At 33.4% G+C, this 72,089-nt stretch overlaps 3 protein-coding genes across 4 annotated transcripts; all 3 read left to right on the forward strand.

The window, feature by feature from the left end:
• The first annotated feature begins 1,282 nt into the window (after positions 1-1,282).
• Positions 1,283-21,931, forward strand: G9a (histone-lysine N-methyltransferase G9a). The gene is made up of 18 exons (XM_088260609.1): positions 1,283-1,482; positions 3,546-5,503; positions 5,998-6,315; positions 7,441-7,565; positions 8,018-8,205; positions 9,105-9,269; positions 9,984-10,141; positions 11,618-11,904; positions 12,603-12,928; positions 14,033-14,208; positions 15,132-15,290; positions 16,273-16,336; positions 16,408-16,550; positions 17,241-17,385; positions 17,981-18,145; positions 19,101-19,319; positions 20,417-20,595; positions 21,346-21,931. The coding sequence occupies exons 2-18, from the start codon at positions 3,594-3,596 to the stop codon at positions 21,533-21,535; spliced, it is 4,917 nt and encodes a 1,638-aa protein (XP_088116735.1). The 5' UTR covers positions 1,283-1,482; positions 3,546-3,593; the 3' UTR covers positions 21,536-21,931.
• Positions 21,932-26,244: 4,313 nt separating this feature from the next.
• hyx (cell division cycle 73 hyrax) lies at positions 26,245-36,968 on the forward strand. Of its 2 annotated transcripts, none has more exons than XM_088260596.1 (12): positions 26,245-26,410; positions 26,523-26,628; positions 26,883-27,002; positions 27,540-27,685; positions 28,124-28,349; positions 28,830-29,010; positions 29,613-29,735; positions 31,102-31,261; positions 32,164-32,284; positions 32,719-32,860; positions 33,956-34,097; positions 35,268-36,968. In XM_088260596.1, exons 1-12 carry the CDS (start codon positions 26,280-26,282, stop codon positions 35,302-35,304), a joined length of 1,635 nt encoding a protein of 544 aa, XP_088116722.1. In that variant the 5' UTR covers positions 26,245-26,279; the 3' UTR covers positions 35,305-36,968. The 2 variants fall into 2 exon arrangements, with proteins under 2 accessions (XP_088116722.1, XP_088116721.1); XM_088260595.1 differs by having other exon boundaries at positions 31,099-31,261; positions 35,268-36,103.
• Positions 36,969-39,889: 2,921 nt separating this feature from the next.
• On the forward strand, positions 39,890-51,019 carry LOC148309099 (rab-like protein 6). Its single transcript, XM_088260594.1, has 12 exons — positions 39,890-40,071; positions 41,777-41,897; positions 43,101-43,255; positions 44,261-44,448; positions 44,965-45,111; positions 46,008-46,182; positions 46,750-46,899; positions 47,616-47,782; positions 48,185-48,343; positions 49,043-49,512; positions 49,813-49,862; positions 50,339-51,019. Exons 2-12 carry the CDS (start codon positions 41,786-41,788, stop codon positions 50,528-50,530), a joined length of 1,965 nt encoding a protein of 654 aa, XP_088116720.1. The 5' UTR covers positions 39,890-40,071; positions 41,777-41,785; the 3' UTR covers positions 50,531-51,019.
• The last annotated feature ends 21,070 nt before the right edge of the window (positions 51,020-72,089 follow it).

Consider the following 72,089-nt stretch of genomic DNA (forward strand, 5'->3'; position numbering starts at 1 on the left):
ATAAATGTCGCGTTTTAGCCGTGACCTTTCTATTTTTGTTTACACTCAAATAAATAAATTTATTTAGTGAAATATCTTCTTTGTAATATTAATATTATAATTTTGAAAATATGTAATACAACAGATTTCAATATAAATACCATTTAACCTGAAAAATGAATGATAAATATTTCGGCGGGTGGATTTGACATTCAGCCGCGGCGAAGTCACGCCCAGCCGGGAGCTTAGTACTTCTAGCCGTTTACGTCACTTCCGGCCGCTGGCGAATATCACTTCCAGCCATAAAAAATCGAGGCAGTTGGCGGTCTTTATATAAATTAGTTAGTCTGTGGCAGGGGGGTCGACTCGCAAACGTCAGATTGTTCAAAAAACGACCAGAAAATGACGAGACACACTAATACACTAACAAAAACACCTAAACGGGAACGAAAAATACGAGATACTAACAAGTTGTTCAAATATTTCAAATAAATATAGACAGACTATGGTTATGGACAATTATCGATAGAAAAATAGAAATCCGTCTATGAAGAACTTCATAATATTGAGTATTATGCCAAAGTTAAAGTTAAATTTTGCGTATGAAAGTGTAGTTTTTCTTACTTAACACAACGCTCCCTTGAACTTCTGCAGCACCCCCCAAATGCAAAAAATTTAAAAACGCCTAGCCAGACTTCCAAAACGCCCACAAAGGGGCGCTGGCACCCCCGTTAAAGAACATAACTTCAGAAAGTGGTGGGCACTCCTTCCGCCCTTTTAAAATATTGTATTTTCTAGAATTTTAAATATAATATAGTAATTTGAAAATTCTATCGTTTTTGTTTTTGTTGAAAAGCCTTATATTTATACATAGTTTGGGATAATAATTTCAAAAAAGTTACCATTACCATTTACCATTGTAAGGTTGAGTTGAGTAACCATTATTAATCGCCTGAACTCTTTTTATAAATGTCGCGTTTTAGCCGTGACCTTTCTATTTTTGTTTACACTGAAATAAATAAACTTAGATAGTGAAATATCTTCTTTGTAATATTAATATTATAATTTTGAAAATATGTTATACAACAAATTTCAATATAAATACCATTTAACCTGAAAAATGAATGATAAATATTTCGGCGGGTGGATTTGACATTCAGCCGCGGCGAAGTCACGCCCAGCCGGGAGCTTAGTATTTCTAGCCGTTTACGTCACTTCCGGCCGCTGGCGAATATCACTTCTAGCCATAAAAAATCGAGGTAGTTGGCGGTCTTTATATAAAATAGTTAGTCTGTGGTCTGTGGTGTGTAATCATTCGGGATCGGTCGAAAACAAAGTGTTTTCTTATTTTTTTGTATGAGGAATATTATAATTTTTCTTTGTGTTTATATGAATTTTGAGTGTTTAGAGAAATGTATACAAGCCTATTAACAAAATACATTTTCCCTTTAAACTGACAACTCAATGTTTATTGAAATCTAGGTGTCAAGAATTACATACAATGTAAGAGTTTTACCGCTGCGCTTATTTAGAATGTATTATAAAATAATCTGAGAGCATCGTAGTCATAAACCGTTTACGTTTTAACTTTGACTTCATGATGAATTCTATATGTTATATTAGGAATATTTTCTTACTGATAAGGGTTTAAATGTTCTGTTATTACATATATAATACGTAAAAATCTCTCAACATTTTTGTCGGAATATATGGTTATCAATATTATGAATTACCCTTTAATGAGCGCGATTGGCACAATGCATCTAAACTATATGTTTTCATTATGTCTTGAAGTTCTAACCAGTGCTAATAGACATTCTTGATCCTTTGATAAACAAATACTTTTTTGATTTGGTATTCCTAAACTGCCTTGGTAAAACCAAAAACCGGTAAAAATGGTCATCTTAACGAATTATTTATATATTTTTTCATCATTCATAATTCCTTTACGTGATAGTATTACCCCTCACTTTACCTCATAGTCACATTACTCGAGTCTAGATTATGTTTTTCATACATGTCTAACATGCTCACATGTCTGTGAATGAATTATTTTTATTTTGATAATGTTTACACTGAATTTAATTTTTAAATTACTTATTAGTATGTAACAATGATTAAAGAAAACTCTTGTTTTTTACCACTTGAGTTTTATTATAGACTACATGTTTCAGAAGTTAAACTTCCATCATTCAGGTCTGTATAATAACTGTCAGTTATTATACAGACCTGAATGATGGAAGTTTAACTTCTGAAACATGTAGTCTATAATAAAACTCAAGTGGTAAAAAACAAGTGTTTTCTTTAATCATTGTAACATGTCTTACCACAAAGTTAATGCCGAAACAATAAATAAAATATTAGTATGTAATTCTAGATTAAAAAGACTTCATATCAAATTTGTAATGCCAAAATTAGAGTTTATAATGATTATTTTTTTCTTCTAACCCTTATCTGCACCTAATGGTGCATATTGACGCAGTGTTATCTTGATCATTACTTATAAGAAGGCAAGGTGATCACTCCTGCGCTTTAGAGACCAGTCTAGGATAATATTGAATAAATATTAGAGTGAAACAATCACTTATATTTATTTGACCCTCCCACTGGGAATCGAACCCGGGACCTCCAGCACGGTAGCTTAACACGCTGACCATTACACCACGGAGGCGGACTAATGAGTATTACCAAAACAACACAAATTTCTGTAAAATAAATCTAAATAATAATAATACATATTTTTGATTTGTAGTTATTTCATAGAAAACTATCATTTAATGTCTCCTATTGGATTTTATTTTGATGAACATTAATTAAAAAGCAATAATAAAGAGTGTATTTATTAGATATATTGCACCCACTGTGTCTCATTTGGTATCACACCCATTCAAAAGGTTAAAAGAATATTTTAATCGCCTACCATTAATAAAGTTTTTTTTTTATTTTGACATATTTATAAATTCAATATGGAAAATTGTTGCATGTTTGACAAGTATGAAATGGAAAATATTGAAATGTTGCCGTATTTAAAACCAATCGCCAGTTTGAAATAGGAACAATTTGAAAATTTTCTCTTTTAAACAAGGAATGTTCGAAAGTTCTCAAAATTTCGAACGTGATTTTTATTCTCAATGCTTCTAGGATTTTTTTATAGTTGATTCTTTACCGTAGTTGGCAACAGCTTGACGAATGGTTTGATATCAATTTGTCAATTATGAATTTTCATACTTGTTACTCTTTAATGCTGGCAATGGATTTGTTTAGTAATCATTTTTATTTTAAAATGTACCCAGTCTATGTTTTCTGTAAATTAATTACGTCCAAGAACAGAATCAATATTAACAATTTATGACTTTTGAGAAATGCATCTACCTCCAATACAAAAGAACTACTTTATGTATATTATTTTGAGAAATAAAAAGGCGTTGTTTTTTGATCCACTCACATCTTTTTTATTTAAAGTCTTTTTATTTCTCAAAATAATATATCAATATGATCCACAAAGTTAATGCATTCAATATTCAAAACATACTTTATGTATATCTATTTAATTTTTTTTTTTATAGGTATTTTATGTAGAAGATTACAAATTACAACACAAAACTTAATTCAAAATGTCAGCCAAGCTGCATGCTATCACTAAGGATCCACCTTCAGAAGATAACATCTTCTCTAAAGTGCTAAGCGGGATGAAATCTGTATTCAATAAACCACTAAAAAATAAAGCCAAAAAGTCTTCGCCGATTGAGAACCAAGATATCCCACAAAACAGCGACCATGTCACTATTGAATTAGACGATCCTAATGTATCGGTCCCCGCGACCTCCACTGATGAGCACGAGATCATTTTACAAGATGATAATATCACTATACCTGATTCGATTGAGAATGAAATCTCTCTCGGTATTTCAGAGTTTGTTAAACAAAGCCCCGAAGAAATGGAACAAGAGAATGAAGAACTCCCCGAATACATGATGTACACTGTTGACCCTGATATGCTAGACTCCAAGGTAGAAAGACCCTCTGCCACAGAAGATAACTGTCCAGAACTGGTCATCACTAAAGAAGAGAAGGAAACGGCAGAAGACGCCGTAGAACCTGTGTATGAAGTAAAAATTGAAAATTTAGACATTCCATTCGTCATTGACGATGCGGTCGCCATGGGGTTGGAAGACCCTCCAAGTTTATCGCCTGTAACCCCTGTTAAAGATGTCACGGCCGAACCGATAAAACATAAATCTAAACACACCCCGAAAAAGAAGTCACGGAAGAAAACTAAAACTAGAGACAGCGATGAAAGACACGAAAGCGAAACAAAAGATACCTCGGATACTAAAAATGACCTTTCAAAAAATGTCCCAGAGAAAGTTAGCTCCGTTTCGGATGATAACCAAATCAAACCTCGTATTGTGCTCACATTTAGATCGGAAAAAACTGGACTTCGCAGTACAAACATGAAAATTGTTTCAGATAACGAAAAGGCCAACGAGGACAGCGCGAGCTCGAGCCGCAGGTCGTTGAGAAACAAAATTGTCTTAGCGGGCACTTCAGATGTCTTTGTTGAAGAAAACAAACGAGAAACACGAAAAAAATCGAGCCCTCCTGAAAAAGACTCTGTTCTGCTCACTCCTCCCGATGATAAGTCAGTCAAAGGAGCCAGTAGTGAATCTGATGACAGTGCCAGGACCCCGCCGTCGTCACGTCGAAACAAACGTAATGTGAGCGCGGCGCCGTCTGACTCTAACTCGGAAGATTCTCCTCCCAAAGATAGGGACAGTAACATGATGAAACGTTCCACCCGCCACCGTTCAAAAGAGCATTCGGACAACGTACTGGCGAATGCCATAGCTCGCAAAGAAAAGTTTTACAATGAGGCATCGACTGCGGGGACGACTAGATTATCCCGTCGCATTAAACCGACTGCGAAAGTTTTAGCGAATAGAGAACTGCGAATCGGCTTTGAAACTCAAAATAACGCAAGACTCGCGCTAGTGTCCGAAGTGCAATCCCCGCCTGAAGAATATAAACTCACGAGATCCAGACTCAAAAGATCACCCGAAAAGAATAAGATCTCCATAATGTCCGCTCCGAAGATGTCTCCCAACAGGGTGAAGAAGAAGTCGTTCGAATTGGAAGAAAAGAAGCCTTCGGACGTTGAAAAACTTAGCGAGAAGCCGCAAAAGAGTTTGACTGTCGACGAAATAAACCGTTGTATCTTAGGAACCACCCAAGCGGAAATCCCCGTCAAATGCAAGACGTTTGCTCGAAAATCTGAATGCTTCGACCGAGACGATAAAGATGAGACACGTGTTCTCAATGAAGAAGAGAGAGAGAAGATGCGTTTACAAAAATTGAAGAAGAAACATTTGAAGAAACTCGGTCTCAAAGCTGTAACGGACGGTAAAGAAAAGAGAAGTGGTATGGCGGAAAGAGATGTAGTCACTGATGAATCTACAATGGACTCTACGAATACAGAAGCCATCATTGAGCATCTGAATACGAGAAATAAAACGTTTGATTTTGGGTGAGTAAATATTCAAAGCAGTGTTGAAAATTAATAATTTTTATAAATTTTTTACAATATAAAAGAATCTAATCATAATCAAGGCCAAGTATTCGTTAAATTGCAACTTTATTTTCTCTAAATCCAGGTAACATTTACGTAAATGATTTTTTTCTTAAAACATTGTTTTTTGTTGCATATTGAAATAATTATATGGTTTTAAAAAGAAAATAGTTATAAGTAAGGAATTGAAAAAATATATGTAAAAATATTTTTTCTGTACATATTTTAAAAACAAAAAAATACGCAATATAAATTCTTTAAAAAAATCGAGCGTAAGGACACTTTCAGCCCTGAGTGCAGTTCTGCGCAATCTGATTTGAACACTTGAGATCTGGCCTTAACAAAGAATTGACTATTTTTAATGTTTTTCATTGTGTGCAGGAAAAATTAGGACCAATTTTATAAATTATCTGAGGGAGGATTATTGTAAAGTGTTTTTTTTTTCCCCTTAGTTTGGTGTCCCTAGATGAAAGCACTCTAAAACTGGAGGAACACGATGACTCTGTCGCTGATGTTGAGATGAAAGAATGCAGCGATGAGGAGGAGTCAGTTCCATCCGAAGATGAAGTTATTCTGAAGAAACACAGAAAGAGGAAGGTTTCGGAATATTTGGAGGACTCTCTGCCCATTGTGCAACTGTCCAAAATGTCGGAAAAGAAGGATGATGTGTCTAATCCTCCGTCAGTTCGAATGACAAGGAACAGATTGAGAATGGAGAGTTCAGGTTATTTGGAGCAAAGTTCGAGCGCTGAATCAAGGAATGATACGGGGTTTGTTTCACTGTTAAATTTTAATAAAACATTAGCTCACATTCACGCCCGCTAACCGGCCCGCAGTGAATTGTTGTTGCTGTTGTTTTTTTTTCAACTAGTTTTATTTAATTTATAAAATTAAACAACTTTGTTTTAACCACTTTTTTATTATTAGTACACTTTAATCTACCGGTTTCAACAAGAACCTTGTTATCATCAGGGTTTATTAAATTGTAAAACATTAAAAACATTAAATATTATTTTATTTATTTACAACATTTTGAGTGTGCCCAAATACTTGTTCACAAATCTAGATTATTTCCAATTACAGGAGTTATTTTTTATATTATTTTTTGACATCTCATCAAATATGAAGAAGAATATGGAAGTCTGGGCATTTACGGGGCTGACGATCGTCATAGGCTGGTTTAGTAGAATTGGTGAATGTTACACGTGTGCAAAAAAAAAACCCATATCCGCACCCAATGGTGCATAGGGCACTGCGTCATATAAACGCAGTGTTATCTTGATCGTTCACACATGAAGGAAAGGTGATCAGCCTTCCGCTTCAGGTACCAGTCCAGGGTAATATTGAATAAATATTACAGTGAAAAAATCACTTCTATTTATTTTACCCCCCTTGGGAATCGAACCCGGGACCTCCAGAACGGTAGCCGAGCGTGCTGACCATTACACTACGGAGGCGGACAAATCGGCCTATGATGGTCGTCAGCCCCTTAAATGCCCAGACTTTCATATTCTTCTTCATCTTTGATGAGATGTCAAAAAATAATAGTTTTATTTACTTGCCTGCTTCATATTCTTATATTGAATATGTAAAAATACAAATAGACTATTCCCAAATAACTTAGAGATTGTAAGATGCCATGTTTCACAGCTCTGTATAAGACAATAAATATGATACAGGGATAGAAAAGGCGGCATTTGGTGTTCACCGAGTACAAATCCGATTTCCAGACTACACTCATACTTAGATTTAAGTTTAGTACTGATATTTCTTGGTGAGACTGCATTTTATATAATAAAATAAGTAAACAGTTTTTTCCACATTTATTTTATTTGACCAGACAGGTTTCGTCGTTACTGACATGATTACACCAATAATTTACTATCATATTTCAGGTCTACTTTCGCCGATGAGGGTGGCGATGAGACAGCCAATCAACCAGAAGGAAGCAACACCGGGCAGCAGTCTTGCCTGTGTAATCATACCTCCAATGTGTATCTAGATCCCAACTCCTTATCAGGTAACAATCTCTTAACACACTTAGGGCGCTTGTCCACTACCCGGAATTTTACCATCCGGCAGTCCGGTTTTGAAAAATGAAAGCAACTACGACAGTTTAGCGTGATCGAATTTACGCGCAATGTGTTCACACATCAAGAGCTCCGATCCAAAAAAAGATGGTCAAAAGCACATGCCCATCCAAGCCAATCATCGTTTTAAAGCGCTAACTGAGGTGCCGGACGGTAAAATTCCGTTTAATTCCGTGTAGCGGACAAACGCCCTTAGGACGGGAAAAGTATTTCTACCTGTTCAGTCGATTGATGCTTAAGAACAGGAAGGGTATTTTTACCTTCTGCGCTGGCCTCATTTCAAAGGCAGAATAGAAGAAATTATCTTAAGAAAGTAGGGTAGTATTTTACGAAAATAATGTACAAATTATCCAAATTATTATTATGTTATGTTTAACCACAGAGGTGGAGTACTGTCGCGCGGTGGACTGGATAGGCGGGCGAGCCCTGGGCTGCGTCAGGGAAGCCCCTGTGAATGCACCCCTGGCCAGGGCCAGTCTGCGGGCCCCCTACTTTCTGCCGTGCACCATGCACAGGAGACGCCTGGAACTGCACCACTGCTGCGCCAGTTGCGGGGCTTTCTGTACCCAGGTTTGTATTGGCTTATATCATGCGATGGACTGTATCGGTGAAGGGATGGGCTGCAGTAGGGATACACCCCTGGCTAGGTATTTTGAAAATAGAATATAAATAACAATAAACCCATAATTAACAATATGACAATGACTAAAGCCTCCCCCCTTTTGTGTATGTTCCCTCTGATAAGAAATAAAAATAAAAAATAAAAATTAAATTAATAAATAAAAATAAGAAACAGCTACTACCCCCTCTTCAACCTTCAACGTCCCAAGGACCCAACTCTAAAATTTAGAATTAGCTTCACATACGGTGTTTGAAAATGATGCGGAATGCATCGAAACACATGTCACAGTAGATTTTAAGAAATAGTGGTATTTACTAAGTAAAACATTAATTAAAAATGGATAGATTTTACCACAAAGTGACTGCTGAATCAATTAATGAAATTTTGAAAATTGTTAAATAATGTTTTAACCACTGGATACGCCTCTGGCGTCTTATTTTAGTCATGCATTATCGACCACATTTGTCATGTTGGCGTCCTTGACTATACACAACTTTGTTTATAAAATAAAAATTATTATTTTATTTATATTTTTACTAAACATACGTAATATTTACGCTTCCAAATGTCTCAACGATGGGAGGATACTTAAGAAATATCGATCAAAATGGCTGATATCTGCCAAAAATTATGGATTTTTTTATACTCTATCATTAATTGATATTTTGCAAGTTTATCCTGCGATTTAGTATTGAAATTTCAAAGTGTAAATTTTATATAAAGCAAAGTTGCCTATTGCCGAATCAAATAGTGGAAATTAAACCCGCGATCCTAGTTTCACAGTTGAGTGTCTACCTGTCAATTATGATGTCAACATGTGTATTAGTTTTACCGTTTGCTCTTACAGGGTATATTCTACCGGTGCAGTGAGGGCCACCTGTTCCACTGGGAATGCGGTCTACCCTTCACCTCCATCCTCATTCCACCGGCTCAGATGGACCAGCTAAACACATCTCCCGGCACTACGAATCAAACAGCACCGAGCACCGCAGAACCACCCAATCCTCAGAAGGTATAATTTTAAGTCCTCAGAATAATATCATTCATTCAATATATTCACATTAAATATACCGGGTATAGCTTCTTCTTCTTATTATTATTGTAGGCCTTGCAGCCTGTTTTTAAGAGCGATTAGCCTCCTGCAATGTCGATTCCCAGCTATCGACCCATCTCTTTGGTGGTCTGGCCGGGAGTCGTCTACCGTGGGGTTGGCCGTACAGTGCGATATGGGGGAGTCTGGATGGTTCCATTCTCCTTACATACCTATCCTTGCATACCATTGTCTCCTTCGTTGCCTTCCCCACCTAACGACATCTTCGATCTCGCATATTTCCCTGATCCTGGCATTTCTTATTCTATCTTGAAGACTCTTGCCTGATATGCTTCATGGAGTCTTCATTTTTGACTCTCTAAGCGCGTTTTTTTGTGCCAATGGTGTCCGCTCTACAAAGTTATCAATGCTTTTAATATACAATTTTTTTTATTATTAATACATACAGTGATGTATAATGTGATGTGAAACATACTATCAAACTGAGTTCAGTTTGATAATGTCTTGATAAGACGAAACGCGTCACATTATATATCAATGTGGCAACGATGTCCGCTCTACTTTCGATTCCATACGTCATGATGGGTCGGACACAAGCTTTGTAGATCTTGATTTTGCTGCCGATCTTCATCTCAGGGTTACCTGTATATATTTATATAATTTGTTTATTCCCAGGTTAGCCCTACTGACGTATACAGCAGTAACCCAGGGTGCCCACACTGCGGGTTAGTAAAGGAAACCATGGAACCGGTTAACACTGATTGCGACAGGGTCAAGGTGGAGTTCAGATGCTCAACGAATAACGCACTGCTGCCTAATCCAAGATCTGATAGGTGACTACTTTGTAACTATGTAATTTGTGATTAAATTTATAATAAATAATAATCATGATCACTAAAAATAATAAAAACCTTTTGATAACATGTATCACATACCAATACGGTAGATATCGGTAACATTTCTCCACATTTATTTATTTAAAGTATTTTTTAGAGGTGTCTCAACTTTATATGAAGCAGGTATCAATCTTTCTTTTTTTATGAAAGAAAATAGAAGTCTGAGCATCCAGGGCTACGAGCTGGCATTTGGCTGGCTCAATCGATCACTTTATACATTTGTGTAATGTTCACCATTCTGCTCATTATTGAACATCCATATTGCATTAATTCTTGAAACCTGTATACATGCAATGGTCTTAAATCCTTCCGCATACCGTTAAGGTCTTCGATGCACTTGTGAAGTATGGCTAATTTTTACGCCATTAGTTAAGGGATTTGTGAAGTATGTATTAGGCTTATTCTTTTTGAATATTTCAAAGGGTAAAAGCTTAATATTCGTGAAATAAGGGATATAAAAATGTGAAGTATTTATTATGCTTATTCTTTTTGAATATTTCAAAGGGTAAAAGCTTAATATTCGTGAAAGATTTATATGCTCCAATAATAAAAATGATCTTAATTTAACCCTTAGAGTGCGAACCATCGATAGATCGACTGTCTATTAATGCGTATAAAGTGCGGAGCGTCGGAATACCAACTATTGCGCAATTTGATTTAGGTATCGACCTGTACGGACGTGTCTTAGCGCGCGCATGTATAACGCTTTTAATAAGTTAATAACATTTATAAATAACCATTTAAAATTATTTTGCTGTGAATTTAACATTGATTATTGTATTTTTTTAAGAATTTTATTTTTATTTCTACCTACATAATGTCAAATTCGTCAAGTAGTGATGATGAAAAGCAATTGGCAATTTATGCAAAATATGTGAAAATAAGCTCAACACTATACGGCTGTCCAAACTTAAAACACAGTAAGGGACATTTTTTTTGTAGTAGGTTTTTTTTTGCATTTTTGGGCTAAGTAGAATCTATTATTTTGAGAAATAAAAATACTTAGTGTTTTGATCCACTCACATTTTTATTAACCAACTAGTTTCGGCAACAACCTGTTGCCCTCTTCAGGGTTTAATTTATAAATTAATTTAATTTATAATTGTAAATTAAACCCTGAAGAGGGCAACAGGTTGTTGCCGAAACTAGTTGGTTAATAAAAATGTGAGTGGATCAAAACACAAAGTATTTTCATTTCTCGAAATAATATATCAATATGATCCACAAAGTTAATGCTTTCAATATTCAAAACATAAGTAGAATCTATGTAGTCCAAAAATGCAAAAAAACGTACTAAAAAAAAATGTTCCTTACTGTGTTTTGAGTTTGGACAGCCGTATAAGGATTATGTAATCTTTGAGTAGGTTTGTTTGATGACCACTACCGTGTTACTTACACATTTTGTATCACCAGAGCCCTCGCTCGAATGTCCTTCCCTTCCAAGAAGGGGATGACGGCGTCGCGCTCCGACGAGCGGGCCCTGGCGCAGGTGATCAAGGAGCTAGACATGGAGCTGCCGATCGTGCCGGCCGACCTGCTGCCGCAGCTGGCCAGCGACGTGGCCACCCTGGACAAGGACAAGGATGTGGACTACGACGACCTGCTCATCAAGGAGCGCGAGGAGGCCAGGCTGGCCGTGGACCTGACCGCGGCCATCTGCACTCAGGAGAACTCTGTTCCCAAGATAGTGGCCGCATTGAGTGAGTGAATTTTTTTTTTTCAAATAATAATTGGCCGTTTTTCCTGCTGCCTGCCCTGATTTAAAACTCCACTGCACGTCACTCTCTTTGACTGAAAAGGTGTAATTAGTTGTGCCAAATTCGACATACCCTTAACAAGTGACATTTCTAGAGTTATAGAGAAAAGGCAAATTCCTTTTTCACAACATTCACTTGTGAGTCGGGACTTGTGCGCCAGTCAAAACGAAAAATGTTTCACTTAACTAATAAGATTCTGGAACGAATTATGCTCGTCATGAGAGGTTCCACTATATTTTTTTAAATTTATCTACAACATTTTGAGTGTGTCCAAATACTTGTTCACAAAATCTGGATTATCTCCAATTACAGGAGTTATTTTCATATTATTTTTTGACATCTCATCAAAGATGAAGAAGAAAATGGAAAAGTCTGGGCATTTAATAAAAATAAAAATAAATTTATCTCTCCCGTAGAATCAAGGTACTATATTTTCGTGGCAAGGTACTATGTGTCGGGTTGTGGTCCCGTGGTTAGTGTCGCGGACTCTTACGTCAGAGTTTATCGGATCGAACCACAATTAGATACCTATTTCTAATAATAAGCCTCTTAGGCTCACAAAATAGTATGAAATTGAAATATTTGTATAAATAAAACACAAATGTTTCTCTTAAAAAAAATTCTATTTTCTACTTTCATAGTCGGCGGAGCAGACCCTCGGAAGCCCGTTGCGGAGGCGGACGGCGGCAACTGCATCCACATGGCCGCGCGTGAGTTCAACCTGAGCGCGCTGCACATCTTCAAGTCCCTGGGCTGCCAGCTGGACGTGTTCGACGCCAAGCACCGCACGCCGCTCATGGTGGCCATCATCAGCTACGACAACAAGATGCGCATCTCCACCGGCAAGCGGGGATCCGAGGACGAGAGGGTCCGCACCAAAGCTGAGAGGATCAAGGAGACTTGCAGGGAACAGTTCTACGCGACCGTGCGCTACCTTGTCAAGGCCGGCAGCGATGTCACCCTGAAGGTAGCTCTTAAGATTCTAGAAGGACAAAACATTTAAAAAATATACATAAAAATATCCTTTAATAAGTAAAATTCAGCACTAAACTTTTTTTTTCTTCTATATATCGTCGTGTTGGTGAAACAAGGTTCTATGTGGATTCCTTATAGTTTTGAGATATGAGAGGTTTAAAATTTAGATAATGTTTTCTCTAATATTCTATATAAATACTTGTTTATTATTTTAATAATATGATTAAATCAAACCGGAAAGCAAATTTAATGCAACATTTTTTAGAAAAGTTGGAAAATTAAATAATTTTTAAGTAAAAAAAGTTCAGATAGAACCTTGTAACCTTGAGATTTTTAACCACCCTTTAACCACCCTCATTAATTCCTCTCCTTTCCTTCTCCTTCCTGCAAAATCTATTTTTTCATACCATACCCTTTTTTTAAATCTCTGAATGTTTTTTAATAGTTATTATAACATAAATGTGGAATTGTTTAATTGGCTTTATTTTTATTAATGTAACTGTTTTTGTTTATGTAATGTAATGTTTATTATTGTTAATGTAACTATTGTTTATTTATATACTTTTTTTCAAATGTAAAGCTGTATGTTCAATTCCCGAACAAATAAAATATATAAATAAAATAAAATGGTTAACATACTAAGTGCATGAAAAATTAAAAAGATTCTCATGATTATATGAACAAACATGTGTATTATCTGAAAAATCTGTTTAAATGTGATGCAAAAACCGAGTACAATATTAATAACCGTGAGGTCAAACTAAATAGACCAAAGGCAAAATAAAGGAATGGGTAAATGATCAAGAGTTAATATTATGAAAATTGTAAAATTGTTTTTATTTTTAATATTTTTCTTTCTTTTTAGTGTGTATGTTATGTTAAAATAGTTAAAGAAATAATAACAATAAACTGTATGTAAAAAGAATTCCACTGACAAGACACATAAGGTGGCTTGGTGGGTCTCTGCAAAAACAAAAACAGTTAATTATGTTTATGAATTTGGAAATTAATGTTTATATGTATTTATATATTACACAAATAAATTTTTTAAAACAAAAAACAAAATCTCGACCTGGATTGACAATATTTGTTTTAGGGTCCCGAGGGAGTGACGGCTCTGCACTTAGCAGCCAAGAACAGCAATGTGCCGGTGTGCTCCGTGTTGCTGGAGAGCTACACCAGCACCCCCAAGCTGCTCATCAATCAGAAGGATGACGGCGGCTGGACTCCGCTGGTTTGGGCGGCTGAGAACAACAATGTCATGGTTGTAAGGTAACTCGGATGACAATGTCAAAATCAACCTTCATTTAATCTCGCAAGTTCCCGATAGTTACCCAAGACAGTGTCGGCATAGATTGTTTCACATTCCTATATACAGAACCAACTTGTCAATAGTTATGCCTGTAGGAAGAGCTACCGCTATTTTGAACAATATCACACTGGATATTGATCTATTCCATTTGTCTGAAGGAGTATTCCCAAGCTTCTACATCTTTAGCAAGAGTCTACTTGCTTACTTTTTAATTTGTGTTTTTAATATATACGCCCTAAATGTTAGTTTGTAATGTAAACTTTAATTATTGAATAAATTGAATTGAATTGAATTGAATTGAGGTGTCTAGCTTTATTGGTAGCAGAAATTGAGTGGATTGTTCTACAAGTTGTTGTCCAACTCTCAACTTCTACAGCAGTAACGTATTAAGACCCAGCATTCGATAAATCGCGACTTTAATTTTTTTTAAACCCAGGTAACATTTGACGTAATTGATTTTTTCCTTAAAACACAGTTTTTGTATTATTATTTTTTTTACAACATTTTGAATGTGTCCAAATACTTGTTCACAAATCTGGATTATCACCAATTATAGGAGTCAATCATATTTTTTGACAAAATATAAAAAATAATTTTGTAAAAAAATTGTATAAAAAAAAAGTTTTTCTTCAAAATAAATATTTGAGAAAAGAAAAGAGTTATTGAAAGGTTAGGAGTTAAAAAAAATACGAACTATTTTACAATATGTATTCTAAAAAACATTAAAAAAATCGAATTATATTCTAAAAAAAATTGTGCGTGAAGTCACGTCTGGCTCTCAGCGCCGTCATACATTTACTGAATTCTATTATTGCGAATAAGGTCTTAATATCTCACCATCTTCCGAGTTAGAGTAACAAAAGTGTTGTTTTCTTTGTTGCAGATTTCTGCTAGAAAAGGGGGCTGACTCGATGATCCGTGATTCAGAGAATAATGTCGCCCTCCATTGGTCGACTGTGTCAGGATGCAGCCGGTCTCTGGAAGCATTACTCAACGCTGGCAGTTGTGTCAATGTAGCCAATATATACGGCGACACCCCTCTGTAAGTAGATAACAAATAAAAATATTCAATTATTACAAAATTATTTAGTTGCCATAACAATAAAATGTTTTTCTGTTTTTGTTTTAATGAATGAACTTATTTTCCTCTGAAAAATAACTATTATGTGTATGATGAAATATTCAGTCAATACTTCTCTTACTTCTTCTCCGTCTTACTCCTCATTACTGAGGGTTGTGATCCTTGTCGACTCTTCTCCAGTTATCCTTTGACTGCTTTGCATGTAGCGCTCCAACCACCGAGGTGCCTGCTGCTGTCTAACTTGATCAGTCCATCGTGTGGGAGATCTTCCTGTCCCTCTCTTCCCCTCCAGGCTACCAATCACAACCAGTTGTTTCAGACTATCCTTATTGCCACGCGCAACGTGTCCAAAGAAATGAAGAATCCGTAATGTACAGACACTAGTCAAAGTCAAGCCATCCAAGTGCAACTCCTGGCGAATGGACTTGTTAGTGCGTCTAGCTGTCCATGGGATTCGGAGCATGCCTCCAACACTGCATTTCAAATTCATAAATTTTTCTCCTTTCTGCCGCTTTTATGGTCCATGTTTCAGCAGTATAAAGAAAAATGGAGAGGACTAAACTCCCTGACAAGCTTTATCTTGGTACTGTTACTCACACCCCGGTCTTTCCAGATTTTGTCTAGCTCAGACATGGGACTTTTGGCAATGGCGATATGACGTCTGATCTCTCCTTTGCATGTTTCTTGAATGCTAATTTGAGATCCAAGGAACTGAAACTCAATTATTATGAAAGAACAACTGAAGCTTTCTAATACATACTTCACTATAGTGCGGCTAAGTACTTATCTGGGAAGTAATGCTGAAATGTGAATTCTATCATTTAAAGTAAAAAAATTAAGAAATATTATTTAATTAACTTGACATTGGTAAAAGCAATATATTTTATATGTAACGTCATTATATATTAAAAAAAAAGTAAAAATCATTTAATTTTATTTCCAGCCATGTTTGTGCTCGCCAGAACCATTACAACTGCTTGGTACTTCTATTAGCACGCGGGGCTAAGGTATGTATTTCACATTAAAAGTATGAATTTTGTGTTAACTTTGAGAGACGTAATTAATTTGTTTAATTCAGGTTGATATGAAGAACAATAATGGACACACAGCGCTGGACCTTATAGAAGATGAACAGAGCGCCTGCCACTCTATATTATCCGTGAATATGCACTTGGAACAAACTCTCAATACGTTTGGACGCTTTGAAAGTATAATTTCTAAGTAAGTACATTTTACTTGTAGTTTATTTGATTTTAGTACAGTCAATCGGGGTAACAAAATCAATGTGTTTAAATTTACAATATTTAAATACATTTTGATAAATGCTGTATCCTACTACCACATATAACGCATATGTTGAAAACAAAATAGAAATTTTTCAGCATAGAAAATAATAGTCAAATATCAGTCGAGATTACGTGTTTTATTAAATTGATTTAAAGTATAGATATTTTAAATATTTTTTCGTTACAAGCTACATACTAACATTTTTATATTTAAATATATAATAGGTTGTACAATCACATGTGTTTTTCAGAATTAGATAATTATATTTTGATTTTAATATTACATATTTGTACAAAATACCCGTAAATAATAATATCTTAAGAAATTGTTCACCACCATTTTCAATCCTCTGAGAAAATAATATAAACAAATTTGGCATAAAAAAGTGACAAACAATAAACATGTACCATAATACTATTTTGACAACATGCACTCGCTCCATTTATGATTTAATTTGAACTAAACTAAAATCATTCTAGCTGTCGAGCCATGTTTGCAGTAAAATTCATAGAAATATTTTCCCTATCTATGCATAGATACTTTTTAGGTAGGTACTGTACATAATAAGTTAACAACAGGAATAAGAAATATTTTAACAACTTTATTTATTTTCGTATTTTCTAGTGATATCTCCAATGGCAAGGAGCTGTTTGCTGTGCAATGTGTAAATGCAGTTGATGATGAAGACTTCTTTGGGGATTTCACCTACATAACAGAAAACTGCTTTACCACGGATATCAACATTGACAGAAAGATCACATCTATGGAAGTAAGTTCTTTTTTTAAATGCTAATTTTAAAGGGAGCGATTTTAGAATGCAACAAAATAAATATGCATAAATTACAATTAATTTATCAAACAAAATAGTTATCAATCTTAAATTTTATTCCCAAATATTAATAAAAAAATAAAAAATATATCTATTGCAATTTGATTTCCATTGGCGATTTAATTTATTTTTTGTTTATCTATGTAAAAGAAAATTATAACAGTATAAAAAAAATATATTCTTATTTTTATTCAATTAAGAATTTCATGTTACATTTTTAATTCATAGTTACATTTAAGGTAACGATAATTTTTACTGTCCACATTTTAATACGATTTAATTAATATAGATCAAATAGTTTATTTTATATGATCCTTTATGTCAGTTAATATTATTACTGTTGGTTTTTTTTGCTTTTATCTCTCTCCTCTTATATCCTTTATTTATTGTTATTATAATGTATATTGTTTGTTAGAGCTAAAATCACTTCTAAACAAGTAGAGGCTTAAAAAAAACTTCATGCTAATTTTGAAACACATATTTATTAAAATTTTGCTAGAAAAATATACTATTTTTAATCACTTTTTTCCTACAGGGCTGCACTTGCACTGGCAGATGCGGCCAATCAGATGCAGAGTGTGCCTGCTCCGGTATATCCATACAGTCCTGGTACGAACCTGGGGGAAAGCTTGTCCCACATTTTGACTATGACGACCCACCCATGATATTTGAATGCAATGATGTCTGCGCGTGTAACAAGGTAACATTAAAAAAAATATTTGTAGGTTTTCCAAAAATTATATTCATATTTGATACTTATTAATATGTAAAAAAAATCTCAAAATACTGTACAAAGTGACTTCTATTGAGTACTTTTTTTTTAGATTGGAGTTTCATTTATTATGTTTTTACCTTGGTTATTATAAACAACATTTATGGATCAATTAGTGGATTTTTTAAGAACATTTTTTATTTCTGTGTTGGGAACAGGAAGGATAAACTACAAAAAATTGTACTACAATTTTACAATTACTACCCACACTACAATTTCTACAATTGTAGTGTGGGCCAATCAGGTACTTCTCAGCATTTGCTCATTGCTGGGAGAAAACCACATAAAACTCTAACTTTAAAATAGGAGAAATTGTACTGTTGACTGTCATTAATAGGCCTTTTATTCTACTACAAGAGGGTTCTGAATTTTGTGTCCTAGCTTTTCTTTTGAGTACTATGTGAAGTAAAAATAACTAACTAACTAACTAACCATCACGCCGCTTCTCCGCAGGGGTAGGCAGAGAGAATAGAGCGCCACACCACTCTGTCCTTGCAAACATTCTTCGCCTCTTCCACGTTCATGCATTTCCTCATACATACCCGCCGATTGTTACGACTCCTAACCTGACCACTTTCAAGTATTTGGCATACCTGATCGTGCCATGTTTTTCTCGGTCTTCCTCGATGAAGTAAAAATAATTTTATATAACCGTCATTATATATGTAGTTGAATTCCAATAAATCCTAAATTGAACTGTCTATTTTCTCCAAGCATCATTCAATAATTTCGGGGTTCGCAGAACCATTTCATGGTTTTCAACTAAACTCTACTGAGGAATATATATCATGCCATACTATGAATGCCTGATCACTGCCATATGATTTCATGTTGTACATTTTATACTGCTTGGGTTAGCTCTAATGCATTGTTTTATCTCCAGAACCAGTGCCTGAACCGCTGCGTGAGCCGCGGCTCCCAGGCCGTGCTGCAAGTGTTCCGGTGTGCGGGCGGCGTGCGCGCCGGTTGGGGCGTGCGCGCCGCGCGGCCCGTGGAGCGCGGGCAGCTGGTGGCGTGCTACGTGGGCCGCCTGGGCACTGCCTCCCACCTCGCGGAACAGGGGGACTCATACCTCTTCCAGCTCAGGGACAACTCCCGAGAGGTGAGCGGTTATGCACCAGCCAGATGCAGTAACAGTTTGTTTAGAAACAGTGAGAATGTTGGCAATTAGGCAGCCAAGACTAGGAGCTAGACTCATACCTCTTCCAGTTCCTCTTCTCTAGGGATGAATCTTGAGAGGTGGGTATTTATGCACTAGCCTCTTCTTCAGGACAATCACTACTACTCCATGCAAACAATACTACATGTCACTACTATTACTTATAACTACATAAAATGTTGATCACGTGCGATTTTGGTCGACCCGAGAACCAACATGCATTAGGGATTGCAGAAAAAACGTTCACTAAGGGCCAAGGTCTGACATGCACTAGGGATGTTAGTTTTTTTTTTTTTTTTTGAATTACCTAACGTCCAAGTGACTCTGAAATCTAGCTACGGCTTATGCAACACCGTTTATCATGTCCCTACTCAGGCTTCAACTTTATAAGTTTCATAGCCTATGCCTACTTGTGAGTGGATTTACTCTTTATGTTTAAAGTTACTATAATTTCATGTAATTCAGTGAAAATTCTAGGCAAAAACACTCGTAGGGATGTTAGTTAAAGTATGTCGGGTTTATATAGGTTGAAAGGAGTGGGGGGGTGGGGTTAAATTAGATATTAATGACTCTTGCTTAATCAATGTTGAATCAAATAGTGGACTATATATCGCTCACTCCTTTCAAGAACGTCATAAATCAAAAATCGTGAATTTTGAGTTAAGCATGTTTTCGGAATGTCCAGAAAATGTACTATATCCCAGCAAAAGAGGCATATTTTTAACTTAATATTTACCCGCTACAGGGCAGAAAATGTTGTTTTTGCATTTTGAAGAAAAGGTATTGTTTAATTATTTTTTTAAATAAAATAAATATTTTTCAAATGGAGAAAAAACCTTCAGGATTTACCTTAAAAGATCTGTTGCACAGTAAAAAGTTCAATAAGTGGCTTGATTTTTATTTTTAATACATTGTGTTTTATTTTTAAACTTTAAAAACGTTCTCCTGAATAATCAAGTATTTTGATTTATGACGTTCTTGAAAGGAGTGAGCGATATGAGAAAAATTAATAATGTATCCTTAACTTGTATTTGTTCTAGGACGACAGCGAATCATATTGCATAGACGCCCAGCAGTATGGGAACGTGTCCCGCTTCATCAACCATAAATGTTCTCCCAACCTGGTTCCAGTGCGTGTCTTTACCGGACACCGTGATCTCCGCTTTCCTCACATAGCATTCTTCGCCTGCCGGGATATCAACAAAGGAGAGGAACTAGGGTAACAACACTCAACACTTTTACTGAAATTCGGAGATCCTGCTCTAACTGAAAGCTTACCTTATACCTTTAGGTTGTTTGAAAAAAATCATCAAAAGATATAAAGATGCCTTATCGAAGCCGCTTTATTTTTTTCTTATTTATTTTATCTCATGCTCTGTACTATACTCGAATTATAATCTAAATGTAACTAAGAAAGGTGTGTTGAGATGGTTTGGGCATGTGAATCGAATGAGTGAAGAAAGAATAGTAAAACAAATTTTTGAGAAAAATGTGGTTGTACAAAATGGAGGGAGAAAAAGACTAAAGAAAACTTGACGTGAACAAGTACTTGTATTTCAAATACTTGTAAGGAGTCAGAATAATCAGCGGGTATGCATGAAGAAGCGCATGAATATGAGAGGAGAAAAAGTATGTTAATAATTTCAAAAGCATTTATATGTTATCTTCTTCAAACCCTTATCGGCACCCGGTGGTGCATAGAGCACTGCATCATATAAACGCAGTGTTATCTTGATTGTTAACACATGAAGGAAGATAGGTGATCAGCTCTCCGAGTAGTATAAGAGTGAAGTTTATATGTTATACTGCTCATTATTTAAAAGCCCTCCGAGTAATATAAGAGTGAAGTTTATATGTTATACTGCACATCATTTAAAAGCTCTCTATTTATTAAAAGCACCCATTAAAGGTCAGTAAAATAATCAATTTATAAAACACATTTTTGAACATTGGTCTATTTTTTTTTCAGTTTTGACTATGGCGAGAAATTCTGGTCTGTCAAGCAGAAGAGCTTCAATTGTCAGTGCGGGTCTGCCGACTGCCGATACGCCGGAGAAAAGCTTGAGGAGATGGAGACGCTTGAGGATTCCATAGACCTCGAGCTACCAGAGGCTTCCGCAGTAGGAATCAAAATGGAGGAAGTAGATATTCAAGACTGAAAAAAATATTTATTTATTTATTCACTATATATCGTATACCAAAAATACTATTCAATGGATCTTGTGCTTGCCCACTTTGTGTAGTGGTAAGCAACATATAGCTACAGTGCGTGAGGTACCCAATGGGGTGTCCTTTTTTAAGGAGTAACCCGCAATACCTCCATCTTAGAGGCTTGTCTACTGGTAAAATAGAAAGGTTAGTAAAGGAAAATTTAAACAGTGTGTCGCAACACACACTAATTGAAAATAAATTAACCTTTCCAGGAGTACAATAATTGATGTCCGACTTTCTCTGGGAAGTAGGTTTTTCTCTCACATTAAATGTGTATTTTTTAATATAAAATCTTTATTTACAACATTTTGAGTGTGTCCAAATACTTGTTCACAAAATCTGGATTATCTCCAATTACAGGAGTTATTTTCATATTATGAAAATAACTCCTGTAATTGGAGATAATCCAGATTTTGTGAACAAGTATTTGGACACACTCAAAATGTTGTAAATAAATTATCTGGTCAAATTATAAGCTTAATAATAAAAATGAAAATGGTATTTTCTGGCGTTTCTCATGTGTGATTATAATCCAGGATTCGGATCTCACATACTAATTTAAGAGTTTCTGCTTAATAAAAAGCTTCTTTACATCTCACCAATAGATGTCTCTAGTGAAGTTCTAGTGATTCATGAACAAGGTTTCTAAATTGGTTCATATATATAGAACTTCCAAGAATTTGAGTGGTGTGGTTGTCCATAATGGGTAGAATTGGTGAATGTTACAAGTGTGTAAAGTGATCACTCAAACCAGCCTATGACGGTCGTAAGCCCCGTAAATGCCCAGACTTCCATATTCTTCTTCATCTTTGATGAGATATCAAAAAATAATATAAAATCTTTATATTATGAAGATAGAAATTATGTAAAATAATTTAAATAAAAAATAAAGCTCACCATCTCTAGGTTTTATTTTATGACAAAGTTAAATACAAATATCCACAGATTTTATTACTATACAAATTACATCATACCAGCTGACAGATAGACATCGACGTTCATTGACGTCGATACTTCTTTGAGGAAAATTTGCGCCGATGTTCATTTACGTCCATACTCCCGGAAAGGTTAATTATTCTCTAATTGAATCATTTAATGCAAAAATATAATCCACAAAATGGTTGATTTTCAGATTTCTATCTATCCCTTATCTGTCTATGAAATGATTTTGTGAATAGTTGCATTAAATGACTCAATAAATATAATTTTAAGCATATAGTGTAAAGCATTCTCCGAATCCCATGGACAGCTAAATGCACCAACGTGTCCATTCGTCAGGACTTACACTTGGATGGCTCAACTCTGGCCAGTGTCTGTACACGACGGATTCTTCAGTTCTTTGGACATGTGATTGGTTGCCTGGAGGGGAAGAGAGGGAGAGAAAGATCCCCCACACGATGGACCGATCAAGTTTCAGCAGCAGGCACGTCAGTGGTTGGAGCGCTACGTGCAGCGCAGTCAAGGGGTAACTGGAGAAGAGTCATTGCTTCGACAAGGGTCATTACCCTCAGTAATGAGGAGTAAGACGAAATAAGAATGAAAAGTATTGACTGAATATTTCATCATACACACTATACTTTTTTTTTTAAATGATGGAATATTATGTCTTACCCGGTTAACAGGTCAAGTTAAATATAAGATTATCATAAACCACCCTCACTTAGATCAGTGATTCCTAAATGTCTGGTCACCTTTGATACGCAATATGTTTTTATGTAACAAAATATCATTACATTTGTATCATTGATTAAACTTTATATGAACAGCAGACTCTATTTACCCGGATCATATCCATCACAAAACAGATTATCTAGGTTTTTAATTTTAAAAAAATGGTTATTACGTATTTTAGATTTGAGCTTGTTTTCCAGGCAGAATAATGTGAAATTATTTTGTTTTATAAAATTTATACTTGAATTTAACTAGAAAATCTCATTCTTACCCTTATCCGCAACCAATGGTGCATAGGGGACTGCATCATATTGACACAGTATTATTTTATTTATTTATACTTCATGTACAGAAAATAAATAAGTGCATTGGCGGGCTTATTAAAAAAATAATATCTTCCAACCAACCAACAATCATTTCTTACGTGAAGGCAAGGTGATCACTCCTGCGCTTCAGGGACCAGTCCAGGGTAATATTAGAGTGTAAATTCACTAATATTTATTTTCACCCCCCCCCTCTGGGAATCGAACCCGGGACCTCCAGCATGGTAGCTAAACATGCTAACCATTATACCACTGAGGCCAGTCTGACAATCACAAAATCTATTTTCCCGTAAATTTATTTTACCATCCATCTCAGGTAAATCGAGACTGCTGTATTCTCAAATATATGTATGTATGTCTATTTGTGTACTTTAAAAATGAAGGATGTAGTGTATAAATGTATGTTTTATGTGTATGTAATAGTTTTGTATTTTATTACATATTTATTTTACGAAATTGACAGGTAAATAATTAAGTGTAGTACTAATCGAACTGATTTTATATACCATATAAGTAATATGTATACTTTAGATCTTCATATGTATATTTTATAATTCATATAAGTCAATGTGATGTGAAAGTGGTACTTTATTTCAATCAATAAAAATATTAGTCTTTAGAATAAAATGACAGTGTTTTATTAAATCCTCAATTACCTAAAAAAAACATTACATTAAAAACATTTATTATTTTTTCATCAAAATTTTTCAAGAATCTAAGAAATGAAAAGATTGAAAAGTAATGAAAGTTAATCTGAAAATTAATTGAATTTAGTTTTTATTCATGATTTCATTTGCAGCAAAACATCAGCATGCAAACAATACTATATATACGTCACTACATAATTATAACTATACAAAATATTAATCACATGCGACCTGAGGACCAACTTGCACTAAGAATTACAGAACATCATGCACCAAAGGCCAAGGTCAAGTAAAAATGTCTAACCATAAATAAAATGCTCTACATATTAATCATATTAAATTAATTGGAAATCAAAATGAGTGCGCTATTTTCTAAAATAAATTATTGTTCGATTTTTAACCGCGCCAGCTTTAATTTGATGCACTTTTACTACTTGAACAAATATATTTTCAACAAAAGGTTTATTTATTCCCTTAGACTAGTTACTTAATACATGACTCATAACATGTTCCTCACGCAATTTACGATCAAAACAATGCTGCATTTATATGATGCAGGAAAAGATGGAATAAATGATTCATGTTTAGACTTATTTTTTAAATCATTTTGACCCTTTTCCACATCTAGTGGTACATAACGCGCTGCATCATCAGTACGATAATTCTATAAGCATTATTTTGGAGCATCCCTACGCTGCACCAGCTAGCCCTGGTATATATATAATATTTAATAAAAAGTGAAAAAATCACGAATTCTTATTTTGACATTTCTGGGAATTAAACCTGGGACTAATGCGATGTCCACTACACTATGTAGGCGGACTAAAATAAATCAATCGAAAATTCATGGTTTACAGTTAAAAAACGAAAGTGCATGATTTTAACTTCAGAGGGCCCACTCCTAAAGGAATATATAATACAGTTTTATTTTGAGATTATCGAAACTTTTTCAAACCCATAATGTTTCATTATGAAAAAGGTTGAAAGGCTGTTTAGTTGAAAGCAAAGCATAACCTCAACCAGATTCGAATTCTAAAATATTCTAATCTAATCTAATTCGATTATTTTGTTTTAGCTCCAAAGTCAGCATAAAACGGGAGGCTGGAAACAGAAAAAATCAAATCGATCGGTTTGAGCTAAACATTGGCATTGGTACAGGTTCCGGATTCCGTCGAATTTGTCCAAAAAAATCGCATATTCCAATAAAAAGTTCGCTTTGCGCCAGTTTTCGTCGCATATGATTGGCTAATCTTATTGAGTAACCCACACACGAGTATATAATTCGATCTCATCTGTCTAGGCGGAAAATACATTTTTTCCAAAGTATAAACCAATATAATTTTATATTTTGATAAATATATCATATCAGCAAAATCTTTGGTACTAAAAGAAATAATGTTTTTTTAGAAATACAAAATTTGTCACGGATTACTTAAACGTTATGTAGGATTGAAAAATATTTTTAAAGTATTACTTTGAAAATTTAATTTGATTATATATTCTTTTTGTAATTTTAATCTTTATAAATAAAATATTATTGAATAGAAAGTTTTTTAATACAAAATATCGTCGTCGTACCGGAGAAAGTGACAACTTCTTGGCAAGAAAATAAAGATCAATACAGTTAGTAAATTTTAACAAGTAAATATATTATACTCCCAAGTTAAAAATCCTTTGGGATTTTTTTCAGAGCAATATTAACCTAGTAAGATATCGAATAGTAAATGATCACGTTTTTGTAAAAAAAATGCACTTGTTCACATTCTCCTGTATGACTACGATATTGTTTTTTTCCCCACTCATTTGCACAAAGAAAAAAAACACGATTTTTGAATTTTAAACAATGCATGAGGATTACCTTTATATTTTAGTAAAAAAAAATAATCTTAAATTTAGTTCGCAGTTATTCAAGCACAACTCAATTGGTAGGTACTTTTAAAACATAATAATTTTATAACTCGTGAATGGAGCCCTTTATTATCTATGGCTTATAGTCTATGACATTTTGTCAACGCTGTTTTTGACCATTTTTTGGCATTCAATAAGTCGCCATGGCCGATCCGCTGAGTTTACTTCGACAATATAATGTTAATAAAAAGGAAATTATTGAAAGGGATAATCAAATAATATTCGGAGAGTTTTCCTGGCCCAAGAATGTCAAAACAAATTACCTCACGTGGGGGTGAGTGTCGATTAAAACGTTCTCAAAGTGAAATTTTCAAATGACATTTCTTGTTTTGGTTGTTAGATGATGTGTCCCTGGTCCTCATTTCAGTTTATTATTTGCGTTTCAGGTCGGGAAAAGATGGGAGTGTTAAGGAATATTACACGCTGGAGTGTTTGTTATTTATTCTTAAAAATATTGGCTTGACCCATCCCGTTTACGTCAAGCAAGCAGCTGTGAGTTGACTTTTTCTTAATTATTTTAATTTCGTTTCGCGTTATCAAAATAAATAAAGTAATAAAAATATTCGTAATATTAAATTCAGTGTTTAATTATCTATTTATGAAATCTCTGTATGCCAAAAATAGTTTTCTCAGTATTGTTTTTATGTAATAGTTTTCTACCAATATGTTTGTGTGAAATAATTGTATGGGAATATGTAATAATGCACAATTGTTGTGTTTATTATGTTTTGTTTGTAATTTTTTAGGCAGTTAACATCCCTCCCGTACGAAGACCTGACAGAAAAGAATTACTCGCTTATTTAAATGGAGAAACAGCAACTTGTTCTGCCATAGATAAGAGTGCTCCATTGGAAATACCAACCCAGGTACTTTTTTTCTAAATTGTACATCTAAAATACCGTAATACCTCTTAAGGGGGCCTCGGAACGGTCAGTAAAGATTGTTAATGTGTTTTTCTGATTGGCAATAGCAATGAAAGTGTGATTTGCAAATTGTTTTATTCATATTTTTGCCCCAGATGCTTGCAGGCATCTGCAGAAACAGTGCCTGTGCGTAAAAATGTATTTTTATTTAAATAATATTTAAATTTATACAATACATTTCGGACGGGTATTTTTTACGCCTGGGGGCCGCTGGCAACGGTATTTGATACGGAATTTGATAATTATGTACATATAATTAAGACCTTCACAAAAAGAATACATGAAGAATATATATGTATATAATATTCATATGAAAACATTGAAAAATTTCTTCTTTTCTGCCTTTGAAATGAGGCTTTTTCGTCCTTAAGCATTAATCGACCGAATGTGTAGAAATACCTTTCTCGTCCGAAATATGTTAATAATTGATAAACATGACAAAAATAAAATAGTTTGAAAATGATTGGTTTTTGTGTATAGGTAAAGCGCTCATTAGAACACGATGGGCCGGATATTCACCCGAAGAAGGCCCGCTTCGAGGAGCTCCACGTCCAGAAGGTCCGAGAGCAACTGGCCGCCCGCCTGGATGCTCCCAAGGAAGCCTCCGTAACTGTAGATAACATCAAGTAAGTAGAGGCACACTCAACCATGTATCTTAACACGTATAATAATGTAGCTAGCTAGAATAATAAAATGAAAACTATATGTTTTGAATATTGAAAGCATTAACTTTGTGGATCATATTGATATATTGTTTTGAGAAATAAAAAGACTTTGTTATTTGATCCACTTACATTTTTATTAATAACCAATTAGTTTCGGCAACAACCTGTTGCCCTCTTTAGGGTTTATAATAAATTAAACATTAATAATGTTTAGTCATAAATTAAACCCTGAAGAGGGCAACAGGTTGTTGCCGAAACTAGTTGGTTGTTAATAAAAATGTGAATGGATAAAAAAACAATTTTTTTTTTTTTTCTCAAAATAATATGAAAACCATATTTTCACCAACAGTGTGTTAAATATGTTTAAATAAATAAATGATTAAATTTGTCTGGTCTTAGATCGCTCTCGGAAGCCATGTCCGTGGAGAAGATTGCCGCCATCAAGGCTAAGCGTCTGGCCAAGAAGCGCACCACTATCAAGAGCAACGACTACTCCGACTCCCTGGGGGTGGTGGGCTCCGACCTCAGGGTCATCCTGGACTACGACGTCGACCAGACCAAGGACATCATCAGTCGGGAGAGGCAGTGGAGGACCAGGACCACCGTGCTGCAGAGCACCGGGAAGGTTTGACTTGTTCACATATTTTGATTAGTTTTGATGCTGTGGTCCATGTACTTGAAGTGCTAAATATTCTTTGTGCGGTGTGATGTATGAACACCTGGCTCTCTTAAGGTGGGGACTGACCGAAGCATTTTGTCATAACGTCGCTTGCGGCGAGCATCCAACTATGGATGGAGGTATTTTTCACAAATAATAAAAATCAATGAATCTAGACAATAATTTCGCTACGCGAAAGCTCGTCGCTGGCGGCGAGTGTCTCGAGCGGCAATCTTGTAGGAAGAGAAAGATTGCATGTGTACGCTGGTTTTTATTCACTCCTGCGCTCAGTATGCAGGGCTTACAACCTGGTAGGTTTACCAGTGCGGGCAACCTGGTGCGTTTGCTTGTTTGTTTAGGTACTCATGACTGAGTGACGAGTCACCCCACAGTATTAACAGTTGAATTATTAACGAGTTAAAAAAAATTAATTTATTTTTTTCTTAGATGTTTGCCAAGAATATCCTGGCGCTGCTGTCATCGATCCGCGCCCGGGAGGAGGGGCGTCCCCTGAGCGGGGCCCCTCCCCCTGTGCCCGTGCCCGTCGCCCCCGCCGCCCAGCGCACGCAGGGCCAGCCCGCCATGTACAACAGATACGATCAGGAGCGATTCATCAGGCAGAAGGAAGGTACGACTGGTCCTACCGCACTAACAGTTGTAATCAACCTTCCCCGTACTGATCATACAAAAATTACATGTGATCCAAAGCGGGATACCAAAAGAACAAAGTTCATATTTGTATGAAAATCGTAGTATGCAACTCGTAACTCACAGAGTCATAGATTCCACGTCTTCTCCAGCGCGCCGCCGAGCGCTGACTGACGGGGGTCATCTGATAAGCAAGAGACCAGAAACTCGATCAAACGAAAGCGGAGTTATCTAATTGTCTCGCTCTCTTCTTGTAGCACATTTATTAGAGTGGAAGAAATACAACTTTCTAGCAGACAAAAAATTAAGTAGGGAGAACTAGCGGTATCGACTGATTTTGCTTGTTATCAAAAACAATATTTTGAAACATTTAACGATTTGAAAATATAAAAATTAAAAAAAAGGAAAATTTTCTTCACTAATATTTTTGAGATTACAAAAAATATGGAGTTAGTAGCTCTTGTAATACCAAAGTTATGGAATTAAATTTAAAATTTGGGGGATTTCGGTCCCCCTGTTCGAACTGGCTGGTTAATACTTGAGTATTGAGTGCAAATGTGTTAATTTTGTGAATAATTTCAGAAACGGAGGGTTTCAAGATCGATACCATGGGCTCTTACCACGGCATGACACTGAAGAGCGTGACAGAGGGACCCAGCGCGGCGCCTCGGGGCCGACCCGGGCCTCCGGCCCCCACTCCGGCAGGTAATATTCACACACTTTGGACAGAAGGATATTTCTACCCGTTCGGTCAATTGATGCTTAAGGACGGGAAGGGTATTTTTACCTTCTGCGCCGGCCTCATTTTAAAGGCAGAAAAGAAGGAATTATCTTTTTATATGAATATTATATACCAATCTCTTTGTTAAGGTCTTAACTATATGTAAATAATTATCAAATCGCATCGCCAGTGGTCCACGAGTGTAAATTTTTTATTTTTTATCATAACCCTTATCCGCACCTAATGGTGCATAGGGCACTGCATCAAATTGACGCAGTGTTATCTTGATCATTACTTACATGAAGGCAAGGTGATCACTCTTGCGCTTCAGGAACCAGTCCAGGGTAATATTAAATAAATATTACAGTGTTAAATCACTAATATTTATTTTCACCCCCCCCTGGGAATCGAACCCGGGACCTCAAGCACGGTAGCTAAACACGCTGACCATTACACCACGGAGGCGTAAAAAATACCCATCCGAAATATGTTAATTGATTCAACGAACACTTAAAATAAAATGGTAAAATCTATCCATTTTTAATTAAAGTTTTACTTGGTAAATACCACTATTTGTTGAAATCTGTTGTGACACGTGTTTCAATCCATTCTGCATCATTTTCAAACACTATATGTCAAAATATGTCTAAATTGTGTCCTTGGGACGTTGAAGAGGTGCTAGGAGCTGTTTTTTTTTATCAGCGGGAACATAGACAATAGGGGGAGGCTTTAGTCATTGCCATATTGTTAATTATGGGCTTACAACCTATCATTAACGTTGTTTAAGCGATCACTTTAAATACTGTACATTCACCAGTCAACCCATAATTCACCATATTACTTACATTTTTAAAATTATGTATGTAATTTCAAGTAAATGTAAGCATATTATATTTTGAAAACTGCCATCCTTTGTTGAAAATCTAAGGTTCAGTAATTAGACCTGCTAATCCAGCAATTGTCCTAAAATGTTTTAATTTAATATTAACGAAATCTTGAATAAAATTAATACCGTGAAAGACATTGGTACCATAAATCAAGCTAGGACACAAAATGCCGAACCCTCTTCTAGTGCAACGGAAGGTCTGTTGACGACAGAGTTGAAATGCAGAGAAGTTCCTGATTGTCCCACACTAGATTATCCCTCCTGTTCCCAACACAGATTAAAATAAAACATCCTTTTTTTAGTTAGAGGAAACAAATATCTACTAATTGATCAATAAGCCTTGTACATAACCAGCAAGGTAAATAATAAATGCAGCTACCATATAAAAAAAATTGGTCCCTTCAATTTCGAAATAGTGTATCATGTATTTTACTGTATCGTGTTTGTGTATGTTGCTAAAGCAGGAAGCATGCCGCCGCCTCGAGAACTGATCCCCACGGCGCAGGCGCGCCTGCTGCCTCCGGGGGCCAAGCGCCCCTCCAAGACGCCCATCATCATCATCCCCGCCACCATCACATCTCTCATCACCATGTACAATGCCAAGGACGTGCTGCAAGATCACAAGTAAGTACCTTTGGGTGACAGCCTAGCCACGTCATTAGTTTTTTTTTTTGTTTTTAATTTATGGCTACGGATTATAATTTTCTTTGGTCATTGAGACCATCACAGGCCCTTTTTCTTTCACTGTCCTACTTATCCTTGTCTGTTACACAATGTATTTAATATATTACACTATTGTACATAATAATAATTACAAATGTTTAACATGTAGTTACAAACAGTTAAAATATTCTATGCAGCACAAGATAAATGATTAATGAACTGAATTTAACGTAACGAATTGTTGCTGGGCTGTTTTTTCATCAACCGATCCTATTATACTCAGGCAGTCTGTCCCCGACCCTCAGTATACAAATCACAAGTAACCGCAATTCCAATTATGATTTGTATGTTTTTTGGCGTCTCTCGCGCTCTACCAAAAGTTAGCAAATAGAACGCTTATAAGCGTCTCCCGCTCTCTACCAACAGTATATAAAAGACGCCTTTAAGCGTTTCCCACAAACAATGTATTAACTTACTTATTGAATTTTTTTTTAAATATATATTTTATCCACGCCGAAGAATGATTTGAACATAGATTCTGTATTCCATAACAGTAGATGCTTAATAATGAAAGATTCTACTTTCAACAACTTAAAAACTAACAGATCAACCATGATTGTTGATCGATATGGTCCACCCCTGACCTTTATCGGAGTGTATAAGTTTGTAAAAGTTTTTGTACTTTATTTTTCATTGTCCCTCTAGATTTGTATGGACTTCTTCCTAGTTTGTTCCTCATTGACTTAATGCTTATTGCAATATCTTCCTGGTAGAACATTTATCCGACCCCAAAACGCTCCTCTGCATGGCACATGACCTCATTGTTGTGCAAAATACTCCTTTATTTACTTTTCCACTTTCAGATATGTAACAGTCGAGGAAAAGAAGGCTCAGGGGACGATGAGAGAAAACGAAGTGCTGTTGCAGAGGCGCAAAGGAAACGTGGATAACGCGGCAGCGGCCAATGCTGCTGCTGCTATCACGGTACGTACCACATTAAGAGATCACTTTACACATGTACACTCGGGCATACTGTGTTATGAGTTTGATTAATATATCTGGAAGTTTAAAAAAATTGAGTAGTGTGGTTGTCAATCACGGGTAGAATTGGTGAATTTTACACATGTGTAACATGCGCAAGACGGTCGTAAGCCCTGTGAATGCCCAGACTTCCATATTCTTATAATTTATATTTGAAGCACTAACTTTACATTTTATAATTAAAATGTAACTTTGTTTTAAAATCACTATAATTATTAAATTAGTAATGAAAATGCAAAATTAAAAAAAAAGTTACATTTGATTATATATTCCATATTCTTCTCCATCTGTTTTTACTTGCTGGTTACTCACAATCAGTTAGTAAGTTTATTGCTGCTAAAGTGGGAGGTGACTCTATGATGTTGGTGTTTTGGCAGGTGCCGTACCGCGTGGTGGACAACCCGGCGCGATTGTCGCCCGCGGAGTGGGAGCGCGTGGTGGCTGTGTTCGTGGCGGGCCCGGCGTGGCAGTTCAAAGGCTGGCCGTGGGAGGGCAACCCTGTACACATCTTCGCCAACAGTGAGTCCACATATTTTATTTTAAGTGTGATCTTCATTTCTTTTAACTTGCTTGTAATGTATGAGGTTTATACATCATTCAAAAGGCTTAATTATTTGTTTGGTGTTAGGTTAGGGATTAATATTTACCAGATATACATCTGTATGTCTGGGAATTATGATCCCAGAAAAAACTGCATTAACAAAACTGCTAATGTTGTGACTTTACTCTCAGCTAACTAATGTTTTTAAAAGTCAATATTAAAATATGCATGGTCATGGTTTGTATAATTATGATTTACTAAGACACTGGTTTCCGACCTTTTATGGTCTAGTTGTCCCCTACCAAAATTTCTTATCTTCCTTAGTGGGGGGGAATGGCCAAAATTTCCCTTCATTACGTATTAGATTAACCCTCAGTAAACCGCAAACAAAAACTACTGATAACTACCGTTCTAGGTCCAGTGAACCCTTATCGCTCACTCCTTTCAAGAATGTCTTAAATCAAAAATCGTAAATTTTCAGTTGTGCATGTTTTCGGAATGCCCAGAAAATGTACTTTATCCCAGCAAAAGTGGCATATTTTTAACTTAATATTTACCCGCTACAGGGCAGAAAGTGTTGTTTTTGCATTTTGAAGAAAAGGTATTGTTTAATTATCTTTTACAAATACTAAATATTTTTCAAATGGAGAAAAAACCTTCAGGTTTTACCTAAAAAGATCTGTTGCACAGTAAAAAGTTCAGTAAGTGGCTAGATATTTATTTTTAATACATTGTATTATATTTTTAAACTTTAAAAACGTTCTCCTGAAAAATCAAGTTTTTTGATTTATTGATTTATGACGTTCTTGAAAGGAGTGAGCGTTATGTAAAGTATGCTACTCTCTTTGCTTGTCTCGTGTATGTTACATATTGCTATCTACAAACAATTTACACATTATATTAAGAGTTTCAATAAACCCAACATTATTAATTTGGAACGGGTCTTTTGGACATGCTTGGTAGACAGAGGGTTAAATAGGTTGTACTGTACTTTTTCCGTGTATCCAGTATAAATGATACAAGCGGTTCTTGTTTTTTTTTAATGAATATTGAAATGTGTATATTATTTTCAGTTTGTGCTTTTCATCTGAAGTTTGACGAGATGCGTCTGGATGCCAACGTAGCTCGTTGGGCCGTGAAGGTGCTGCAGCTCAGTCGGACCAAGCGACATCTGGACAGGGCCGTCCTCATGGAGTTCTGGGAGACTTTAGACAAGTAATCCTCACTAACAATATTTTGAGTGTGTTTAAAAAAAAAATACTGGGGGGTCATTATCGATATTATTGGCAACTCAACAGTGACAATGTTGAGATAGTGAATGTGAAGTCTGAGCAGTTAGTTGGTCCACTTTAGTTGGTTTAACTGAAAACTTGTTGCATTTTGCAACAATCATATCGACGTGCCCTACGTAAAGTGCTCTAACTACATTTTTGTCAATTTTGAGATATTTGGTGTATGTTATCAATTGACCGTTATCTACAAATATAAACAAACAAAAAATATATATAAAATAAATTACGCCTAGTTTCCATGCGTGTAAGACACTATCTACATCAAATTTTCGAAATGAACTGACCTCCTAAAACGCTGACTGCTTAATTTTGACAATGCATAAATGCTTAAAACGATTCAATACATTATTTTATCATGTTTTTGAATGTATAATACTAGTTTAAAATTTCAGATAAAACCGTTCATCAATAAATAAAAAAAAATAGTTGAAAAAATCCTGTAAAGTAACAGATTTGCAGATAGAGTACTTTACGTAGGGGCCGTCGATATCTTACTTATGATTTAACAACCATATTACTCAAATTTCAGCAGATAGATGGCAGTACTGCATGTATATTTCATTTGACAGAATCATTACACATACAAACCTTGATGCTGCCATCTATCTCTTAAAATTTATATGTAAGGTAATCAGAGCGAAGGTCCGCCTCCGTGATGTAATGGTTAGCGTGTTTAGCCACCGTGCTGGAGGTCCCGAGTTTGATTCTCAGGGGGGGGGGTGAAAATAAATATTAGTGATTTTTCACTCTAATATTTATTTGATATTACCCTGGACTGGTCCCTGAAGCGAAGGAGTGATCATCCTACCTTCATGTAAGTAACGATCAAGATAACACTGTGTCAATACGATGCAGTGCCCTATGCACCATTGGGTGCGGATAAGGGTTTAGAAGGAAAAAAAGTGGTTTATTGAGAACATATTTTTTTTTAAACATCGCATCTGTATTCGAAATTTAAATTATGATGGTGTTTTTGCAAATAAGCAATATTTAGAACCCATAATGAGTGCTTGATTTTACATTAATTTTCTGTACACCGAGTTCTATGATCCATACACCGTATCAATAAATAATTTTGTTGTGTTTATTTCAGATACATGGCGAAAAATAAACCGCATTTGAGATTCTAATTATCCTGAAGCTTTACCAAGAGGAGTACTCTATAGTCCCAGAGTTGTCAAGACTGTGAAATATACTGAAGAATTTATTATTACTAGGGTCGGTCGGGTTCAGAACCCACGCAGGCGGAATGTTGAGTGGAAATGATGATCTTCACTACGTTGTATAAAAAAAAACTTTAAATTAGGTAAAAATAAGTATTTGTCTATCGGCTGCTTGGAATTGTGCGAAAAATTAAACATGAGAAATTTATTTTTCATTTGAAATCAAACATCACTTTGGTTTAATTGCAATATTAAGAGTCTTCGAATGAAAATAAGATGTTTTTGATTTGATCAAAATTAGAAATTAAATTGTGTAGTGTGTAATTAAGAAATGAAAGGTCTTCTACTAAGCTGGAAATGTCTGATTCTCTCACGATAAACTTAAAAGTCATTTATTTAGAATATATCTGTTTCCAGCAAATTTGGTCTAAAAATGCCTTTCTTTATATGAATCGCACTGAAAATGTATCTGTTTTCGTTGGAAATGGTCTTAAAATGTCTCTAGTATGATTGGTATTGGTGGAAATAACCTTAAAATGTCTCCAGTATGGTTGGAAATGGTCTTAAAATGTCTCTAATTTGGTTGGAAATGGTCTTAAAATGTCTCTAGTGTGATTGGATTTGGACTTAAAATGTGTTTAAGTCGGGTGTATGAAAACTAATTTTAATAATTGATTACAAAATACATGGATATTTTATTCACTCGATGGAAAGGTTCAAATTGTGGAAAAAGAAACATATTTTTAATTTTCTTAATGTTAACAAATTAAAAGATTTTATAAAAAAAATTAAATAATTTGGGTAGATAATGGAGTCTACATTTTTTAACATAATGTAGATAGAATAAAATTTTATGCTTGTGAAGCATGTGTAATGGTTTCATATAAATACAAAGTTACCGTCGATTTTAAAGTGTATAGGAATAATTGTCTGCCTTAATTCAAAACCTGGTAAAAGGTAATTTTTTAAGAAAATTCTTTTCTCAATTTCTAACCGATGTTTCGACTTTAAATGTGCCAAAATTAAGTTGATTTTTTTGTTCTTATTTCCTAAATTAATACAGCATATACTAAATTAACACAGCATTGCTAGGTTTTCAAAATTAACTTATGTACTGCAGTTTTGTATTTGTACAAATCTTATCTTACTAAGCAATAATATTGTTTTCTCTTGAAAAATTGTTACGAGTTATTGTGTAAAGTTGTTACATTCTTTAGGTTTTGAAATTTGGCAGTCGTAATCAGTCATTGAGTTAAATCCTTAATTATTTTAATTCCTTAAATATTTTTTTTCCTTATCTAAACGGAATAATGCATAAAAAGAACATTGTATTTGTTCAATGTAACATAATTTCATAACGACAATGGTCAATCTTTTTGCTTTTACATGTTTCTTGTTGTTGATGCTGAAACCTTACCAAAACCCCCATTAAATTTGAATCAGCAAAAATCTTTTAATTTATTATTTCAAATGTAAATATATTTTATGGTGTTGATGTCAATTTCTTCAAAGAGGGAATAATAATTTCTCTTTTTTTAAATATGCGCCACATTATTATAAAATTATTCAAACTAAAACTTGTGTACATAATACATACTATTATATTATAATTACATTTTACGCAGCAAAGATATTTGTATTATGATTTTAAACACTATTAAATTTTTTTTTTAAAGAAATGATGACAAAAATTTTAAAATTTTCAGATATCTTAACTACAGCTCAATTTTGATTTTCCAATATGCTTGATAAAACTTTAAATATGGCAATCACATTCGGTAGTTTGACGCCTGTGCAGAATTAGATCTTTTGTAGTGGATTGTATTAGTAAAAGTGTGTCGGGTGTGGTCCCGTGGTTAGTGTCGCGGACTCTTAAGTCAGAGTTTCTCGGTTTGAACCCACTCTACTACAATTCGATACCTATTTCTAATAATGAGCCGCTAAGGCTCACAGAAATAGTATGAAATGGAAATATTTGTGTAAATAATAAAAACATAAATATTTCTCTTTTTTTTAAATAAATAAAAAATAAAAATGTCATGCGTGTTTATTATCCGTTTCAACACATCACACCTATTACACTTCAGTTGTAACTTGCAACTGAATTTTTTGGAGAAGAGAGATCAGAGAGAAATTATTAAACGGTATTTTGATAGCTGAAAATATTTCCAATAGCTTCACAAAGCAGGAACTACTTTTTTTATGACCTAAGGTTGTTCTGCTACAGTCAATGTCTCATCATAGAAAGAGGGAAGGAATAAAAATATATATCTTACTTATTAGCTTTTCTACCTGTCTTTTGGGGCTTTTTATGCTCTGCAAAAGTCTTCTAGAATGCCTACAAGGGGGCGTTATCGCCCTCTTTGAGAAATACTGTGCTACAGTAATATGTAGTACTAAATGTGTATTGGGTTAATTATAATTTTTCTGATGCTAGTATTTCCTGTAAGTTTTACATTATAATTAATTATTGAAATATTAAGTTAGTGCTGGCTACATACACAAAACAGACTTATTTTAATTTATACAAAGAAAATGGTTTAAGGAATGAAAAAAATTAGTTGATGTACTTGTTCCTCTCTTTAGTCACAAAGATTTCTAAAATAATTTTTTTCTTTAATCATTGTAACATGTCTTACCACAAAGTTAATGCCGAAACAATAAATAAAAGATTTCTAAACGTGATATCTGTCTTTTTTATGATTTTTGTTTATTTTCTGTGCTTCTTTTTAATTGTTGCATTTGATTATTTCACCAGAATGCACTAGTATTTCATTTTGTTTTTTAAAATTTGATTTAAGTATTTTAGTTTGCAAGAGTTGTACAGTATTTGTTAATAAATAATAAAATATGAAACAGAGTTTTTTTTGTAATTTCATCCCCTTAAAATATTCCTAATACTGCTGATCTTCAATGAAGATTCGGTGAATTTTGTATATTCTAAAGCTGAGATAAAATACGGAAGATGGTAAATATTGCATATTAAACTACATACCGTAGAACGGGGCTACTTGAACTTTGATGTGGTACTTGAGCACAGTACAATTTTATTTATTTATTTGGTCTACAATAATGAATGCATCGACATGATTCATTGTTTCCCTGACAGGTGACACTTTTTGTCACGATACATTCATTATTGTAGACCAAATACACATTTAATTTTTTTTTTGTACTCGGCTCAAGTAACACATCAAAGTTCAAGTAGCCCCGTTCTAAGGTATATGAAATAAAACTAGAACTTTGTTCTTAACCACTTTTATTTTTCGTTTTCATATTTAGATATTTACATTTAGTACATGTCCATCCCCGAAGATGACAAGGTTATTGTCGAAACCGGTTGAAGAAAAGTACCAAAAATAAAAGTGGTTAAAAACAAAATCCGAATTTTATTTTATAAAATGTGCCACAAAGTATCTGCAAAAAATCCATATTCAACATGTTGACTGCCAACTACGACATAACTCGTAGATTGCGTTCTTTGCTAGGATGCTGACTACGAGTTATCTTGTAATGTGTTTACTTGCCATATATCATGCAGCTACGATAAAACTCCTAGTATATCAGTGCTAATATGGATAGATGGCTTCTGGGAAGAGAACAAAAATCAATGCTAGCTTACATGAACAGAAAATAAAATTATGTACTCTAATTAGAGTTTTTAATAATATAATATAATTAAATGAAATTGGCTTTTTAGACTGGAATTCTGAAACTTGCCGTGGCAGTCAACGTGTTAACCCTTCATTGCCGCCATAGATGGTCTGCATACATGGTCTGCCGAGTGCCGCCGCTATGGCGCCAAGAAAATAAAATCATAATACTCAATATTTTTAATACATTGGCTTTTTACTTTTCAATATAATTAAACCACAATCACTAGTATGTAAATCAAATAGTAATGTCTCGAAATTTGATTGGGTTGGCGGTATGTACATATCAAAAACATTCGACATCAAAAGGTAAAGGAAGGCAAGTAAACTTTTAATAAAAACAATTCATAATGATAAATAAACATTTGGTTCTAAATAACTAATCCCTTTTTCCATTTACTAAAATAAAAACTATACTTCTTGCTTTATAATTTTCTTTTTTATTTTCTCTGTAATGTCGCATTTGTAAACCATGATCACTTTTTCTTAGATAAAAATTAAGAAAAAAATGATTAAAACAAATTACATTTCTATTGCATTGTCAGTGTTTTGTAAAAAGAAAAGGGTAAATGGAATTTTCCTACGCATATAAATGTATAACAATATGTTTTCGCTGATACATGTACATAATTATTTTCCGGATAAATACATTGTAAAGATGCTTCGATGCTTTCGATTTTTTTTTTTACTAGGAACAAAAATTGTTTTGAAAAAATGCTTGAAAATTTTTATAAATAGGTGAGTACCTATCTTTGATCCATAGGTAAGTACCCGAAATACATGATATAATATTTTGTACAAAAATAGCTCTTATGTAGCCCGTTATAGAGAATATATTTTTAAAAAATATTAACAGATTATCTTACTCTTCTAGTTTCATGTAAACACCTTTGACATTTGATGATTTGACGTTCGTTGTTTTGACAGTCGCTAAGTTGTATATTGTGTACATTTATTTTAGAAAATGGTGTTTAAAAACTGCTGATCCGAATATATCGGACAGCTTTTTTTGACATATTAAATTCTATTGCACTTACATGTCAATTACTATACAATTTATATAAATACTAAGCATATTAAGGTATGGTACCGTTACAATATTATAACCAAAACATTTTTTGCATGCAGATTATCTTATCTTTAATCAATAAAATCTCTTAGGTGCATATCTGTTTACAATAAATTAGTTGAAACCTTCCAGATACACTGTAAAATAATGTACATATTTTCACGCAGTTCTATTGAATGATTTAAGAAATATATATTTCCAATAGCATATGTTTACCTCATTCTGTTCTTATATGCATCCAATCGCGTACAGATAACTGAAATTATTTGATGTAGTGCTATATTGCTAGTAAATTTCACGAAGGCAACTTGAACAGTCTTAACCTGTCCGGGAGTATGGCCGTACATGTACGGCCATACCAAACTTTCCTCAAAGGAGTTTGGACGTACATGTACGGCCGATACAAAATATGATTTATGACACGATTTATATCAAAACATGTTAAAAACATGATTTATCGATATTTTGATAATTTTGATATAAATCATGTTTACTGGTGTAAATATCTTTGTTTATTCAAGAAAACATGTTGCTTATAGCATCGACTATAATATAAAAATTTAAAAGTAAAAAAAAAAAACAAAAACAAATTCACTCCTCAGATACAGTTTTGTCCGGAGAAACTCACACCCAGACAGGTTAAACTTCAGGTTCCAGACCAACACCAATCTAAACCATTGTAGAAATACAGTATTTTGCACATATTGGAAATTAAACTCAAGATCTTATGTAAGGTAGTATAACTTGCTAACCGCTGCACTGTGGATTACACTTAAGAAAAATTAAATGATGTTTTAACTGTTGGAATGTGGCTTAGTGCGATCACCCTGTAAGCATTACTTACATAAATTGCTACATAACGCTATTGCACTGCAATTTTCATTGAGTATTTGTCAGTTGGTGGGAGAGCATGTGTTCACGGCATATTGCGGTTGGAACGCGTCTTGATAACTGTTCATTCATTCAAACCCTTATCCGAACCCCAATGGTGCATAGGGCACTGCATCATATAAACGCAGTGTTATATTGATCATCAACACATGCAGCCCATAATTCTGAAGGGACATAATCTTGTATCTTTATATTTTTTGTTGTTGTAAATGTGAAGTTTTTGTAAGAAGTATAAATATCATTCTTTACTCATATAAATGCATAAAGAATCATTAAAATTGGTTGATATTTGTCCAAGTTTACACATTTATGTCGAATACCATTATTTTTATGCATGATAAATGTGCAAATAGTGAAATAAGGAAGGAATGCAAAGCTGAGATAAGCATTATCAATAAAATTAAGAAAGGTGTGTTGAGATGGTTTGGACATGTAGAACGAATGAGTGAGGAAAGAACGGTAAAACAAATTTATGAGGCGAATGTAAGTGGAAAAAAGAGCGGAGGAAGACCGAGAAAAACATGGCACGATCAGGTATGCCAAATACTTGAAAGTGGTCAGGTTAGGAGTCGTAACAATCGGCTGGTATGTATGAGGAGATGCATGAACGTGGAAGAGGCGAAGAATGTTTGCAAAGATAGAGTGGTGTGGTGTTCTATTCTCTCTGCCTACCCCTGCGGTGAAGCGGCGTGATGGTTAGTTAGTTAGTTGGTTAGTTACCATTATTTTTATTATTTTAAAACACGAAATATCTGTAGCAATTTATATACATACTTTCTAAATAAGTATGGCGTTAAAAAAGATTAACAATTAAAGACAATTTTAGGTTGCAAAGATGTTTTCCGTATTAAATCGTTTGACCAAATCTGGAGATGGAAAGAAATCTACACCTGCTCCGATGTCTTCCTCATTACAGAAGAAATTTTCCCGGGGTGTCAATTATAATAGTGAGTAGCATTTTTATTTATTTATATAGCTCGTTTAAATGGCAGGGTTTAAGTGTGGTAAAACAGCTGAAATAAATATACACATATATTTTTAATACAAAGTGCATGTTTGAACAAGCAGTTAAACGGAGGGAAAAAGTATATTAAAAATTCTAACAGTATTTTGAGTGTCCAAATTTCTTTTCACATATTCTGAGTTTGTCTCTTCTCGGGAGTTATTTATACTGGTTATCATAATAAAGAAAAAGAAGAATATGGAAGTCTGGGTATTTACAGGGCGTACAACCTACACAGGTTGGTTTAAGTGATCACTTTATATATGTAACACTCTGCTAATTTAAAAATTCTTTAACTTAACCTCAGATGGTGGCGAGAAGTAGCATGTGAAAGAATGCATCAATTGAAGCATAATTTTACTTCCAAAATTTGCGTCCTAAATAAAAAAATAAAACATGCACACTTGCATTTTAAAATCATTCATTAAAAAAATTCACTGATTTTTATTTGTTTTGTGAAAAAATAACAAATGATTTTTTTCAGTTTAGATTCGAAATTACAATTAAATTTTTCTCAATCTCTAAGAGTTATTTTTTTTTAAATTATTTTTTGGCATCTCAACATAGATGAAGTCTGGGCATTTACAGGGCTTACGCCGTCTTGGGCTTGGTTAAGTGATCACTTTACACACGTACACTCGGGCATACTGTGTTTTGAGTTTGATCAATATATCTGGAAGATTGAAAAAATTGAGTAGTGTGGTTGTCGATCATGGGTAGAACGGTGAATGTTTCACACGCATAAATAGATCACTTAAACCAGCGTTAATGATTTTCAAGATCATTTATGGGTCAAAAAACGCGCTTAGAGTGTCAGAAATGAAGACTCTAGGAAGCATATCAGGAATAAAAAATGCCAGGATCAGGGAAATATGCGAGATCGAAGATGTCGTTAGGTGGGGAAGGCAACGAAGGAGACAATGGTATGGAACCATCCAGACTCCCCCCCCCCCACATCGCACTGTACGGCCAACCCCATGGTAGACGACTCTCGGGCAGACCACCAAAGAGATGAGTCGATAGCTGGGAATCGACATCGCAGGAGGCTAATCCCTCTTGAAAACAGGCCACAAGGCCTACAACACGATGAAGAAGATCATTTATGGGTCACATATTTATTTCCTAACAATATATTGTAATATTGCAGTGAAAATATTAATAAAGGGTGACCGAAATGTTGGAAAAACTTGTTTACTGCAGCGCCTTCAGGGGGGGCCCTTTGTAGAAGAGTATCGTCCTACGGAACAAATACAAGCCGCACCCATCAACTGGACTTACAAAGAAACCGACCACATTGTAAAGGTATGTACTATGACTTGCTACGTCTAAGATCAGTTGAACTTATGAAGTACCTACCCCTTTTAAAAAAAAGTTGTTCATAATTAAAATGTAAATTTGTTTTAAAATCACTGTAAATATTTTATTATAATTTAATTATAATGTCTACCGGTTTCGAAGCTAACCGCTTCTTTATCAAGGCTGATTAATACTAAAAAATAATTTATAATTAAATTATAATAAAATATTTATAGTGATTTTAAAACAATTTACATTTTAATTATAAAATGGAAAATCACAAACTTAGTGCTTTAAATATAAATTATAAAAGTTAATTACTTTATAAAAACATTATAAATTGTCGATTCCAGATATGTATCTAGATATCTTTATTATTATTTCGCATTACTGTAAAACCTCGATATAAGGCACTTCTATTTAACAAATTTTGGATATAACTGACAAAAAATACAGTCAACAAATATTATACAGTTTTTCCTTATTTTCGAGAGTTAATAATATTAAAAAAAAACAGCAAAAGTGCAAAAAAAACTGGATTCCTTTTTCAAAGCAGGATTACTGATAGTAAGCGACATCATTTCACGACGAGTGTCCGAAGACAATAAATAGAATTTTGTTTGTGTTTTGTATTGTTTATTCATATACAAAAACAGTGTTCATATATATATATATATATATATATATATATATATATATATATATATATATATATATATATATATATATATATATATATATATATATATATTTTTTTTTAAACTATGATTTATTTCAAACCTGTTTTTATAAAAATGACTTTTGACTTTAACGGACATCCCCTCCCCCCAATTATTCCATTCTGTCGAAATTTTACTATACCGAAGAAACCTCTATGGATTCTTCAACATTTTAAAAAGTCTTGATATTTTTCAAATTAATAGGCACAACTTCTTTGCTACCACTGTTAGCAGACTTAAAACTATGCTAAACTTATAATTTTTAAAGTAAATTTGATTGTGTATGTTTTAGGTTGAAGTGTGGGAGGTTGTGGATAAGGCGCAAGCCAAAAAGAAGGGCAATGCAGGTTTAAAACTTGAAAATGCCGCCCCCGGCGCTGCTGCAGAGATAATGGAAACACCGCAACTGGATGCCACATTCCTGGATGTTTACAAGAATTCCAATGGGGTCATTCTCATGCTGGACATCACCAAACCATGGTAATCTATAAATTTCTAAGAAGAAAATCATGAACGGGAAAATGTATGACTATATGTAAGTATGTGAAGGAAGCGAGGAGTGTATGTCAGGACAGAAGAGTGTGGCGTTCTATCTTTTCTGCCACCCCTGCGGGAAAACGGCTGATGGTAGTCGTAGTAGTAGAAAATCATTACTCTGAATATTTTTTTTATTAAAAAAAAGATAAATATTTATGTTTTTATTATTTACAAAAATCTTCAATTTCACTTATTTATTTATCACAAATCTTCAATTTACTTCAATTTCATTCTATTTCCATAAGCCTAGGTGTCTCATTATTAGAAATAGGTATCAAATTGTGGTAAAGTGAGTTCGAACCAAGAAACTGTGACTCAAGAGTCCGCAACACTAACCACAGGACCACAATTCGACACATTGGAACAAATATAAGTGATTCTTCACTCAGTTTGACTTTGGTTCTATTTATATAAAAAAAAAGCAAATACCCATTTCATTAATAAATTTTTTTTCATCAGGACTTTTGATTATGTCCAGAGGGAATTGGCCAGTATTCCGTCCGATATTCCTGTCATCATTCTGGGCAACCATTGCGACATGCATCACCACCGCCAAGTTCACCCGCATCAGATCGAGATGGCCATGGAAGCAGCCAAACAGAACAGGTATAAATTGTGATACTTATAGTATCTCACATGAAGTTTTATATGGAATGTTCCATTAATAATATTCCTACTTTTATTTTAATTTGCTTATTATGGAACCAAATATTTCCACATCAAAAAGTAAAAAATATGTTTAAGAAAAGGGTGAGTTAGCTTGGTCAGGTTCCATTCATGAGGTTTGGAGTTCGATTGTCAATAAAATGGAATGTGATTTTTTTCAATCCGAAATTGATATTTCTCCTTTAGCCTCCTGTCCTTCACTGTTGGAAATAGGCCTCTTCCGAATCCCTCCAATTTTTTCATTCTGTTGCTGTTTGCAGCCGGTTTCCATTCCCCCACAATGGCTATATCGTTGGAGCATCTTTTTTGAGGCGTTCCGATGCTTCTTTTATTCTCCCAAGGTCTCCATCTTAAAATTTTAGTGGTTTTAGGAAATTAATACACATAGAGGTGTTTATTACCTTAGACTGAAGCATTCTTTATGAGATGAATGATCAAGCACTTTATTTATTGGTGTAACCGTCGTAATTCACCACAGTGTCTTTTGCCCCATTGGGTCCAGATAAGGGTCAGAAATATGCTAAATCAAATAATAAAATCTTCTTCTCTGGTCTCAATCCTGCGGATTGGTCTCCAGCAAACAGATGACCTCTCCTTCATCATTCTATTTTCGCAAGCCCTCTTCAGCTCCTCATAGTCGAGCAGCCCATGTCTTTGTATAAGTCGCTTAGGTATTCGCGGCGTGGGCGTCCTCTGGCAATTATTCCCTCGATCGTCCTCTCTATTATCTTGTGCAGGAAACCCTCTTGTCTTAGCACGAGGCCGATCCATTCGGCGCGTCTCTTGTAATTAAGTAATAAAACTTTAAAAAGGGGGTTTGTATTATGTTTTTCAAGGTCTGGTTCCATCCGCTATGCTGAGGCTTCCATGAGGAATGGTTTTGGTCTCCGATTACTGCACAAATTCCTCAGCATCCCTTTTCTAAATCTCCAAAAGTCTACTCTCCTGGCGCAGCTGAGGACTAACCAGCAGGAGACGGAGCAAGCTCTGGGAGACCTGGATGCCTTCCAGGTTTGTTTGGGATCGCTATCAAATAACTTTTTTTTAATATATCGATCCTCCAGTTCATCAATAAGACATCCTCAAATAACTTATTTGAAGCACTTTTGGATATCGTAAAAAAAAGTTGTTTTGATGACCAAGAAAATAAACATTTTTGTTTTGATTTACGAGATTTTTTTCGTGCTTTAATTTTTTTTGTAACATTTTGGGGTTATCTGAGTACAAACTCTGGTTCTAGTCAATAATAAAATTCATAAAACTGAATTCTTAACTCCAATTATTTATTTTTGATACTTTTTTCACAAATGAATTGGGCGATCAATATGTACCTACCTAATTTATATTAAATGTGATGCATTTTACAATATTTGGTTATGTTGTAAAAGGTGTGGTAATTGGTACGTTAGACGCTAATCGTATATGTAAAAGAACTTAAGATGATGCACAAAAGTGGCACAAGACTCTCATTAACGGAGTCCTATTCCAGATGGAAAGAGGATAATCCAATACACTATCGGTTTACTATCACATCTTCCCACTGTTTAGACGCCCTTTGTTCAAAATTATGTGTATTAGAGTTCGGAAGATGCGGACTACAACAGCTTCCTGGAGAAGCTGGCTTCCCGCCGCAAGCAGGAGGCGCCCTCCCGCCAGCCCTCGGAGCGCTCCCCCTCCATCGTGCTCGGAGGAGGCAAGCCCATCCTGCCGCCCAATGCCAACCCCTTGGTGAGATTATTTTGTACAACTACTCCATTAGAGAAACAAATTCTTTGTGTCTCCTCATTTGTTTCTTTTGAACATGCTTTTTACCTTATATTTTTTCATTTTATTCTTAAGTTATTAATCTATAGATGGTACCGAAAAAGTAGCATGTGCAAGGTGTCAATTGAAGCATAATATAACTTCTGAAATATGAGTGGTGTGCTTATCAAACATGGATAGAATGGTTTAACCCTTTCCACTCTGACCATTTTTTCTAATAACTGATCAGCTACATAAAAAATTGTGACTTTTTTCTATCATTAAAATAAATATTTTGGTTCCCTAATTTTGGGACACTGTCGGCAATTCGTATGACCATGTTAATTGAGATTAACTGTATTGATCTGAAATATTTTTGGTAGAATATACTTGGGTGATAAAAAAATCAGTGATTAAAATTATACCTGCACCGGGCCAGACATTGTGGCCCACGGAGCTGCCTACTACAATAGAATCATACGGGCCAGAATGTCTGGCCTACAGAGTGGTAAGAGTTAACAAACAAATATTAGTTAATACTTTCAGTCCAGAACTGCAATCTATCTATCTATTATCTAATTATCTAATTATTGCGCCCTGCATACCACTGGGCTAAAATGGCTCAACAATTAATCGCAGTGAATTTATATTTCTGAATTAGGTACTATCCTAATTTGTAACTTTCCAATTTGTCACTGCAGGCAAGTTACGCCGCGGGAGTAGCCCCCAACAAGATGTTTCTGGCTCCTGCTGCAGACAATATAAAGGTCGATGTACCCGCTCAGCCTCCACAAGACATCACCCCCAAGCAAGCTGCTCACAACCCTGCTCCTGCTCCAGCACCCACCCCCAAGAAACAGAGATCCAGGTTTGCAATTGTTGTAATCAACTGTGAATATAAGTATACATACCCATATGCCCCATTATCCATTGAACACTTGGCCTTACGCTTAACTATTGTTTTCTCCCGTAAATTATTTCTGCACATGTCACAACTATTACTTAGTACCTAGAATCGTATAGCTATGTAAGGACCCTCAGTCCTGTTTAAAATGCCATAACAAGCCAAAACAATTGTCACAAATTTAATTGTTTTCTTTTTTAACAATAAAATACAATTTAGTAGACTTTATAAATCAGTGTCTGATTTTTACATTCAATATATATAAATTAAATGGAGTTCTTAAAATTTAACCCCAAATCTATAAATAACTTTGTAAAAGTTGCCGTTTAGCAGAAGATAACGTAAATTTTTGACAATTCTTTTCAGTGAGATGTCTCCCGGTCCTCGTTCTCCGAATGACCTGGAGGACTTTTGCGCTGGTGTCCTGGATCACAGTTTCCTTGATGACATGTCTCCCACTGCCAAAACTCCAAACAAGGATATTCCTGTGCCAAATTATATTAAACAAACTGTAGATAGCGATAGGTGAGTACTCATATATTCATTATATCATATGCTACAGATTAAATATCTTTATTTTTTATATTGAGGGTAAAACCTAACCTAAATATATACAAACTGTCTTTTAAAAAACCATAGAAATCATCACACCGTAGATAAGGAATTGTATGAAAATACTAGTTATTTTTTTCATACAGTCCTCTTCTATCTTGTGATGATTTCTATAGATTTCACTAAAATTTGTCCCGTCAAGTTAGGTTAGTAACCAAAAATATTTAAAAAATTTGCAGCGAGCAATTTTTTCTCAAAAATTTCTACGAAGAAATCTTTATAAATGTAACAATGAAATATTTCGCAGTCGTCCAGGAAAAAGTGACCAACTAACAAAACGTAAAATGTTCAGGAGGGCCATTTAAGTCACTTTTGCTTGGCAAGAAAATAAACATCAATGCAGTTAGTAATTTTTAACAAGTCAATATATTTTACTTCCAAGTTTAAAATCCTTCGGGATTTTTTCAGGGCAATATTAAACTAGTAAGATATCAAATAGTCGATGATCACATTTTTGTAAAAAATGCACTTGGTCACTTTCTTCTGTATGACTACGATTTGTTTACTCAACACATCATAAACTAGTCACTTAAAAATTTATATAACTTGTTTTCTTAAATGACAGTTATTTATGAGGCTATCCCCATCTTATAAATTGTATTTTTTTCACAGTGATGAGGAGATTGGTGCCAATCCACTGGTGGTTAGAATCCAAGATGACCTTGACTCCAGTGACGAAGAAATTAAAAAAACCCACTACGTACCAGCACCAGAAATAAAATTTAGGAAAAAAGAAGATGTCACCAAACATGTATCAAAAACTGCCAAAGTACTACAGCTCAATTCCACGAATATAGCTGTAGAGCCGTCTAAAAATAATTGCATCAGCTCTGAAAATATTTTCACCCCTTACAAAGATGATTGCTCTATGAAAATGGATTTGAATGAAGAGAAATTGTCGCACAGCAATTCCGATGGCAGTTTGTTTGGGAAGATGGAGAAGTTGTCAGTTTTCGAGGCGGGGAAACAGGATGCGCCTTTGGAAGAAGAAATATACGACAGTGGACCGGAATTCCCGCAGAGCACGTACACCGTCCCTCCGGACTGGCCTATCGATACGAGCATTCGGAGATCACCAGAAGGTTACAAATTTTACATATTTTTTTATGTTAGTTTTAATTTTATTTGTAACACATTGGCTGTTTTCCCGGAAAATAATCACATACATACAATATTTATGATGTGAAAAAATTATTTCAGTGTATTATTGTTATTTCATTTGCTTACATAAAAATTAAAGCGTTTACAAATTTTTTTCCGGAAAAAAGATGAAAAATACCTAATAAATATAAAAGTTGGAATTTTGAGAAAATATTTATGCTTATCAAAGAAAAAATAATTATAATGTTACGGAAATAATTTACATTATTGTATGTTTATAGGAGGTGAGGACATTGTTCCAGATGATACAGAAATTAAAAATGAGAAAAAGGTATGTTTTAAAACAGCAATACATTTGTTTATTGCCATTTCCATTGCAAAAACGCAAAGTCACTATTTTGAGAGGCACTACTTTGAGCCCTCTTGAAAGGTGGTCTAAACAGGGCTCAAAGGTAGCACTGAGGAAAGAGTTCATTTGTTCCAGATAGGTAAAAATTTCAACAAATAATCCAAATATTCAGGTATTTAATTCTTCAATGGAAATGGCATACATATATTGTTATTCTCTTATTTTAAAATAAGGATGAATTTAATTAAAAGTCTTAAGTCAAAGTATAATTTCTTTCAAAAATAAGAAACAGCTCCTACTCCTTCAACCTTCAACGTCCCAAGGACCCAACTCTAAAATTTTGAATTTGCTTCACATACGGTGTTTAAAAATAATGCAGAATACATCTAAACACATAAAACAATAGATTTTAAGAAATAGTCGTATTTACTAAGATTAAAAATACAATATCTTTGCAGTCCAAAGAAGAGAGGAAACATAAGAAAAGCAAAAAGTCCAAAGACAAGGAGAAAGATCGCAAGAGAGACAAGGACAGGGAAGGCAAGAAGCCCCGGTCTTCCAAGAGGAAAGAGACGGAGGATCTGGAGGACTTCCTCAGCGGCCCCACCAGTTCTGTGGAGACTGCCCAGGAGGCATACGAGATCTTCTAACAAATTCTTCACCATATTTATCCTTCCGTATTGACGGTCCCTACGTAAGATAAGGTGTTATTTGACAGCAAACCATTGTAGCTAGCTTAACATAAAGTCGGTAGATAGAGTATCGTGAGCATGTTACAAGAACCGACTAATGTATTTATATAAGATTCTCTCTTATCTATAGAAGCTTAATCCAATGTTTGATAAAATCGCAGGTTTATAAAATTCAATTTAATAATATCATTAAACATTCTTCAAAATGCAAGACCTCCTTAGCGATAAAAACTTAACTTTAGTCTGAACATAAGAATTGGGCAATGCTATATCTTTTTAGTGCTTTTCTATGGCGTCGAAAACTGGACTCTCATCCAAGCTACCACAAGAATGCTTGAAACAATCAAATTGTGGTGCTATAAAAGAATGCTCAAAATATCGAAGTTTGAGAAAGTTTGAAGCAGAGATGTTTTAAGATGCATAGGAAGAGAGAAAAAATAAAGAAAAGAATGTTAGAATTTTGTACATTTTATGAAAGGAGCGTAATATGAAATAATACATGTTTTATACAAGGCAAAGTCTTAGGCAAACGCAGTACATAGGAAAAAGTAGTACATACATCCTGGCTTAAAACTTGAGAGAGTTCCACAATAGCATTAAGTCGCTGCTTAGAGTGGCTGCAGACAATCTAAAAATTAACCATGATAATTATTGATGAAGAATTGCTCGATTTTCATCAGTATGCTAGTAAAAATATCAAAGAAGATTGAGTAGCCTACATCAAATGCAAAGAATAATGTGATGATAAATGTATGGGTCATTTTAGGTTTGGAACTTAGTATTAGGAAAAATATATATTTTGGTTGCGTTTTTGGTAGCTGTCTGGGTTTATATAGGGACCGTTAAAACAACGGTACCCAATTATCATCCTCGTTTGCTTGCACAATATAAAAGTACAAAAGTAACAACAGGCATGTTTTATATTTCTTTTTATGCCAGCGCTTTATGACAAAAATTTGAGCGTTTTTAAAAATCCTATAAAATTGACTGTTGTTGAGATAATTTGTGCTACAATATCATTTTTTGTTGTGCTGTAGATTTTATTAAAACTTATTGTATATTTAAACAATTTTTGGATATATTTACTAGTTATAACAATGTTTAATATTCATATTACCTAGTATCTATCCTCGGAGATTTCAAATGTTATATGTGTCTTTATGTCAGCCAATATATTTATAAAGCTTGGTGTTTTCCAATGAATGTAAGTCAATTTTTCCAATTATAAGGCACTTTGACATAATGCCTCATGAATTGATAGCTTAAAACAGTTGAAATACTTATAAATAATCAATTTTACTTATAAAAAGTTAGTTTTCACATTACTAATAAAATTAAGTAAATATTTTTGAAATATTCACTGGGTCATTCTATGATCACTAACAGTGCATTTCACTCCAGCTTATGAATCTTTCAGCATATTGTTTCATATATTAAATTCCTAAAAATGAATCTAAATTAGATCTTTAAAATTTCTGCATGTTTTTCTTGGTTGATATATTCACACACTTCGAGACTGCAATGATTTGTGCTCTTTCTACAGAAATTTGACAGAACGGACAATGGTAGTGCGTATTGCGTAGTGCGCATTTTTGTGGTTATTTGAGAATTACAGATGTCCGAAAGGCCATGTGTTCGCTAACATATTATATTAGATACCCAGTTTTACAAACTATAACCAAATTTTAAATACTGATCGTGTGTTTTTTTTAAACCTGTTTAAATTAATTTTAATAATTGGACTCTTATATTTTTATCTTTGATAAAGATAAATATAATATAAAACCCTTATCCGCACCCCAATGGTGCATAGGGCACTGTGTCTTATAAACGCAGTGTTATCATGGTCGTTTTACACATGAAGGGAAGGTGATCAGCCCTCCGCTTCAGGTACCAGTCCATGGTAATATTGAATAAATATTACAGTGAAAAAATACTTATATTTATTTTTACCCCCCTTGGGAATCGAACCCGGGACCTCCAGAATGGTAGCCGAGCGTGCTGATCATTACACTACAGAGGCGGACGAAAAGATAATAAAGATAAATAACACATTAAAAATAAATGAGTAGAGGACTTACTTTGTTTGAATTTAGACTCAATTATAACGATCTTGTATGTATGTAGAAACATTCCATAAATTTGACCCCCCTACCATTAAGAATTTTACTCTAAAAAAAATTTAAAATATTTTTTTTATATATAGTATGTCAATCGTGAACTGCCTGTACTTTAATTTGGCTTTGACTTTGGCTAAACTGTATATCAAGTATGTTGAATTCATAAATAACATTAGTTTTGATCAACAAAACTCAATTTTACTTAAATGTGGTGTTGATAAAGTATTACATAATTAATAAATATTTCATTTAAACCAGAGGTGTTTTAACCAATCGGTTGTTTGGTTAAAACTCTTCTACCATTCCGAAATGAATAAATTAACATACATTCATATGATCTTAATGTGAAACAAATAATTATTTTAAAATTTAAGAAAAACACTAATCATTATTCTTCAATTTATACATACTTCCTAATGAAAAAACCTTTACTTCTTCTCTCTAACTGTGATTTATACGCTTTCAATCTATATAGCTTCTTTGAGAATATTGTCAATGCTTTTTTAATGAAAAATAATATATATTAGACTATATTTGTATTCTGAAATAAACGTACCTACTGATTAATTAACAATTATACTTACAAAATAAATGTCATTGTATCTTATATTACATATTTCGCACTGGATTGATGAAAATAAACAAACAAAAAAGTCTTATAAAATATATTTTTTGCAAAAATGAATCATCTAAAAAAGTTTTTCTAATAATTATAAGAGCAACTTTTTATTTACTGAAAGGGACTAAGTTGCGGTTCCATGATGGTATCCGCAGTCTTCTGATTCTGAAGTACGGAGTTTTTAAAATAAATGGCATGGCAATGTCAATCAATGGCGTAATCCAAATTTTAAATAAAATAAAAAAAATTCAAAGTATCTAGCGGCATAAACTTAAATTTATTCATAAATTAGAATTTAAAATAAATAAATTATTAATTTTTGTTATAATACAGAAATTTTGTTTAAAAAAATTTATATTATAGTAATTAATCCTACTTGTAAAATGTTTTAAATGACTAGATATTTTAATATATGTAGTGGGAATGAAAGTTTCTGTAGAAAATAATAAATTATTTAAAAAAATAATATTCAGGGCATTGCAATTCAATATTCTAATGCAGATTTCTTTTTCCATAAATTATTTACATATAAATTATGAATATAATAAATAATAATAATAATAATAAAATTGGATAACTTATATAGCGCCATTTTCGTAAAAAAATACCTCAAGGGCGCTTCACGGTGAATGAATTGGGGAAAATATTATGCTGGAAATGATTTAGCAAACAAATGTGTTTTTAGTCTTTTTCTAAAGATCATCTCACTCTCACTATTTCTAACCATTGGTGGAAGAGCATTCCACGCCGTCGGTCCTGCAACAGCAAAGGCACGCTCGCCAAATTTAGTGCGTTGGTTGCGAGCTGGTAAGATAACTTTGCCCATTGCAGATGTTGTAGCCGATCGAAGCGTGAGACGTCTATCAACCAATTCATCTGGAATACACAGCTCCTTAAGATACTCTGGAGCCATATTGTGTATTGATTTATACATGATATATATATATATATATATATATATATATATATATATATATATATATATATATATATATATATATATATATATATATATATATATATATATATATTATGAAATTATATTACTGTCAATCAAATTTCATTACGTACTTCAAAGTTTCACTCTCCTAGCAGTTTGTCAAATGAATTCGCTATTTAGTAAAAAAAATTACACAACAATCAGTATGTACTATTTCATTAAAATTTGTTAAGAATATAAAATATGGAACAATTTGCATATTTTCAGTGGTGAAAAAAACACAATTCGTGATGTTGTCAAATGTGATGTCATTACCATCACAACAGCAAGACTTACCACTGGTTGACTATGGTCCGGGTATTTTATTGTTACTGGGGGGTTTTCGATCAGTGCTCCAAGTATTTCGTTATAGGAGTGGGAGTTGGACATAACGAAAGTAGGAACTTTAATACACTAACAACGATCCCATATATATCTTCTTCTTTAAACCCTTATCTGCACCGCAATGGTGCATAGGGCACTGCATCATATAAATGCAGTGTTATTTTGATCATTAACACTTGAAGGAAAGGTGATCAGCCCTCCGCTTCAGGTACCAGTCCAGGATAATATTGAAAAAATATTAGAGTGAAAAAATCACTTATATGTATTTGACCCCCCCTGGGAATCGAACCCGGGATCTCTAGAATGGTAGCCGAGTGTGCTAACCATTACACTACAAAGGCGGACAAAACATAAACAATAAATAACCAACCTAATAAAATGCTTTAGTAAGTGAATTTAGTATTTAATAACCATAAACTATTGATATTTTGGATTTTCGCAAATACAAGAGTCTTAAAATTTGCTGTTACTGCTGCTAGGACAGTTAAGCTTAAGGAGTCGGATTGCTGTCCTGATTTCCTTTGTTCAACTTATGAATACACCTTTTTTAGAACCTTCATAAAATATTTACTCTGTATTAAAATAATTTTTTAGTATATATAAATATCCTTACTCTAAAGCAAAACACTTGCTATGTCCAAAACGGTAGCCCAGATCACAATACCATTTAAAAAAAAAAATTTAATGTTTTACTTAGTAAATACAACTATTTCTTAAAATCTACTGTGACACGTGTTTCGATGCGTTCCGCATCATTTTTAAACACCGTATACGGTGTTTGAAAATGATTTTAAGAAATAGTGGTATTTACTAAGTAAAACATGAATTGAAAATGGATAGATTTTATCACTAAGTGACTGCCGAATCAATTAATGAAACCATTTAAAAAATTAGAAACATTGTATTTTTTTTTCTTTTTTTTACATTTAATAAATATTGTATTTATCCTTTGGATTTTTTACTCAAGTAATTACCACAAATTTATTATTCTGCCTTGTGAAAAACTAATCATGGAATGTATTTCTAAAATCTGAAATGAAACAAAAATAGTACAGATGGCAGAAAAGTAATTTTTTGATTGGTTTAGTGAGATCCAGGACATCTTTCTTCACAAGATAAGTGTAACCTATGACATTATTATGGGTTAAAAAGAAAATGTTATTCGCATTTAAATAAAAAACGATTGTGACATATTCTTGCTTTTTGTTTACTGCAATCGATGGCACTTTCCTTTTTGAACTTTCAACATTTAAAGCGTTTATCCTTCTCACATAATGGTGAAGGCATTTATGTTGCTTAATAGCTCTATACTGATTGAGTGAACACCCTCATTTGCCTTTGCGAGGGAAATGCTCGATCAATCAGATTCTGCCTTGCTCAAATGAGAGTGAGGGTAGCTTACTGCATGCGGCAGCTTTATGTTTTAACTTTGAACATAGTAGTATGCAGTTGCAAGTGTGAGCAGTCCGTACACGTCTACCGACAGCATACACTTGCGACCCAAGATCGTTAGCAGAGAAAGAGACATCTTATGTATCATGTCATTTACATTTAGTGTCAAATGAGTTGTTATTTAACTATGCTGGTGATTAGTTTCTTCAATTTTCTTTCTACTCATTCAAATGTTGTTTTTCTGTATTGCATCCAGGAATACAATCGTTTGCACTTGCTGTTATTTTGTGACAATAATAAACAAGTTAACAATATATTTAGCATAGCCAAATCTCTGCATTAATACTGGATTCAACCCTCTAGGGATTTTTATTACGGTAGTATAGATATCTTGACTGACATTTCAGTTCTATTACTTTGCAAACAATTCAATATATGGCGGTAGGACCTTGGATGTGATTTGTTCCTCGTCACATAAAATATATAAATGATTAAAAATCAAAATAAAATAAAATGATAAAATGAATGTTCAACCATGAGCAGAACGGGGAAGGTTACATAGTGCATAAAGTGATCTCTTAAAGCTCGTACCCCATACTTACCATATTTCCTTCTCAGAAAAACTTGAGATTTGTTGAGATATCTAAATTGGATAAAAAATAACTTTTTCTTTTTCCAGCTTTATTTCTTACTATACTGTGCCATCTTTCTGTGTATTAACTCCATTTTATTATCATTGTTTATAAAGTTAATATTAATAAAATATATACGATTTGTAACAGCTTAATTGTTTTATTTTCCTCTAGTGTTAAAAATTCGGTGTCATGAGTAAAACTGTTTTTTTCTTTCCCTTTCTATTCTCAGCAGCACATAGGGTACTCGGCTGTCCAAACTTAAAACACAGTAAGGGACATTTTTTTGCAGTACGTGTCAAAAATGCAAAAAAAACGTACTACAAAAAAAATGTCCCTTACTGTGTTTTGAGTTTGTACAGCCGTACTGCATCGGACTTGCAATGTGATCATGCATCTCGTGAAGGTAAAGTCGTAACACCCACAATAATTTTTAACCCAGATTGTTTAGCAAAACATGGTTAATTTGAATATTAAATATTGGTATAAATATTTTATTAACACATTGTTGTCGGGCAGTTTTTCATAAAGCCCGACCCTAATATGTATACTTATTAGGGTCATATGCCAACCACAAGTAACCGCACAAACCCAATTCCGATCTGTGCAATGTTTTCTGGCGTCTTGCGCTATCAAAAGTAAGGAAATAGAACGCTTATAAGCGTTTACGGCTCCCTACCAACAGTATGTAAGAGACGCTTTTAAGCATTTCCCGCAAACAATGTGTTAATATTTCTATAAATAAATTTGAAATAAAATCACAAGTAAACATTGTGTATTTTTATTGTATAAATTCACTGTTTTTTGTCAACAAAATGATACAATTTTTGTAAAATATGATAAAATACATATGAAAATAATGAAATAAAAGTCAAGGATAATATTATAATGCAATTATTTATTAAAATTCAAATTAATTACAGTAATAATATGTATGTTAATATTTTCCGATATATTATATTTTATGTATGTATAATATATACATTATTCGCATTTTATAATTATTATTTATAATAAGGTTGTTAATCTCTCAAAACACGATGCAACTCTTACAAAAATTATAAATTTACCAATTATCATAGTTTTAAATTTAACACTCGATACATAGCAACTTCCGACGACTTTGGACTCGATTCAGACGTTCTTAGTCAGCTTATAACAAAAATGTATCGTATTATATGCCGAGATTGTTTTATAACAATATTCATTTAATTTTAGATGGACTTGTCAGTGCTGGATGTTGCTTTGCATTTTCGATACGGTGGCTTTCTTAATAATATATAATTACAATATTAACAACGCCTGTTAATTTTTACATCCGTTAAAATACTACAAAACAGTCAATTTACAAAATGTACATTTCTCAACATTCATTACAGAAACATGACATTAATCCAGACAACCCAATGGTCTCCAGATTCTTAGCTATTATGCGTTTTGTAGGAGTACATCTCCTAGTGTGAACTCGATGAATACAAGAAATGGAGCGTACTTTATTATTGTGAACAGTAATGGACCACATTTTTTTATAACTAGGTTTCTAGTTTTCGAAATCATAAAAAAGCACGTAAGATATGGACACACTTTGCGCTAAATTATTATTATTCGTTACTAAGAAAATGGCAGTTAGAATTGTGATATACATATTCTTTAAATTGACATTTTTTAAGTTGACAGATTTAAATTAAACGATACTCGAATGTTTCTCTATTTCTTCAATAAAGTTTTATTTAGGCCAAGGAGTGGCATTTCACACAAATTTACACTCTTACAAAGTTAATTGACATTTCAACTATGTACGCATGTAATATGTATAAAAACTATTTACAGACATAGTTTTCGCTCAAAGTTTAAACTGCACATTAAAATGTGTCGGTTATAACCGACATGGAAGCTAAAAGACACTTATTATAAGTAGCAGCCTAAAATTCAGGAATTTTAGTTTAAATGAAGTCACAAAACACCGATTTTATACTAAATGGTAAATCTTAACAATAGGTTTAAGAATAGTCCCTATAATAGTTTTAACCTTCATTTAGCCGCGTCATGTCGTTGTGACACTTTGCAGATAATGCGACGACAGATGCTTGGTTGGAATTTTTCCACACAACAATATTGTTAATTAACCTTCGCTACTACACCGCATAATTGAACCGATAAAAGGTTTTCAGACGATCAACACAAACGCATTACAATGAATTTTCCAGTATATCTATTTTGAAACTAATGTCAATTATTGATTGATGAATTTTCCAGTATATCTATTTTGAAACTTATGTCAATTATTGAATGATGAATTTTCCAGTATATCTATTTGAAACTAATGTCAATTATTGAATGATGAATTTTCCAGTATATCTATTTGAAACTAATGTCAATTATTGAATGATGAATTTTCCAGTATTTCTATTTTGAAACTGATGTCAATTATTGAATGATGAATTTTCCAGTATATCTATTTTGAAACTAATGTCAATTATTGAATGATGAATTTTCCAGTATATCTATTTGAAACTAATGTCAATTATCGCATCTATGGTCCTGTCATAAATTTGTTAAATTTCTGTATCTAAGTACGTTCATATAAGAGAAATCTCTCTTTTGTGTGTGGTTTGGCACTTGATCTGACCGTGACTAAATAAAGGTTTAACGACTCTCTCATTTCAACCAAACTTAAAGAATCGTCGGTAAAGAATTACGTTTTTAATTGTATGAAAATACCATTTATCTAGAGCTATACGGAGAACCACAAACTAATGACTTCAGCCAATAAATGTACATTCAGGAACAGTAACAGTTAACGATAGCGGTATTTATCTATTGAAGAATGAATCATTGAAATCAATAAGTGCCTAAGTTCACCACAGTAAAAACATTTTACAAATAAACTGCATGGTGGATTCAGAGAAGGAAGAATTTTACAATAATAATGACACAACGTGTTATATGCGTACATATTTTAATTTCAATTGGAGGCATTTAGTACTTCATAGGGTTCATTTTTTTCTCATTAGCTATCAACACACATTGGACAGGGAAGAGCGCATGTGAAGAGGAGGATGAGACTGCTGATCACATATTATTTAACTGCCCCTTACTCCCTAACCTTGAGTTCATTCAGGACATTCGCTCGGAGGGTTTCTCCTTCCCGCTGAATGTCCAGCACCTCTTATCAATGAACTCCCAAAATGTCAATAGTGCGGTCATAAAGCACTTTAAAAAGTGTGGCAAAATGGTTCAAGTAACTTCAAGTAAAATCATTATTATGTAATGAAAGGTGGCGTGTATCACTCAAATTTGGGTGCTTTGCCAATTAAAAAAATATATATTTATATCAGCATAAAGTCTATAATCCCTTTACCTTGCCAGTTGCTAGGTTCATTGAGTAATTGACACCGTAAATAGAATTGCCTGGATCCATAACCAATTAATTTAATTATCTCCAGTCATTTTATTTTTATTTTGATCCACAAAAGCAAATGTTGCATGTACTATTTTACCTTCTTTGTATATTTTATTAGTGATAATATTAAACTCCCTTTTGTTTTATTTTATTTTTACATCTTAGATATATTCATTTTTAAATGTGTCAATAATCTTATCATCGTGTCATTTGATTCTTGTTTTTTGTATTATGCCATGTAAGCAATTCTCAAAGCAGGTTAAAAAACAACTTCAGTACAAATAAATAAATAATATATCCAACCTCAAATCGAAGTAACATTATATTAAAACTTTACACATATTATGGAACATTTTTAACGAACAAATTTGTTTTGTTTTTCAATCAAATATGTTTTTTTTAAGTCTTCAATAATACACAATAAGGTAATTTTATTTATTATTTTGTGCGTTATGCACTTTTGGCTAATTTATTAGTTTGTTCACCTACTTTCTTCCTTCTCTCTGAATCCACAATAGGTAAATAACATTTATTAGCTGCAATAATGACATAATATAAAATTTAAATTTCTTCAAAAGAGACATTCAAAGTTTGCAATGTAAAATAGGCTCTCCGGCAAAGAAATTTTTATGTAACAATATGTCATTTTTGCAGTTAAAAATACACTGAATTGTTGTTGAAAGTAAAATAAAATAAATTATTTTGAATCACAATATCATAATAATAGTTCAAAAATTTCTGAATTCCGGACATAAGACACTTTTGATTCCTGTAATTCAATGATTGTTAGGGAATGTTAGATTTGTCCATACGAACGGAACTAATGAAATCTACTAGCTACCTTTTAATTATATATTTTTTTAAAATATAAAAAATGTCATCAATTGGTTTTGATTTTGTGAAAAGAAGTATTTTATTACGAATGATAACAAGTCATCACACATGAATACATGTGTAGTCACACAGGGAGTCTTCATTTGATGACTACGTGTACACCTGTTGACATTAGGCAAAACCTATGCACCATCAAATCTCTGCATCATTATTATATTAGACGGAAAGAACTAAATGTTTTAACCCTTAGCACTGGAGTGCCGCCATAGAGGTGGCATGCATAGTGTGCCGTACTACTTGAGAGCCGTTATGGCACCAAGAAAATAAGGACTTAATACATTGTTTGCGGGAAACGCTTAAAAGCGTCTTTTACATACTGTTGGTAGATAACAGGAAACGCTTATAAGCGTTCTATTTGCTTACTTTTGGTAGAGCGCGAGAGACGCCAAGAAACATTGTACAGATCGGAATTGGATTTGCAGTTACTTATGATTAGTATACGACCCTAATTAGTGTGCTAATTAGGGTCGGGGTTGATGAAAAAACCGCCTGACAACAATGTCTTAATCAATATTTTCAATGTATTAGCTTTTTACTTTTCAATATAATCAAACCGGAATCATATAAGTACAATTAAATAGTAATAAGTCTCGAAGTGGGATTGAGTCGACCGAAAAACTTTCCATTGGAAAGGGTTAAGGTAAGTCTTAGTACCGAGTGACCTTCCTTCCAAGTAGTACTGCATATTTTTGCTATATACGGTGTTAAATATACCAACCAAATTTGGTTGGAATTCATCTGAAATATGCAGTATGGCCTCATTTAACCTTTTAACACCGACAACCACGTAAGACGTCTTATGTAGGAACATAGCAAGAGCGGGAGCTCTTGAGAAGCCGGAAATACAAAAAAAAACACTACATGTATACTTTCTTGCTCATTTTACTAGCTAAGATAAAGCGTTTCTGACTGGCGATCTTTAAACATGCAAAGACATCTCTCGCGATAATTATGACATACAAGATGACAAAATATGCTCCGTTGCAGACACCACAACACTAATGACGGGCACTAATGCCCGTCAGTTAAAAGGGTAAACACCTCTGTTAATGATGCCAGGGAGATGATGTGAAATGTTACGACAAGGTTGATGGAAAAGATCATGGTTATTTTATTTTTAAGTTTGAGACGTATTCTTTTTTTACCTTGCTTGTATTAAACAAGGTCATTGAGTGAAAACTGTATCATAACAGATGAATATAATCGATATAACATCAACTCAGAAATCGTTCATAAGACATACCGATAGTCTATTGATTTTCAGAGTGAGAAAAATTGCTTTTTAATATATTGCTTTTAAACAAATTGCTTTTCAATATACAAGAGACAATGCCAGGAAATTTCTCACAAGTGAAACGGCTACCATTAAAATGAATTCAATGATAGAACTATATCGTCCATTTCTTCATCAATTTATATCCTAAAACTTTTGTATTAAAAATTCACAAAGTTCTTTTTCACCGTTTTTTTTTTTATATATATATATATTATTTTCACTAATGCAATTATAAACATTTTAAAAAATAATTTTTTACAATTACAGAATTCTTTTAAAAAAGTGGATTCAGGTACTATAAAGATAATTATGGATTTTGTTCATCTGAATATTAAAATTTTAATATTTTATACTATAGCCATGAGAGAAAATGAATGTACAATAGATTTCGAATGATTCAGTAATCTCTAAGGCACGATAACAGCTAAGGAAAGGGCGCATTTCTCTACAATTATTCCGTGATAATAAAAATAAAATAAAATACAAAATAAACCGTTTCAATAAATAAAATATTTTGCTAATAAAATGTGATTTTAAAAAATAAATCATTTTGTTTTGGAAATGGATGCAGTGACTGTAAAAAAATCAAAATTAACCGCTTCATGCTTGTTTTTTTTTTACAAAAACATTTAATTAGAAGTTGTCCTTTTGTCGGCTTGTGGTCCCGTGGTTAGTGTCGCGAACTCTTGAGTCAGAGTTTCTCGGTTCGAACCCACTCTACCACAATTTGATACCTATTTCTAATAAGAAGCCACTCAGGCTCACAGAAATAGTGTGGAATTGAAATATTTGTGTAAATAATAAAAAACACAAATATTTATCTTTTGTTTTAAAAAAGTTTGCATAATTTAAAAGCTGTCCTGTTCAAAAAAACAAAACAGAAGCAATAAAAAATGTACAGAAACTTAACCTAATAAAAAATATATATAAATAAATAAAAAAATAAGAAAATATGAAAAAACAGTTAAAAAATTTAAATAAAAATTGACATTTATCGAAAAATTCCAATAAAAAGCGTTAAATGGCAACTGGTGTGCTCAGTTTGATTGTTTTCTTATGTAACGCAAACAAGCGGAAACATGTGAGCAGTTCTCGGGTAGGCGCGATAACACATACGGCGTACGCAAACACTGCCGCTTCAAAAGCATGAAGTGGTTAATTTTTCTCTTAGCAATAAACCCATTCAATAGATGTTATTACTTTCAGAACATACTTGTTCAATAAACCCAATTTCAATCAAATTTACAAAAAATGCTCATATTGAAGCAATATACATATATATTTTTCAAACTGTCATAAGTTGTCACATTTCGTAATCGTAAAAAATAAATAAAAAAATATTGTAAGTGTGCTACATATTACGCACAAGGTCGCTTTGAAAGTAATGACCTCACTTTTAGATAATTACAACACCGTGCGAGTACTAATAAATGATTGGGTTAGGTTGAAAATGATCCCGTAAGCGGAAAAATAGCACTATTGCAACATGCCTTTCGATTATAAAATAATTTTGGACTTAAAAAAAATTATTAACTGTGTTTTTACCAAACTACCTTCTTCATTATATACATTACATATATTTCAACGAAAATGTGGCACAACAAATAATATAACATAAAATATGATTTTGAAAAAACAACCTTTTAAAAATAAAAAAAAAACAACCAAGAAAATTGTTTCAAGATTTTTTTATTGATCTCTCAATATATAGATGAAGAATATGGAATTCTGGGTATTTACAGGGCTTACCGCGTGTCATTGGCTGGTTTAAATTATCATTTTATACGCTGTATAACATTCACCATTGACAACCACACTTCAAATTTCGAAAGTGGTATTTATGATTGACTTAAAAAGGTCAACTATACATGATACTACATCGATGACCTATGTTTAAAATTGATTTGAAGTTTTTTATTAGTAAAACTTAAATGAAATGTATGTATGTAATGTACATAAATAATAATAATAATAAAACCCTTATACGCACCCCAATGGTGCATAGGGCACTGTGTCATATAAACGCAGTGTTATCTTGATCGTTTTACACATGAAGGAAAGGTGATCAGCCCTCCGCTTCAGGTACCAGTCCACGGTAATATTGAATAAATATTACAGTGAAAAAATCACTTATATTTATTTTACCCCCCTTGGGAATCGAACCCGGGACCTCCAGAACGGTAGCCGAGCGTGCTGACCATTACACTACGGAGGCGAACATAAATAATCCTTCCCAAATTATTTCACGTACCGTAGAACGGGCCACTTGAACTTTGATGTTACTTGAGCCCAGTACAAAAAAATATTTAGATCTGTATTCGGTCTAGAACAATGAATGTATCAACAGGCTTCATTGTTTCCCTGACAGGTGACACTTATTGTCACCATACGCTCATTATTGTAGACCAAATACAGATTGAAATCTCTTTTGTACTGGGCTCAAGTAACACATCAAAGTTCAAAAAGCCCCGTTCTATGGTACTAGAACACACTTAGAAATATCATTTTCAATTGATATTAAACTTATTCTTTTAGACCAGGTAGTAAGGCCTCGAATTCCCTAGATTTCTACATTCGTCATCCATGTTGAGTTATCAATTTAAAAAATCATGATATAAATAACTACTAAGTAGAGCAAATTAAGAATTTGCAAACTAAAATTTGGATACCATAAAAATAAAAAATAAAAATAGTTTATTTAAAAACTTAAATACTGCTCAGTTTTTAAGCGAATTCCATTTTATAAACCCACAATCCAAAACATAGTATGTATATTAAATTGTATTTACGTCATCTAATAAAATGAATGTCTTCCATAAAAAAAAAACAATCATACGTCACTTGTACATACAGCTAATAGTAAAATAATTTAAAACATCGGATCCTAATAAAATAATAACTTTTTCCATTTAAATTTACCTTAAAGATTTACATTAAATAATGAATTGACATTTTGAATTTGCGGATAGTGGAATTTATATTTGCATACCGGGACCTTTCCAGGCAAAATATTGCAAATGGTGGTTAAGTAAAGACCATTTTATTTAGTTAACCCTATATTACGGGACATTTGTTAAATTTACGATGGACGTCCAATCTGTGGGGAGTACCGAGGCAACACATGTAGAGAATGTAGTGACAAGTAGCATGTATCTTAGTTTTTTTACCCATATTTTATGTTCATATTTTATACATAAAAAAAAACACTACATTTTTTTTATTTAAATCTATTGTATCATTTATAAGTATAAACAATGAACAATGAGTGTAACCCCTCTCCAAACACAAGAGCTTAGTTTCTTTTTTGGAGAGGAACAGCCTAACTAGTATTAAGACATCGCTCACTCCTTTCAAGAACGTCATAAATAAAAAATTGTCAATTTTCAGTTGTGAATGTTTTCGGAATGCCCATATTGTGTGGCATATTTTTAACTTAATATTTACCCGCTACAGGGCAGAAAGTGTAAACATACTTAAAAAAACCTTCAGGTTTTACCTAAAAAGATATGTTGCACAGTAAAAAGTTTAATAAGTGACTTGATATTAATTTTTAATACATTGAATTATATTTTTAAACTTTAAAAACGTTCTCCTGAAAAATCAAGTTTTTTTATTAATGACGTTCTTGAAAGGAGTGAGCGACATGTCAAAAGCAGAAATGTCTAGCAAATTAATTAAATTATAATGTTGAGTTGGAACTACCACCCTACCTTCGGGTTATTTTCAGGCATATTTTTGAAACAAACAAAAAAATCACAACATTTATTGTCACAAAATATTGTCAGGTATGAAACCTGATAATATTTTACAGTACTATCTGTAGACAAGTCTAAAAAAATAGAGATTTTTCTTTCTGCTGTTAACAAATAAATTAAGCGGTCTTGGAAAACATGTGTTTATTTTTTTTCCATAGATTAAATAAAACAAAAATATATTTACCCAACTGGTGTTTTCAATGTTATGCCCGGAAAAGGTCACGGATATTTAAAAAAAAAAAACTAAGCACAATTTAAAGTAATGGGTAGACTAGTGGCACGTATATAAAATGAAAGATAAAAAAAAGTAAGATTATGCGCTTATGTGTAAAATAATAAAATAGAAAAAAATAATATAAAATATATAAAAATCAATTATTTCAAATGCAAAATATTCATGGGACGAGTTAACCTTCAATTAGTCGGACGACATTACTGTTTACAGTAATTATAGGATTCTTTTCGGTTGGTGAATTTTGATTTTTCAACAATTGTGTGGCCTACTTTCAAAATCCGCCAGATCCAATTTTATAATATTTTAAAATATATACTCTATTGGAATGCCAATTGTTGGTTTTACTGTTTAAAATTATTACATACTTGAAAACCCTGTTAAAAAATACTTGAAAACAGCGTTGAATTTCAAATTCCTTGCCTTCTGACCCATATCGGCCAATCAGAGAGCGGGGATAGGTCAAAAATTAAGATGACATCATTATCGGTTTGTGACTTTGGTTTTTTTTTTAATACTGAATAATTTTCTAAAAAAATGGGAAAATTCTCTATTTCATAATATTTTACATTAAGTTAGACAAATCTTTTAAACATAAATGTTACCGGGAGAATTTTGCATTTTTTGTAAAATCGACTTGCATGGATCTGGCGGATTTTGAAAGTAGGCGACACAATTCAAGTAATTACACAATCTCACTTTTCAAAAAATAATTAAGTATATACATTTCAAAATATACATACATTTTTAGTTACTATAGTAAAAAATTGGCAAATAAATAATAATAATAAAATAACAATAATAATTTTAGACCATTGCTTTAAATATGTATTTTTTTATGGAAATGAAGGATGGAAGTTGAGTAAGTACCTTGGTACTTGACTTCTACTGTGGTACTTGAAAAACTCTTAAGTTTGCCAGTATTTTTCTTTCTCCAACTAAATTTGATTGAAATAGTTCTATTATAATTTTTAATTACATCTCTCAATTCTCTTATTCGAATCCAGTGGTGTATAGGGCGTCAGAATAAATGAAAGTAAATTTAATCATTCCGGTAATATATATTTGTGGGAACAAACCAATGAGAATATGTATTTTAAAAAAATTGCTGGTTAAGAAAATTGTAGCTACGTATGATCAAAATGCAACGATTATTATGTTCATGCAATGCACCAAGGTGTTAACACGTCAAACGCCATGTGGGGCAACGGTGACCTCGCCTGTGTTTGACCGCAGCGCCATGGGGGCACCAGTGACCTCAATGGTGGTTCAAAATGGTGTCAAAAATTAAATACGTTAAAACTAAATACATTGTATAATTAAAATCTATGATGATGATCGATAATCCTGAAATTATCCGGAACATTGGTCTGTATGTTCCCGATAGTTACCTAAGACAGCGTCGACATAGATTGTTTCACATTCCTATACACAGGACCAACCTGCCGATGGCTATGCCTGTAGGAAGAGCTACCGCTATGTTGAACAATATCTCATTGGATATTGATCTGTTCCATGTGTCTGAAGGAGCTTTCCGAAGCGGGATTCTTCTACACCTTTAGCAATAGTATGCTTGCTTATTTTCTGTTTTTGTTAATGTATACAATTTAAATTTAAGTTTGTAATGTGTATGTTAACTATAAATAAATAAATTGAAATTGAAATTGAAAAATACGTAAATTACCGAAAAGTTTTTTTATGAATTAAAAAATTGATAAATTTTAGTGTTGGCGTTTAACGTGTTAAGCGTGTTTGGCTACCGTGCTGGAGGATCGTGCAGTGCCCTATGCACCATTGTGTGCGGATAAGTGTTATAAGAAGAAAAAGTTGAGCAAATGGCACTTATATATTTGTTTCTTTGCCCCTACTATGCATTGAAAATGAATCATGAAATAATTAATATATATTATACGATCACATTTTCTGTGATATTAAAAAATAAGTCAAATACGTTACTGTGGTGTTTGATCTATTTATGATATGTGGATTTTGTTTTGCGTACAATACGGTTAACATCCAAAATAATATTGAATAAATTTTATTGAACTTGGAACTTGTTGTGTATTTTATATAACAAATAAATAAGAATATTTTACAAAGTTTTCCTTTTGAGATGTGACTCCCATAATACTGGTTTAGGATTTTATCTAAAGCATGCATAAATTATTTTTACTCGAGAACAATGTATTACCAAACAGGTGTGCAACTTTATTTAATAAATTTCCAGATGTGCTATGGGCAAACCTTTCGCACATTTTTTACTGTCAGTATTCAGAGTGTTTAAAAAAAATATTTGATCAAACAATTTTTACAAAAATTATAAAAATTTATGCGTGCAGTGTGGAAAAATATATTGGAATGTTTTCCTATAACATATCGATCACTCCTTTCAACGTCATATTTAAAAAATTGACAGTTTTCAGTTGTGGACGTTTTCAGAATGCCCAGAAAATGTACTATATCCCAGCAAAAGCGGCATATTTTTAACTTAATATTTACCCGCCACAGGGCAGAAAGTGTTGTTTTTGCATTTTGATGAAAAGTTTTTTTTTTTTTTAATATACTAAATATTTTTCAAATGGAGAAAAAACCTTCAGGTTTTACCTAAAAAGATCTGTTGCAAAGTGCATAGTAAAAAGTTCAAAAAGTGGCTTGATATTTATTTTTAATACATTTCATTATATTCTTATGTATACATACATATCTATGTTATTCTATTCAATACCATTAAAAAAAAAAGTTCATTCAGGATTTTTGATGTCGCTAACTTTTGATAGCTTTCTGTGATTTACTTTGATTTTAATCCACTATTTAAAAATCTTTTTTTACCAACCGGATTAAGTCTTTATTTTTGGTTGTCACACAGTCTGTGCCACCTTCGATAATGCCCATTTGGCACACAATATGTGCCAGTATGGTGATCAAGATTTAAACTTGCATTTAAATTGTATATAAATCATTGAAATATAACGGGATTTGGCTTTAATATTAGATTGTAAATGATAACACTTGTTTCTTACCACTTCAGTTAAATTTATTTTAACGACTAGTTTCGGAAGCTACAGATGCTTCCATCTTCGGGTCTGAATATAAACTGATTATATTTATATTCAGTCAGTTTATATTGAGACCTGAAGTTGGAAGTATCAGTACTAGATAGTACTTAAACTAGTCGTTAAAGTAAATATAACTCAAGTGGTAAAAAAACGTGTTCTCATTTACAATTTCATCATGTCGTACGACAAAATGAATGCCGAAACAATAAATGAAATGTTACTGGATATTGAAAAAAAGTACAATATGTCAGCAAAATAAAAGTTGTCATAATCAGATCAAAGACCACAGATTTAAAAAAATGTATCTTTGTAAAGGAATTATTGCTTGAAAAACCTGCACCGAATACGGTAATAAAAATTCTACAAGCACCGAACACACCGATACCCATGAAATGGATCACATATACATACATATATACAGACATTAGCACACACTATACTATATACTGCCAATGGTCTCCTACTGGCAGAGATGATAAATGGCCATCTGTATGACATCGCAGATACTTTATTGCCAGCCTCGATACAAATACATTTATTATGGATATTTATTTATAAAAAAAAATTGAAAATATCCGATTGCCTCGCAAATAATTAGACCTGACACTGTAAGAGAATGGAACCTTTCCACATTCTTTTTTAAACCAAAGAGAAAAATATTAATTTTTAAACCATAGAGAAAAATAAACATTTTGAAACCAGAGAAAAATATACATTTTTAAACAATAGAGAAAAATCACTTTCTCTATCACACATATTAGACAAACAAAATTTTGTATTTTTTTTATAATAATAATAATAATAATAAAACCCTTATCCGCACCCCAATGGTGCATAGGGCACTGCGTCATATAAACGCAGTGTTTTCTTGATCGTTTACACATGAAGGAAAGGTGATCAGCCCTCAGCTTCAGGTACCAGTCCAGGGTAATATTGAATAAATATGACAGTGAAAAAATCACTTATATTTATTTTACCCCCCTTGGGAATCGAACCCGGGACCTCCAGAACGGTAGCCGAGCGTGCTGACCATTACACTACGGAGGCGGATATTTTTTATATATAGAAATAAATCAAACCAGCTCCAATACAGAATAATTTGTACCTGAAGAGAAAGAGTAATATAATGTAATTGATATATTTTTATTCTCGCTCTTGCAAGACTTTTACAATGATAGTAACCAAAAATTATTATCTTATGATTATGAATGATGCGTGTAAAAAAAAAATTTAAATAATAAAAACATAATAAGTGGAATACTATTTACTCACTATTTCGGAATTGTGGAATGGTTCCGTTCTGTATAAAGGAATTGAATTCTCAAGTGATAACAATGCCTCATCGCGCATGACCGCCCATTTGAAGTAAATGACTAAGGAAACCGATGCGAACCCCTATGACTATCACAACGCGCACGCATATCGTCAAAATAACATATGTTGTCTCAATACCCCATCGAGGACACAAATTTCTAGAATTATGAGCAGGGAAGAAATTTGTTGACAACTATTTCAACTCATAATTGGCCAAACTCTAACCTAACAAATGGAAAAATAATAAAAAAAAAACTCACTGATGAATTAACAACAAATAATCAATTGATGAAAAAAATCTTAATATAAAATTAATATCAACTGATTAGTTATGCTGCAATAAATCATGGTTATTATTATTTATGTAAATTAATATCCGTTAACTTTATCGCCATTGTATGAATTATAAATAAACATATATATATATATATATATAAATAGTGACAGTTTGCTAATCAGAACGCTCCGTAATCCGTAACACGTTACAATCCGAACAATTTTGCGGTTCTGCCTTTTACCCTCCTTTCTTTACATTACCACTCAGCCGCAGATAGGGAATTTGGTCCCAGTTAAGAAAACATTCAACCAGAAAACCAACATCATCCTTAGTCTACTCATCCAGCTGGAGACGCATTGCAAGAGCCTGGGTGAGGACCGGTTCGACATCAGATCCGCGATAGTTCATAAGACTGTCACGAGAGGTGGTATCATATATCGCTCACTCCTTTCAAGAACGTCATAAATCAAAAATTGACAATTTTCAATTGTGCATGTTTTTGGAATGCCCAGAAAATGCACTATATCCCAGCAAAAGCGGCATACTTTAAACTTAATATTTACCTGCTACAGGGCAGAAAGTGTTGTTTTTGCATTTTGAAGAAAAGGTATTGTTTAATTATTTTTTTAAATATACACTACATATTTTTCAAATGGAGAAATAACCTTCAGGTTTTACCTAAAAAGATTTGTTGCACAGTAAAAAGTTCAATAAGTGGCTTGATATTAATTTTTAATCTATTGTATTATATTTTTGAACTTTAAAAACATTCTCCTGAAAAATCAAGTTTTTTTATTTATGACGTTCTTGAAAGGAGTGAGCGATATATGATAAAAATAGTGAAGGACATGGATGCTATAAACCAAGCTAGGATACAAAATGCCGAACCCTTTTCTAGTAGAACGGAAGGTCTTTTTACGACATTCAATAGTCCGGCTTTTCCTGAGGAGTGCAACGTGTTTTCCTCCCAGTAATGACCAAATGCTGAAAAGTTCCTGATTGCCCCACACTAGTTTATCCTGTTCCCGACACATTAAAATAAAACATGTTTTTAGCTAGAAGGAACAGAAATTGACTTAATGGTCTATAAATCTTGGAAATAACCTTGTACAAGGTTAATTAATAAATGCAACTCCCATATAAAAAATTTAAAAAGTTCAATTGTTACCCGATTGTCTCCAAACAACAAGATGACTGAAGATGAGGTTGGAGTTTGGGAATCG

This window comes from Brachycentrus maculatus, unplaced genomic scaffold (genome assembly GCF_059751285.1).
Source record: "Brachycentrus maculatus isolate JH-2025_06_01 unplaced genomic scaffold, ASM5975128v1 h1tg000139l, whole genome shotgun sequence".
In the NCBI taxonomy this organism is placed as follows: Eukaryota; Metazoa; Arthropoda; class Insecta; order Trichoptera; family Brachycentridae; genus Brachycentrus; species Brachycentrus maculatus.

Bases quoted from the DNA above. Each gene is read 5' to 3' on its own strand.
- LOC148309099 (XM_088260594.1), top strand. From the start codon at position 41,786: ATGTTTTCCGTATTAAATCGTTTGACCAAATCTGGAGATGGAAAGAAA. The intron at 44,449-44,964 runs GTAATCTATAAA...TTTTTTCATCAG, and splicing joins CTGGACATCACCAAACCATG to GACTTTTGATTATGTCCAGA. The intron at 46,900-47,615 runs GTGAGATTATTT...TTGTCACTGCAG, and splicing joins CGCCCAATGCCAACCCCTTG to GCAAGTTACGCCGCGGGAGT.
- G9a (XM_088260609.1), top strand. From the start codon at position 3,594: ATGTCAGCCAAGCTGCATGCTATCACTAAGGATCCACCTTCAGAAGAT. The intron at 5,504-5,997 runs GTGAGTAAATAT...TTTTCCCCTTAG, and splicing joins AATAAAACGTTTGATTTTGG to TTTGGTGTCCCTAGATGAAA. The intron at 12,929-14,032 runs GTAGCTCTTAAG...TATTTGTTTTAG, and splicing joins GCAGCGATGTCACCCTGAAG to GGTCCCGAGGGAGTGACGGC.
- hyx (XM_088260595.1), top strand. From the start codon at position 26,280: ATGGCCGATCCGCTGAGTTTACTTCGACAATATAATGTTAATAAAAAG. The intron at 29,736-31,098 runs GTAATATTCACA...ATGTTGCTAAAG, and splicing joins TCCGGCCCCCACTCCGGCAG to CAGGAAGCATGCCGCCGCCT. The intron at 31,262-32,163 runs GTAAGTACCTTT...TTCCACTTTCAG, and splicing joins GACGTGCTGCAAGATCACAA to ATATGTAACAGTCGAGGAAA.